The 65130-nt window shown below is 37.9% G+C and overlaps 1 protein-coding gene across 1 annotated transcript; it reads left to right on the top strand.

The window, feature by feature from the left end:
* Positions 1-8526: 8526 nt before the first annotated feature.
* FHL5 (four and a half LIM domains 5) lies at positions 8527-64319 on the top strand. The gene is made up of 6 exons (XM_089332876.1): positions 8527-8880; positions 49187-49357; positions 50181-50355; positions 51670-51839; positions 55077-55263; positions 60508-64319. The coding sequence occupies exons 2-6, from the start codon at positions 49199-49201 to the stop codon at positions 60669-60671; spliced, it is 855 nt and encodes a 284-aa protein (XP_089189002.1). The 5' UTR covers positions 8527-8880; positions 49187-49198; the 3' UTR covers positions 60672-64319.
* Positions 64320-65130: the final 811 nt, after the last annotated feature.

Here is a 65130-nt window from a genome sequence, read left to right as displayed (position 1 = left end):
GAGAGAGAGAAAGAGAAAAGTTTTCTATCTTGTTTCACTTCCCAAACAGCTGCAACAGCTGGAGCTGGGCCAATCTGAAGCCAGGAGCCAGGAGCTCCTTCTGGGTCTCCCACGCAATTGCAGGGACCCAAGCAATTGCGCCATCTTGCACTGCTTTCCCAGCCCATAAGCAGAAAGAACTGGATCAGAAGAGAAGCAACAGATGCCCCTTGGGATGCCAGCACCTCCAAAGGCAGAGGCTTAGCCTACTATACCACGTCACTGGCCCCTTGCATGTTTCTTTTTCTTTTTTTTAAGATTTATTTATTTGAAAGGCAGAGCTATAGAGAAGCAGAGGCAGAGAAAGAGAGAGAGAGGTCTTCCATCTGCTGGTTCACTCCCCAAATGGCCACAAGCTGAGCCAACCCGAAGCCAGGAGCCAGAAGCTTCTTCCAGGTCTCCCATGTGGGCACAGGGTCCCAAAGACTTGGGCCATCTTTTACTGCATTCCTGGTCCACAGCAGAGGGCTGGATTGGAAGAGGGGCATCAGGGTCTTAAACCAGCACCCATATGGGATGCTGGCACTGCAGACAGCAGCTTTACTTGCTATGCCACAGCGCCAGCACCACCCCCCCTTGCATCTTTCAAAACTAAAATCCCATATGCTCTGACCAACTCTCCTTTCTCTCTTCTCTTTCTGTTTCTAAGAGCCTAACTATATGGGGTCAGCGCTGTGATGCAACAAGTTAATGCCCTGGCCTGAAGCACTGGCATCCCATATGGGCACAGGTTCTAGTCCCGGCTGCTCCATTTCCAGTCCAGCTCTCTGCTTTGGCCCAAGTCCTTGGGCCCCTGCACCCACATGGGAGACCCGGATGAAGCTTCTGGCTCCTGGGTTTGGATCGGTGCAGCTCCAGCAGTTGTGGCCAATTGGGGAGTGAACCATCAGATGGAAGATTCTCTCTGTCTCTCTCTCTCTCTCTCTCTCTCTCTCTCTCTGCCTCTCCTCTGTGTAACTCTTTCAAATAAATAAATAAATCTTTTAAAAAAGCCTAAGTATAGAAATTTATATTATAATACATATATTATAAACATAACATTCCTATAAGTAGAATCAAGTAATACTTGCCTTTTTGTGACTCATTTATAACCACCTCAAAGGTTTATTCATGTTGTGGCATGAAAAAGAATTCCTACTTTTGTGAAGCTAAATAGTACTCCATTGTATGCATATACCATATTTTATTTATCCATTCATCTGTCAGTGGACATTTAGTCTACTTCCATCTCTTAGCTATTGTGAATAATGTTGCATGGATGTACCAATACCTCTAAGATGTTTTCAATTTTTCCTGGATACATACCCAGAAATGGGATTACTGCATTATACAGTGACTATATATTTTTTAACACTTTAATGAGTACAAGTTTGATAGGTACAGCTTTAGGAATATAGCAGTTCTTTTCCCCATGCCCATCCTCCCACGCCCACTCCATCCCACCTCCTACTCCCTCTCCCATCCCATTCTTCATTAGGATTCATTTTTAATTGTCTTTATATACAGAAGATCAACTCTATGCTAAGTAAAGATTTCAGCACTTTGCACCCACACAGACACACAAAGTATAAAGTACTGTTTGAAGACAAGTTTTACCATTAATTCTCATAATACGACTCATTAAGGACAGAGGTCCTACATGGGGAGCAAGTACACAATGACTCCTGTTGTTGATTTAATTGACACTCTTATTTATGACATCAGTGATCACCCAAGGCTCTTGTCATGAGCTGCCAAGGCTATGGAAACCTTTTGAGTTCACAAACTGTCAGTATTTAGACAGGGCCATAAGCAAAGTGGAAGTTCTCTCCTCCCTTCAGAGGAAAGTACATCCTACTTTGATGGCCCCTCATTCCACAGAGATCTCACTCATAGATATCCTTCATCTAGATTATTGTTTGCCACAATGTCTTAGCTTTCCATGCCTGAAATGCTCTCCTGGGCTTTTTAGCCAGATTTGAATGCCTTAAGGGCTGATTGTGAGGTCAGAGTGCTGTTTAGGGCATTTGTCATTCTGTGAGTCTGTTGTGTGGCCTGCTTCCCATGTTGGATCATTCTCTCCTTTTTAATTCTATCTGTTGTTACTACCAAACAGTCTTATTTATGTGATCCCATTGACACTTAATCCTATCTATGTGATCAGTTACACACTTAATATGATCACTTTAACATGTAAGATGGCATTAGCGCCGGCACCGTGGCTCACTAGGCTAATCCTCCGCCTTGCGGCGCCAGCACACCGGGTTCTAGTCCTGGTCGGGGCGCCGGATTCTGTCCCGGTTGCCCCTCTTCCAGGCTAGCTCTCTGCTGTGGCCACGAAGTGCAGTGGAGGATGGCCCAAGTGCTTGGGCCCTGCACCCCATGGGAGACCAGGATAAGTACCTGGCTCCTGCCATCAGATCAGCGCGGTGCACTGGCCGCAGCGCGCCAGCCATGGCAGCCATTGGAGGGTGAACCAACGGCAAAGGAAGACCTTTCCCTTTCCCTCTCTCTCTCACACTGTCCACTCTGCCACTCAAAAAAAAAAAAAAAAAAAAAAAAAAAGATGGCATTAGTACCACCCAGCTTAGTGGGATTTGGAGTCCCATGGCAAGTTTTTAGCTTGATCCTTAGGGGTAAATCTGTGGGATGTGTGCCGGACAGTACATCTCCTCCCTCTCTTATTCCCACTCTTAGTTTTTACTGGGATCTATTTTCAATTGGATTTAAACACCTACAAATAATTCTGTGTTAAGTAAAGAGTTCAACCAATGGTATTAAGTAGAAAAAGAAATTAGTAAAAAAAATAAAAACTCTTCCTCGACAATCAAGACAAAGACTATTAAAGTCATTGCTTCTCATAGTGTCAACTTCACTTCTACAGGTTTCCTTTTAGGTGCTCTGTTATTTGCAGTGACTATATTTTTAATTTTTTGAGGACTTGCATACCTTCCATAGCGACTGTACCATTTTCATTCCCACTGATGACACACATGGGCTCCAGTTTCTCCTGTCAGTTGGCAGCAAAATAGATGGAACTCGAAGATAGGATATCAGGTGAAGTGAAGCAGCCAGACACAGGAAAACAAATACCTCATGTTCTCCCTCATATGTGGAACTAAAAACAACTCAATCTGCATACAGAGTAATAACTACTACAGGCTGGGAGGGTAGGAAGGCAAGTTTAGAGAGTTTGGGTAATGTATACCAAATCAGAATTACATCAAAGGAATAAGTTCCTAGTGTTACATAACCTAATCAGTCTACTATATTCACAGTAACCTGTTTTCTATTTAATGAATAGAAGAAAGCTTCAAGTCTCCCATCCAAAGATATCAAAGAATGGGAAATATTAATTACCGTGATTTGAGCAGTACACATTATATACAGGTATTGAAATATTACTCTTAGCCCATAAATACACACAATTGTTAATAAACACTTTTTTAAAAAGAAACAAGAAATCTTATACTTCTGATTTTAAAACATATTCTAAAGCTATAGTAATCACAGCAGTATGGTACTGGCATACAAACAGACATGCAGGTAAATGGAACAGAATTAACAACCCAGAAATAAACCCTTTTGGATATGGTCAAATGATCTTTGACAAAGGTACCAACATTACGTGGTGGGGAAAAGATAGTCTATTTTCAACAAATGGTGACAAGAAAACTAGGGGCACTATTAAAGTGGCTGTTGAGAATGATAGAGATTCATACAAGTTGTAGGGGACCTTGAGTTTTTATTCTATTTCCATTACAAGAGAAAAAGGAATAACTTACTTTAAATATATATTATGTTTCCAGTGTTGTATCATTTCTTTTTATCACACTTGCCCCCAATTGCATCTCTCTCTCTCTCTCTCTCTCTCCTCGCTCCTCGCTCCTCTCTCCTCTCTCCTCTCTCCTCTCTCTCTCTCTCTCCTCTCTCCTCTCTCTTCTCTCTTCTCTCTTCTCTCTTCTCTCTTCTCTCTTCTCTCTTCTCTCTTCTCTCTCTTTCTCCTCTCAAGTGATTAGTAGTAAGAGAACCTGAGTTTGTTTTAAGGAGCAAGAAAGACAATTATAACCATGATATAATGGAATAAAAAGAAGACTTGGTGAATTTAACTTTGGCCCAACAATTTTCTGGATCTTGCCTGAAAGCTGAATCCTAGGAGTAGTCATATGCATCTGAATTTTTAAAATATGTCTTACTCTCAAACAGATGGTGAGAATCAAGAATTACACTGTTTTCTATAGAAGAAAGTAGAGGGTGCTATGGGAGCAGAAATGAAGTTCATTCTGTATTGCACAGTAGGGAAGCTAGACATGACTCCCTGAACTAAGTCCTGCAAGAGAAACTAGGATTAACCTGGTGAAAATGAGAAAGGGGAAGGAGGGCTTTGCTGGGCATAGAAAAAGAGGCTCAAAAGAACTTAGCATTAATTAACATGAATAATGAAATATTTGGGGAGCCCTCAAATAGAAATATGAAGAGTAAACTGGAGAAGTGTAATATGAAATGAAGTGGTGAGGTTTCGGGGTGGGGCTCATGGAATGAAATAAGCTGAAGAGCTTAATCATTACCCTAAAAATATGAAGATCCTTAAAACATTAGCCTGGGAAATAAAGGAATTAGAATTTTTAGAAAGATTTCTTCTGCTCTGGAAGGCAATTTGATAATTTACTAAATTTCTTAAAATATATATATTAAGTATCTTCCTTTTATGAGAAATAACATGTGTCCTATGAGGCAGGCATTAACCAGCTGTGATTTAATGTCACAATGCCTGAGCTGGAGTCCCACCTCCTTCTCCAATACAGCTTCTTACTAATCCACCTGGGAGGTAGCAAATGATGGTCCAAGTATTCAGTTTCATGCCACCCATGTGAGAGACCCTAATGGAGTTTGTGGCTCCTGGCTTCAACTTGTTGCAAGCATCTAGGGCATGAACCAGTAGATGGAAGATCTCTGTTTCCCTCTCTTTGTTACTATGCCTTTCAAACAAAATAAAATAAATAAATAAAAACTTTTTAAAAATATATAAAATGTAGACAAATCTTTTTCAAAGCATCTATTAGATGAGGAACATTTTCACAAGTCTTGCACACAAAGGAGGCAATCTTGACTGAAAAATTTTTGCCTATTCAGATGATAGCCCACCAGAGAGAGGACAGAGGAGAGAGAGAAAGAGAGAAAGAAAGAGAGAGCGAACCTTATCTGACTAAAGGTAAAACAAAAAAATCCCAAAAGTTGTATTTTGTTTCTTGTTCCATGTAAAAAGTGAAAGCACTTTGTCAAATTAATTTCTTACTGAACCTGTCTACCCATCTAAAATATGCCCTTTAATTCTAATAATGTCACCCTCATTCCCCCACTATCTGTAGGGGTTACATTCCAAGATCCCTGCAGATGTCTGAAACCACAGATAGCACTGAAAACTACATATACCATATTTTTTCCTATACATACAGAAATCTAATGTCTTTTTTATCTTAACTAATTACTTATTATGTAATCACTGTGAACATAACTTTTGCAATTTGAGATGCAACAGTAAAACTAGCAGTTTCCTTTTTCACAAATTCACAGAAGAAATGGCATATAATTTCTTTCTTTATTCAGAACTTTCAGTTTTTTACTTAGAGGAAACACTTTAACTCTTCTCTAAGGCATATTGGAATTGCCAGCTTCACTACGCTTGCCCTTTGTGGCCATTTTTATGTAACAAGGGCGACTTGAAGAAGCACTGCTATACTGCAACACATAGTTGGTCTCATAACAGAGGAGGCTACTAAGTGACTAATGAGCTGTTAGCTTATGCAGCATAGATATGCTGAATCAAGGGATAAGTCACGTCCAGAGTGAGACAGAGTGACATGCTGTAAGTCTTATCACGCCACTCACAACTATATGCAATTTAAAACTTCTGAATCATTTATTTTTGAAGATTTTCATTTACTATTTTTGGACTGCAGTTGACCATGGATAACTGAAACTGCAGAACATGAATCATAGATAAGGGGAGCCTATGAGACATAGACTTCCAGGTTGAGTAAGTGTTTGAACCCATAACAAATGATTAGCACAGAAAAGAGATAGTTGTCTAATACCTAAAAAATGCAAATAATCTTAAAATGTGTGTTCTGCATTTTTCTTCTTTCCTCTTTCCAATCTAAGCCCTTGCAATTCATATTTGAAAAACGTCCAGTGTAACTTTTGGTGCCAAAGAAAAGAATAAGCACTATTCCATTATATATTTCATTACATTATTACCATCATTCATAGCTAATTTGAAGATATCTTTTTACTTATTTGGAAAATTACAGTATATTAATTTAAAGAAAAAGGATTCATATTGATGATAGGATTCAGGATACACTATCCCAAAATAAGGTACCTTGGCATTTGAGAAAAATGAATCAAGAAATTCTCTCCCACCTTGCCTTAGCCCTTCTTCCCTGAAGCAGGTCCTACATAAGACCCCCAATAGACAGATACAATCCTTGCAACTGGAGGACAGGAACATCCTTATGTCTGAAGACACAGGGACATAGAGAAGAGTCTACGCAAAGAGACCTTGCTAAATTCCCTCCACTTTGTTACTACTAGATCATTACCTAGATTTGTCCAATCATACTTCTCACAGCTGTCCATGTTTCATAAAAATATGTATCTACCTGGTACTTTGGATGTTCATTTCTAAAGGCTTCATGTCACATAGATCTTACATTAAATACCTCTGTGTGCTTTTATTAATCTGTCCTTTATTACGAGGTCTCAGTCATGAACCTGTTGATGGGGCAAAAAAAGATATTTCCAATCCCCTATAATTATGTACAATGTGTTCTTGGCTTTCTATTTAATTGGATAATTATGTAATTGTGTATATACATATATATGTATATATATGCATATATATACAAATATGTTTATATATAAATGTTTATGCAAACACATAAGCATTTCTCAGTGTTGTTAATATTCACATTGCATTCATAAAATTCTAAAGAGGTAGGCAAAGAACTGGGCTATGACTGTCTCTTGGATTACAAGTCATTTTATATATTTCTCAATTTCAGTTCCAGTTTTTCTGCAAGAGACTTTTTTAAATTTAATGAACTAGTATTTTAAAATAAATGCTCTTTAATGATGTTGAGAAAGAGACCAGACTGAAAGCAGATACAAATTACTGAATGACTGATACATAATCAAAGTGAGAATGCTGAGATGATGACAAATTTGAGACACATAATCTATTTTTTTTTAAGTTTTTATTTGAAAGGCAGAGTGGTGGGAGTGGGGGCAGGGCAGAGAGACAGAGACAGAGAAAAGAAAGAAAGAAAGAGGGGGGGACAGTGGAGGGGAAAGAGAAACCTTCCATCTACTGACTCACTCCCCAAATGGCTGCAACAGCCAGGGCTGGACCACCCTGAAGCCAGGAGCCTGGAATTCCAGCCGAGTCTCCCAGATGAGTGGCAGTGGCCCAGATACTTGAGCCATCTTCCTCAGTTTTCCCAGGCACATTGACAGGGAGCTGGATCAAAAGTGGAACAGCTGGGGCTTGAAGCAGCCCTTGGTGTGGGATGCCAGTGTGGCAGGCAGCAGCTTTACTTGTGGCACCACAGTGTTGGTCCCAAATTATCACAGATAAATATTAATGTGTTATTCCTTTAGTACTTGGAGCAAGGGTAGTTGAAGCTTGGTCTGAAAACAATGAAGTTTGGGCAGAGCACTTCCGTCATCTCACCTTCCAAATTGAAGAAACAGCTTCAAATGGAGATTCTAGGAGCAAGAACCACCAGCTCTATGTACAACCCACTGAGAATTCCAGTTGTGGATTAGTTCAGTATCCAAACATTTCTTCATATCTAACTCTTGACAGCCCTGACCACTTTTCATGTTTTGAATTGATGATGTATGAAGAGGTGAGTCTGGAGTTAGATGAAGTCATACAGCCATGAAGATGACATAATAATTGTTGCCAGCTCAGAGGGCAATAGGCAGAAACAGGGAATGCTAAGTCCTCACTGAAGGTGCAGAAAGCAGGTCGCTACCTTGAGTTACTCTATTCAAATCCAACGCTCAAAGTCCCCAAATTCCCCAAGAAGGCAGTGATAAAGATCCAACCCAGAGCTCATCTATCAAGCTGCCAAGAACTTTGCAGGTGAGAATAAAAATACTCAATTCTTTTCTCCGCTGGAAAGATCTGCAGTTCAGCCATTTCTAAACAAAAAGGAGGGCTCCTATAGCCACCAGAAAACAAAACCAAAAACAGATGAACTGAGAAACAGAAAATACATCATCCTTTAAGGGAACATTTTTTTTTTTTTAATAAATATGCCCCTAATTTAGGCCGGTCAGTGGAAATTTCTCAAGTATGTATGTATCTTTATGAATACTGTGAATTTGGAGCTTACCCAGATATTTTAAATACTAATCCTAGCAGAATTTCCCTTTAAGGATGTCCTGCAGAGAGTTTGTTAGTCATAATTTTAAGTAAAAATTGACAAGGAGTGCTTTTTCGGTCCAGTAGGAGTCAGCTATGTGTACGTCACAGGACGAGGAGGAAACAAGAGACCCTCCTATTTTTCCCTACAAAGTTGAATAAGCTGCAGTTGGGAGAGTCCTCAGACAGCGTGGGTGGCTCAATCTATTATTCCTTTTGGATTTGATATGATTGTGTTGGAGGAAAAAGATCATCAGAGATTCTCTTTCATACTGTTTACCTCACAGGGAGGAGCAGCTTTTATTTTTTTTAAGTAAGATTTTAAAAAAAGTTTTCCTGTGCTTTATACTTTGACTTCTTTCATATTTTGTAAGGACAAGAGATTTTCATGAACTTCCCAGTGACTGCTTAAGAAAACTTTTGCTTGGCAAGTAAGTAGATGCTTTGAAGTTTCTTAGCCATTTATACCAGTGGTTTTTAAATTTCAGATGCTGAGGCTTTCAGAGTTCTCATTTTCATGTTGTGTATGGAGGGAGGCAACATAGAAGCCAGATAACTCTTTGGAATTGCCTCAGATTTTTTGTGATGGTCTTGATACATGGGAAATAGCTTCATGTTACAGAATGGAGGGGGAGGAGAGGAAGGACTTGGGCATTTTATTTTACTTAATTTACTCGAATGAATGATGTAATCATTGAAAATATTTTATAACTGGATTTATATTTTGAGGACAAATTTTGAAGTCATTTTTAGTTTTTCAGTAAAAGGAGTTAATGATATTCCTGCTATTTTAAGAAAACTCTGCCTGCTTTCCAGAAACAGGCATTTGATAACTTATATCATTTCTATGATTGAATTAAATGTCTGTGTGTCCAACCCACACAGATACATAATACACCTCTTCAATGCTTATTGAAAATGAGATAGCATTAAATAAGTAAAACGTGTGTCCCATAAGTGTTAATGCCACCTTATCCCTATTTCTGTCACACCCAGTTTAGTGTCTGTCATCTACTTGAAAATCAAACACAGCTCCTCAGTTGTCATTTTGCATTTCATAAATGTGGGAACTAAAATGAATCATTAATAAAATTTGTAACCTTAGCACATAAAATGTAAGAAAATCCTCGATTCATTTTGGCCGTATTTCCTATTCACAATACTGTCATGTGTCAATTTTAGCATTTTTAGAAGGAAAGTCTATGAGCTAAAATTGAACACAAACATTGCAAACATAAGCATCATATGAGATATTCTTAACATATGTGTTTTGATATGTCTAAAAATATGGTCCAAATTGCTTGATGAAGAAGGTAAACTCTGTTTTCTACACTTGCTCTGTTTATTCTCACATTACCACATGTTGCCAATTCTGGAACTGTTCTACCTAAATAAGAATAGCAGATTTATGTGTTAATGTAACATTTGAGTTTATCTCTTATTTTTATTATACGTCTCAATGATGTTTTAAGTAAAACTAAGTTAATAATTGGTGTATCTTAGGCAGCCTAGAAAATTTCTACTAAAATATTGAAAATAAGTGCTTATCTAAAACATTTTAGAGAAGCTAGACTGCAGTCTGGCTCATGCTGAGAACTCTGAGAATTTGGGAGACTTGGTTTTTCCCCTACCTTAAAGATGCAATAAAAATCATTTTAGAGGATTTTTCTCGGAGTAATAATAACACTAGACATTTTTGTTTTTATTTCTTCTCAAATTTCTTCTGTTATAATTCTGAGGCTACTGGACATCAAGTCCATCTCATTTGATTGTTACTAATGTTTTAGATATTCCTTAGCTTAATAATTTTTCCAAAGCCATACTTACTAAATGTATCCTGAGTTTTATTTTGCAGTAGATCATTTTGATGTATCAGATTCTCCATTCACATTATTTAAGAATACACTTCTTGCTATTACTCCTAATTTCATTGCAATTACAGCACTAAAGATGGTGACATGGAAGAGAGGTAGAGAAATGGGTTGTGATGTTTTTGTTTTCCTACTTTTCAATGATATCTTACAACTGTTGATAAGACAACTTAAGTGACGTGTTATAGTCATACCTCTTCTAACATTTTTTAAAGAGTATTAACAGTTCTGCTACTTAAGGTATCAAGTTATCTTTTTTTGTGACAGAGACAAAAATCACACTTAAACATAACTCACTCATCCAAATATTAATTCGTGTGTTCAGCAATCAGATGAAGACAGACTAGATCGACAGAAAAAGTTGCTCACTATGCTCATTGTTATTTCTGTCATGAAACCTATATTGTGCTAATGACCCCGAAAGAGGCTTTTTTGGACAGCAAGTAGTCTATTATGCATTTTGACAAAATCCCTCTCAGCACAGAACTAACATTGCTTACAATTTTGTGTAAAACTACTTCTTCACATAAAGGTCTACACTTATTTGGCAGCTTCACAAGTATAATTTGTATTTGGAAAAAAAAATCAGATACCAAGCTGTCATGCAGTCTAAATTAAAATTTCATTTTTAAAAGTGATTTCCAGTCTTGTAATTACTCAATCTATTCATTTGTTCTCTACACATCTTTATAATTATATGATCAGAAAAGATTCTAATTTTTGGCTGATAATTTTTTAAAAAACTGAAAAAATTTACTCTAATTTTTGATTAACATTTATTTTCCTTATTTTTTCTTATTAAAGTGATAGATTAGAATGTACAATTGGGAAAATACTGAAAAGAAAATTTTTAAATACTGTATAACTTCAATCAGTAGACTTAACAGGTGAATATATTCTCTTCTAAACTCTTTCCTTTAAAAAATTTACATAGCAATGGGTGTCCTGGTGCATTGGGTTAAGCCACTGCCTGTGATGAAAGCCACTGCCTGTGATGAAAGCACCCTATTTGTGTCCCAGTTTCTCCACTTCCAATCCAGCTCCCTTTTAATGGCCTGGGAAAAGCAGCAGAAGATGGCCCAAGTGCTTGTGCCCCTACCATCCATATGGGAGACCTGGATGAAACTCCTGCTTGTGGCTTCTGCCTGCCCCAGTCCTGGCTGTTGTGGCTATCTGAGGAGTGAACCAGTTAGTGGAAGATATCTGTCTGTCTGTCTGTCTCTCTCTCTCTCTCTCTCTCCCTCTCCCTCTCCTTCTTTCTTTGTAACTCTTTCAAATAAATAAATCTTTAAAAATTATTTGAATAGTTGAAATCATGCTGATTATCCTATTTTATACTTTCTTTCACTTAAACTAGTATCAAGAGCATGTCACCTTTCTGCTAAACACTTTTTAAAACATCATGTTGATGACTTCTGGTATTCTTTCAAAAGTCATTTAGTAGATATTTTTTATAATCTTTTAAGTAATATCCTTGCTTCTTGAAAAACAGAATTCTTCTCAAATCCTAACTAAACTTAAGTATACTTTAACAAGTGCCCAGCAAAATGCAATTAAAAGCACAAAATACATTTTGAAACTTCTAGACAGGGGTCAGCATGTGTTTTCTGTAAACAGCCAGATAGCTAATATTTCAGGCTGCCAAACTACTTAACTTTACTATTGCAGCCAAAAACAGTTATGGGCAGTTTGCCCGGGAAAAAGTGTGACTATATTTTAATAAACTTTATTTATGAACTGGTAAATTTGAATTTCATGTATCAAGATACATATTTTGGTATTTTTCTGTCACTTAAAAAATGTAAAAGCTGGGCCCGCACTGTGGCATAGTTAAGCTAATCCTCCGCCTGCATTGCCAGCATCCATTATGGGTGCTGTTTTGAGACCCTGCTGCTCCTCTTCTGATCCAGCTCTCTGCTATGGGTTGGGAAAGCAGTAGAAGATGGCCCAAGGGCTTGGGCCCCTGCACCTGCACGGGAGACCCAGAAAAAGCTCCTGGCTCTTGGCTTTGGATCGGCCCAACTCCAGCTGTTGCAGCCATATGGGGAGTGAACCAGTGGATGGAAGACCTCTTCTCTCTGTCTCTCCCTCTCTCTGTAACTCTACCTGTCAAATAAATAAATAAAATCTTTAAAAAATTTTTAAAAATATGAAAGCTACACTGAGGTCTCAGACCATACAAAAATAGGAAGTAACTAGATTTGGCCTTTAAGCTACATACAGTTACAGACCTCTGCAGGATAGCCTGGTTCCAAGGACTCTGCCATCTAGGGTTTGAGAAACTTCTGTGAACTTCTGTGAAATATGCATATGATGTATTTCTAGCAAGATGTAAATAGCTCTTACTATTTATGCTAAAGGAATTCTTTTTATTTTAAAGATTTTTTTATTTATTTGATAGGTAGAGTTACAGACAGTGAGAGGGAGAGACAGAGAGAGAGGTCTTCCATCCGCTGGTTCACTCCCAAAATGGCCGCAAAGGCTGGAGCTAGGCTGATCTGAAGCCAGGAGCCAGGAGCTGTTTCTGGGTCTCCCATGTTGATGTCAGGGGCCCAAGCAATTGAGCCATCTTCTGCTGTGTTCCCAGACCATAGCAGAGGTGGACAGGAAGAGGAGCAGCCGAGAACAGAACCAGAGCCCATATGGGATGCTGGCACTACAGATGGAGGATTAACCTACTGCATCACAGTGTCCTAAAGGAATTCTTAAACTAAAAAGATTGAAATCACTGTTCTAGATAATACACATGAAAGTAGTTTGTAAGCCATAATTCCTTATTAAAATATATGTTACTTTGCTTTTAATATTATTCATTTTGATACTAAATTTTCTGAAAAAAATGAATGATAGAATAGTGAATCATCAGAATGCCACTTGGGAAGCTGATACTCCAAATCCCAAAACCCAGTAAAATATAAACGAAAGGGAAAATAGGTAACAAGTTAAATTTCCAAAACCACTTAAAATCAGAATTAACAGTTATTCAAATCAAGGTTACTCGTTTATTTATTGCTCTGTTTTGTTTTTACTGATCCAGGAGTTATAAATAATGCAATTCATTCACTCAATTTTGCTATTACTTTTGAATTGACAATAAATAACATAATCATGCTTCCTATTTTAATGTTATACTTAACAAATTTTATACATGCACATAATTATCTGTTTCTCATCCTCCTCCCGCACTTTCTATACATATACACACACAATACAACAAATGGGTATGAATATAACCACCTTTCTTGTAACAAATATGCATAGATTTTAAAAATCCACTTAATCATGTGCCTCTACTTTAGGTCTCTAAAGTAATTGAGAAATAGAAACCTGTATCATATATGGACATTACTAGTAGTAATGTTATTATTATCAATTTTATTATTGCTAAATCTGTAATTAAATTTGCATAGAGCAAATTTGCATAGAGGCCAAGCACCACCCCTTCTGGTAGACTCCACTCAGTACTGGGACTGAGCAGCTGCCAGGAACTCACTTCACTGAGAGGGGCACAGTTAGGCCTGTGCATCCCTAAAGAAGGAGAGGAGGGACTGGGGGCTCCACTTGAGAGTTTCCTTTGCCCAGTTACCTATGATAGAGCAGAATGACTGAGCCAAGGGATGACAATTCATCCTCGATACTTTCAAAAGAAAGAAATAAAATAAAAAAATTCCTTTTTTTTTTTTTTGACAGGCAGAGTCAGACAGTGAGAGAGAGAGACAGAGAGAAAGGTCTTCCTTTTTCCCTTGGTTCACCCCACAAATGGCCGCTATGGCCGGCGCTGTGCCGATCTGAAGCCAGGAGCCAGATGCTTCTTCCTGGTCTTCCATGCGGGTGCAGGGGCCCAAGCACTTGGGCCATCCTCCACTGCCTTCCTGGGCCACAGCAGAGAGCTGGCCTGGAAGAGGAGCAACTGGGACAGAACCGGTGCCCCAACCAGGACTAGAACCTGAGGTGCCGACGCCACAGGCGGAGGATTAGCCTAGTGAGCTGCAGCGCCAGCCAAGAAATTCCTTCTTAAAAGACAAGCCCAGAATCCTGGGGGAATAAGTTTCTCTCATATGATTTTTAATTAAAAAAAGTACTCTTGAATCTGTTTTAAATTCCGATCATCAATGCAAATTGTTGAAATTGCAAGTGAGAGAGATTTTAGTTAGTAGAATATGTGAGGGATCTGCCCACAAGGCAAGGTCCTGAGTAAGCCAAGAAGAAAGCCATGTACTGAACATAGTCACAGCAATGTGCAGGTAAATTTTTAAATCTCTAACATGTAGAAATGGTTTTTATATGTGATCTGCAACGTAAGCAATGCCTGGAATGCTGCCCCCCTAGGTGTGCCCCTCAAGTAGTTCCAGCAGCACTTGCTTGTTCACTGGCCATCCATGTCCCTTGCCATGGTACTTGCCATGGGTGGAGGATTCACTGCTTAGGAGTCTCCGCTCCCATCCCCAACACTGTTTTTTTCTTATAGCCTACCTCTTATTCAACCTTTAAGGTATAGGTCTAGAAGAAGCTTTACTTGAAGTTTCCAGGGATTTTCTGAAATTTCCTGAGCACTCTGTGTGTACTGTAAGCATTTCCATCTGACTTCTCCTTTCTTCTCTCTCTCCCTTCCATCCACAAATACTTAAGGAGTGCTCAACGTATGATGGTAATAGTCTAGCTATCTGGAGTCTGATCACCAGTGTAGTGTTTGCCCTGCGTTTTCTGTTGAGTAGAAAAGATTATTGGGGCTGGCACTGTGGCTTAGCGAATGAAGCCACCACCTACAGTGCCAGCATCCCATATGGGTACCAATTTGAGTCCCAGCTGCTCCACTTCCAGTCCAGCTCTCTGTTGTGGCCTGGGAGGGCAGTGGAAGATGGCTCAAGTGCTTGGGCCCCTGCACCTGCATGGGAGACCAGGAAGAAGCACCTGGCTCCTGGCTTTGGATCGGCGCAGCATGCCGGCCGTAGCGGCCATTTAGGGGGTGAACCAATAGAAGGAAGACCTTTCTCTCTGTCTCTCTCTCTCCCACTGTCTATCTCTATCTAGCAAATAAAATATATACATAAAGACTCTAGGTTGGCTTCTTATAAAATATGAAGGGGGTGTCTGGTTAACTCTGAAACATTAAATTGTGCAGCTAAACATCTTACTTTTTTATTCCTGTACTTATCCAACACATACTTGTGCCAGGCTTTGATTTAGATGCTGCAGACACTCCTGAACAAGACAGGAAAGATCTGATTTGTGCGACATGTTGACATGCCTTGAGATTTACACAATGAGTAATGTTTAGGATGAAAACTAAAATTGTACTAAATCCTTACAAGTATGTATCAACTAACACTATAGACATTTGGTTTCAGAGTGAAAGGAAGCTGACTCCCTTCCTTTCTTTATGCATAAAATTAGCAATAAAAACCCAAGATCAACATGCTGTGTTTCCAAAGCTTTAGACATACAACTTCTAAGTGAAGACTGCTAGTACTTGGGCAGCAATCATTTTCCTTTGATGGGTACTGAGAACCAACTTTGCCTAAATCTCTGAGACTAGGAAGAGATAAAAACTGAAGTAAATAAAACTGCTGTCTTTAAATATCAAATGGTCACCCCCTCACTACCATCACTCACACATTTTAAATTGCCCAAAGAGCAGCTTGTGATTATTGATTGGTGTTATCATCAAAGCACAGGACACAGCTCTGCCTTCTATCTTTGGAAATCACAGTCTGGTAGAAGGAAGATTATTTTGCTTCACACGTAAATGCTGGAAAAATTATTTAACATCACCCTTACCCCCAACCCCAGCCCAAGCATCCATCCCCATACCACACCACACAGCATACATACCCACAAGTAACCACAAACATGCTGCACATGTACGTACATCACAGCTGCAATTTTTAAGGTTAAGGATGCAGAAAAAAAAAAAAAAGCCAAAGGTGGTTTGGGGCTTTTCTTCCTAAACTCCATAGTAATCCACTAAGAACTAGAATAAACAAAAGTAAATGGATATGGAACTCCTTGACTGTTGGAGGAGACTCGCACTTCATTTGGCAGGTAATTGTTTAATTTTGTGTAGCTAGAGGCAGCATGGTTAAGGCACCAAATGAACCTCTGGTTTTGTATGAGGCTGCTACCAGGTCAGCAATTAAAGGTGGGCTGGACAGATATAAGTCAAGAGAGAGATTCACCTTTTTCTATTTTTGAAAAATCATAGTAGTAACCAAATCTGTCATTTCAAACAAGTCATTTGCCCATTTCTATATGGAAAAATACAAAGACAATCAAACCAAATGACTCCTATTAGGAGCCAAGAAACCTGAATCCTGGCTGAAGTTTTTTCATTAACTACTTTGTCAGCTTTAGAAAAAGGGGGGAAAAGGTCAGTCTGTGCCTCTGAACTTAGTTTTTCTCATTTATTAGATAAGAGGATTGAACTAGAGAATAAAGAAAAATCCTTCTTGGCTCCTAGATTTCATGGTTTAGTGAAAATGGGCTTGAGTCAGGAGAGTCCTTTATAAGGAAGGAAAAATAACGAAATGAACATGGCGTTAGGAAGCTTTCTCTCCAGCTACCTTGTCGTATATCCATGGGGATTCTTTTTCCCTGTCTTTCCCTCAATTCTCCTCTTCCCCCATCTGCCTACTTCCTCTGTCTCCTTATTTCTCATCCTCCTTGTTCTAATGGTTTAGAATTTTTAGTGCAGTTACAGAAAAGACTAGCTGGTATTAGGTATTGCAGAGGGGAAATTAACTCTTTCTTCTTGAGAAAATGAGATCATATATAGCAAAGTTGAAAAATTGTACAAAATAACAAAATAGTGATAAATGTAAGATTTTCTTTAAATGGGTCACTAAATTAGTATCTAATTTGGGCTGATGTTAAGGAAAATCTCTTTCTTATTTTTTTTTCTGTAAAAACAGACTAGCTGTATAAATACCTTCTTTGTAACCAGTTTCCATATCATTGTAAGATGAGGATTTAACTGATCTCCTGTTTCTTGCATTCTGTGATCAAGAACAAGAGTTGAAGTGAAATCATTTTCAGTCCTTTTGTATGTATATGATTTCACTTGAGTTTTGAAATAGGCAACTCCTGCATTTGGTAAAATTCCAAAGGTATAAAAGGCTGTACAGTGAAAAATAAATCTTACTACATTTCTTGTCTCTTCATAATATGATTTCTTGTGATTCTTTAAGAGTAACTATAAGTATTTGTGACCAAAACTTTGGTTGATAGGAAGCTGAGTTTGGTTTTGATGAGTACCAAATGTTACAGATAACAAATTATATATTATATTCTTAATTTTCTGTTATTTTCTACCTGTTCACTTTCTTCACCAGCAGTGTTTATATATATATAAAACTCACTTCAAATTTTTGTCATTTTTCCACTTGCCTACTTTCTTTCCCAGCTATGTTTGTATATATACAACTCATACTGGTTTTTAAGGTATTTTGGTTTGTAGTATCTCATTTGCTGTAAAGCACTGTCTATAAATGTGATTTTCAATTTTCTACCTGGCAAGGCAGATTATAAATGTAATATTTGCCATATGTTTATATAGCTGTGACAGAATGCCTAAAAATGCTGATAATTGGAGTGACTTTATGAAATGTAACTATGACGTATCCCCTCAAATTCTTGATAATCATCAACTTGGAGTTAAGAATTTGAAAGCTTTGAAAGATTTGAAACGTCATGCATATGACAAGGGTCACATATGCCTCACAACCAACCCTTGGTGGTAGGTTGCTGAGCTTCACAGCAGTGCCTGGGGTTGGGGCTTTGCCAGCTCAGTGAAGGGCCAAGGAGAGCTCCTGTTATCAAAGGTCTAACCCTCCTCTTCCAGCCCTCTGCAGACTCAGTGAAGATCTAAAAGCTGCAATGACCACTATTTTTGAAAACAGAATAGAGAAATTTAAAGAGACAGCGTATCCCTATTCCACACCTGCACCCATCAGTAAAACTATTGGCGGACTTGCAAAGAGATAAAATACCTGTACCTTTTGACTTGGCCAACCAGTTTAGAGGAAAAGATGCAATGTATCTAGAGATGTTTCCCCAGAAACCAAGGAAAGGATGCTCATCATGTTCTTAATGTAGAGTGTTTCTGGTCATGAAAGAATCATAATGCTACCTCCCAACAGAACCTTCTAGGACGAGAGGTGCTACAGCCTGTTTCACTTTCAAGGAAGTAGGAATCCTAAAACTATCATTGGGGCAGGCACAGCTTAAGTCACCACTTGCGATGCCCACATCCTGTAACAGTGCTTGGTTTGAGTCCTGAATACTCTGCTTCTGATCCAGCTTTCTGCTAATGCTCCTCCTGAGAGGCGGCACAGGATGACTCAAGTATTTGAGTCCTTGCCACACACATGGGACACCAGGATAGAGTTCCAGCTCTGGCTTTGGCTTGGCCTAGGCATTTGGGGAAAAAAGAAACAAAGTGAAAGATTTCTCTTTCTCTCTACCTTTCCCATTCAAATAAATGAAAATAAATGGAATTGAAAAATTTTTAAACTACCATAAGTTTTGTTCAAAAGATTTTTTTATTTTTCAATTTATTTATTTCAAATGTCAGTCGTTGGGGAGAGAGTGAGTGAGATATCTGCCACTCACTTGTTCATTCTCTGAATGCCTGCAACATGTGCTTGTGCCAGGCTGAAGCCATGACCCTAGAACTCAACCCAGGTACGTGGGTTCCACCTGCCTTCCAGAGTGTGCCTTGGAAGGAAACAGGACTCAAAGTGGAACTGGGACTCAAACCCAGACACTATGATAAAGTGATGAGAGTATCACATGCCAAATCTTAACCATGATACAAATGCCTACCCCATCCAAGACATTTTTTTTTTTTTGACAGGCAGAGTGAACAGTGAGAGAAAGAGACAGAGAGAAAGGTCTTCCTTTGCCGTTGGTTCACCCTCCAATGACCACCGCGGCCGGCGCACTGTGGCCGGCTCACCACGCTGATCCGATGGCAGGAGCCAGGTACTTCTCCTGGTCTCCCATGCGGGTGCAGGGCCCAAGGACTTGGGCCATCCTCCACTGCACTCCCTGGCCACAGCAGAGAGCTGGCCTGGAAGAGGGGCAACTGGGACAGAATCCGGTGCCCCGACTGGGACTAGAACCTGGTGTGCCGGCGCCACAAGGCAGAGGATTAGCCTAGTGAGCCACAGCGCCGGCCCAAGACATTTTTAAAGATCATCCACTAAGTGTTGGATACTGCTTGGCTCCAACTGGAGTAGATAAATGACTAAGACATAATAGTTACTCTCAGTGACCTTACAATTGTGTTAATAATAAGCCCCCAAACATTAATAATATTAGATAATTATGAAAAATTATCTAAGAGAGACAATAAGTGTTTTTATTAAACATAATACAATTTACAAACGTTCCGTGTTAAACCTTAAAATTAAAAAAGATTTAAACCAAAGGTGAAAGAGAAGATGTCGAGAAGTTTTACTTTAGAAGGCTCGGAAATGAGTTATTTTTTCAACATTGTGTTTTATGAATTTTTTTTCCTGATCAAGGCTCATTTATTCAACAAATCCAGTAGTATTTAAACATGACCAGTTGTTTACAAGAAGGAGCACAAAAGATTTACATATCAAAAAGGCTTTTAAGGTTACAAAGAGTTCCCAATAAGGTTCTTAATTATTGATTACAAGGGTACAATAAAACACTTAGGTGATAAATGCAGGTTTCAGGTGTGACTGATTATCTATATCATCTCTTGTGAAAGAAGATCATAAACTAACAGAATCTCTATAATACTGCTTTAATGCCAGGACACATGAAAGCCATTATAGTGAATGGTTAGACTTGGCATAATCTTAGAAAAGAATTATGTGATTAATTGTAAAATATTACTTACTGCTTTCAGCTGAATGGCTAAAAGTTTTTCCTAATTGGTTTATTTAACAGAAGTTATCATTTAGGTTAATTATAGATTTTTTTAAAATGCTTTGTAGGTTCTATTAGCTAAGTTATTCTAAGCTGCTCTATGATCAAAGAAGTATATGCTTCATTTTATATGACAGTTTTCAATACTATCCATTATTACAAGAATGGAAACTGCTTATTTCTTACATTTGAAGACATATTTGTTTTAAAGAAAATCATACAAAATAACTTTGTGTAATTCCATATTATTAGAATTACACACTTTTAATTTTTCTAGGTTATGTGAGATAGCTTCAAAAAGTTTATGGAAAAATGCCTCCTATGGAAAGACACAGGTTTCATTTTTGCACCAAAAAATATTAATCATTTAATTTCATTTTCCACAAACTTTTTGAAGTTCCTCCCTATAGGAGTGATTAATGGGTTAATATGAATCTACTAGAGTATGTTGATTAGAGCATATTGCCAGTCTCCTCCAAATTCCTGGATCAGAGGTTGCTAATCTAACCCATTCTCAAGTCACTGTGTAAATAGAATCTATTTATTATTCACCTAAGGTGACTTAATTGAGGAAAGATTGATTTTTCTCAGCATTTATTATGGACAGAAATTAAAGTTAAAAATATCAATTAAAATACAGTAGCCATCTGGTCTTTCTAGTGATCAATACACAATCCTTTATAACTCATGATTTGAACTCAAGAATTGGAAAAAACAAAGATACAGAAGACATTATCTTTCTTCACTGTTAAAGCACATTTTCCCAGACCATGGGAAACTTTCATATGATCTTATGAACCTGAATACTAGCACTGTGGAGATTTTTCAGCTGATTACTGAATGCTTTTGTTTTTGTTTTTGTTTTTGTTTTTGTTTAACAGATGTGGCCTGGTTTCAGATTCAGTCCTTCCTAAGTGGACTTAGTTTCTGCCACACTTTTGCTAGAAAAGCTTGCATTTGTCATGGGATAAAATTGGAAACAGAAACAGTATTAAGTATATGAATCAGCTAATAGTGTTCACATCCCAGCAGTAGTTAATGAACATATTGAAAGAAAGTGATCTCCATATAGAAAGACCAGAAACAAAACACAAATAAGTTGATACAATTAATATCCTTAAAAGAATCTTATATCGTATGTGTTGAATATCTCAAGAAAGAGGAGGGCAACATTTGCTGATTTAGATGACATCTAAGTGTCCTGCTAGACTCAATTTCCTGGAAACAGTTGATTTGGGCCTTCGCATATATGAAACACCCTGCCTCTGCAGCTTACTAAGCCTACGTCAAACACTTTCAGATAAATTCTCATAGTTCATTCCTTGTATGTACCAGACCCTGGCACTAAATCTGATCCTCATATAAGCTTTTTTTAAAAGATTTTATTTATTTATAGACAGTAAGAAGGAGAGAGAGAGAGAGAAAGGTCTTCCCTCTGTTGGTTTACTCCCCAAATGGCCGCAGTGGCCGGAGCTGCACCAATCTGAAGCCAGAAGACAGGTGCTTCCTCCAGGTCTCCCATGTGGGTGCAGGGGCCCAAGCACTTGGGCCATCTTCTACTGCTTTCCCATCCCACAGCAGAGAGCTGGATTGGAAGAGGAACAGCTGGGACTAGAAACAGCGCCCATATGGAATGCTGGCATTGCAGGCGGAGGATTAACCTACTGTGCCATGGTACCAGCCCCTCATATAAACTTTTGAGGAGACCCTGAGACAACTAGAAGCAGAAATTGCTTTTCCAGGACACCTTTTATAGGAATGACAGGACAAGTTTTCAGGGACTAAAGGGCTGTTTCAATTTATACATTGAAATGACCGAGGTTCCTTTGGGACTAAAATTGTAGAGATATGCCTTATGCTGGGTTGAAAAGAAAAAAGTTGGCATCTGGATAGATAGAGATCTAGATACCAGTTTCATCTTTAAAGATGATATTCTGTTTTAATTTTTTCTTATGCCACAATGAGAAACAAAACCAAGGGTGCTATTAAACCTATGATGTTTTTAAACAGCCCTACTTTGTTTTTTAAATAGCAAAATATATGATTAAATAGTTATGCCTATACAATATCATGAACTATATTCATCTAATTACATGGTTCTGAATGTAATCTGTCCAAGAAAATGACACAAAACAGTGTTTTTTCTTTGTTAGTATCTACAGAGCAAACTAACCAGATGGAAATCTGTAGTCAGCTGTTTTTTTCATGGGAGAGTAGTTTGTCAGCCCTCAGGGGAATTTGTGTTCGACCTCTCCACACAAGACATTGAGCTTCCAACAAACTGGGCTTGTGAATATATCCCTAGAGACTAATAACAAGCATTCCACCACAATTCTGCCGATGTCTGTTTTAGGTTATTTTTGATTGATGGCCTGAAGTTATGGCTTTAGTTATTTTAAGATTGTTTGTCGAGTTTTTAAAAAGCAGTATTTAAAGGGGAAGAAAATAGCCTCCTTCTTCAAAATGTGGACTATTATAACTGCACATTTTCCATCAAGCAAGGGATGCCTTCAGCCAATGCCCATGACTTTTCTGTTCTTCCATCTCAGTGGATCCTTGAACAAGACCATAAGCAGCTAATATAATTCTCATTATTTTATTGCTAAAAAAGTAAATTTCAGGAAATTTAAATGCTTCCATAGCCGTAGAAGAACTATACATCAGTGATAAAGTAACCAGTGAAGAGTCTTCAGCTTCTAAGCTCTTCCCGAATACTTTTCTCAGGATGTTTGCCTTTGACCATAGGCAAAACACACACACAAACACAAACAGAAAAGTCTACTCAACCTCACCTTCAGAACCAGGGGAAAAAGGAAAGAGGAAACCTAAAACTAGAATCTGTTTACTAGTTATCCTATCTCCTTCCTAGTTTTAAAATATGTGAATTTTATACTTTTCTACTGTAGAAAATATATTTCTCCCATGCCCTAAAACAGCACTCTGGCCTCAGAATCAGCCCTTAAGGCATTCAGATCTGGCTAAAAAGCCCAGGAGAGCATTTCAGGCATGGAAAGCCAAGACACTATGGCAAAAAAAATGGCCTACATGAAAGATCTCTGTGAGTGAGATCTTGGTGAAAAGAAGGGGCCATCAAAGAAGGAGGGTACCTTTACTCTGAAGAGAGGAGAGAACTTCCACTTTGATTGTGGCCTTGTCTAAATAAGGTCAGTTTGTGGACTCAAGAGCTTTCATAGTCTTGGCAGCTCATGACAAGAGCCTCGGGTGATCACTGACTTCATAAATAAGAGTGTCAATTTTTAATAACAGGAGTCATTGTACACTTGCTCCCCATGTAGGACCTCTGTCCTTAATGAGTTGTATTATGAGAATTAATGGTAAAACTTGTCTTCAAACAGTACTTTATACTGTGTGTATCTATGTGGGTGCAAACTGTTGAAATCTACTTAGTATAGAGATGATCTTCTACATATAAAGATAACTAAAAATGAATCCTAATGAAGAATGGGATGGGAGAGGGAGTAGGAGATGGGACAGTTTGGGGGTGGGAGGGCGGGTATGGGGGGGAAGAACTGTTACGATCCAAAAGTTGTACCTATGAAACTTATATTTATTAAATAAAAGCTTTCTATAAAAAAAAAGCAAAACAGTTTACACTCCTTTAAAAAATATACTTGTCCTATCTGGCCTAGCTTACACAAATTAATAATAAATTTTGAGTATTTATTATTCTCATATATGTCATTAAAACCCCCTAAATTTTGTCACATTTGGGTAACTCATTTTACCAACACCATTTATGTGAATGTCATTTATCCAACAGACAATGACCTTGCAATCATTTTAAAGATACAGTAATTTTCAAAATCATGTGCTCAAATCCAAAAAGGCCAGTGCAACCTCCAACAGAGTATGGAAGTATCTGAATAAAATAGTTCAAAACTATTTAGTGGAAGTTCATTGGTGCTCCAAGTTTTGAGAAAGACCTTTTAATAATGTCAACAGATTAACCACCTACTTGGCTATTTCTTTGATATCTTCCTCTGATGCTATTCAAAGGGCACTTGAACATTTTTCGTCAGCCACCCTTGCAGGGAAAGTGAAAGAATTCTCATTGCCGGGGCAGGTACTTAAGGCTTTACCTTCTGTTCTCTAACCTTTACTCTGTCCTTTGACATACTCAACACACAGATAATAGATAGAAATTTATCCACTATTGAAGTGAATGTGTAGCATGCATGTGAATGTAGCACGTTCTTTTTTATATTTTTTATTTACTTACTTTCATTGTATGTGTGTGTATGTGTGTGAGAGAGAGGGAGAGAGAGAACATCTTTCATTTGCTGTTTTGCTACACAAGTGCCTGCAACAGTCTGATCCACAGAAGTCAGGGCTGGGCCAGGCCAAAGCCAGGAACCCAGAACATAGTCCATGTCTTCCATGTGAGTGACAGCAAACAAGGGCTTGAGTTACGATCAACTACCTCTGAAAATCAGAAGTGGAGTTGCCAGATTTCCAATCAGGAACTCCTATATGGATTGAGAGCATCCCAAATAATGATTTTGCAACTACCCCAAATGCCCACTTCAGCATGAACTGCTTTCTACTTGAGCCTTTATCTTTTATTCTATTGATGAAGTCTTTTTTTGCACATGTGTTTTTATTAGCACTTACCTTGAGTTCCTCGTTCTTAGAAATAAGGATTTCCATTTATTCAGTCATGTGGGCTTGTCCTGCGAGGCCCACACTGTGAGGACGGTGGGGCGATGGCGTTCTTCAACAAGAAGTACCAGGGACAAATTTCGGTGAACATGACCGTTTATTAACAATCAAGCACACCTTTCAAAGGGCAGGCAAAGGGGGCGTAGCTAATTTAGCGCAGCACTAATTCTATAGGATAAAGCTGATATTGGTGCCGCTATGCTTCACCAATCAGCTTGAAGATCACACAGCCTAGTAGCTTTCCAGGTGGTCCTGATGGGCCTGGGTCGCACCCAGGAGCTGTTTACCTGATTGGTAATTCTGAGGCCCTTCAACTGGGAGGAGGGATGGGGGAAATGTGCCTGGGGCTCCTGCTGCCTGCCAGGAGGCAGGCCAACCCAGGAGGCCTGGTGTGCCACACCCTCCTAACCTCCTGCATGGGCTAGGCAGGCAGTCTCCCAGCCAGGCACAGGATCACCCACACAGTCATAAATAATTTATAGAGATCTTATTAAGCATTTTAATATACACAGGAAAAGAAAGCAATTTACTTAACTTTAGTGATCTCACAATTAAGAGACACACATAGTAAAAAATTATTAACAATGTGATACAGGAAACACAAACATAGCCATGAACTAATGAAAGCAACAAATCTATCCTAGGATGATTTATTTATTTGAGAGGCAGAAACAGAGACTGTCCATCTGTTGGGTCGCTCTCTAAATGGCCACAATGACCAAAATTGAGTCAGCCAAAGCTGGGATATAGGAACTCAATCTCAGTTTCCCATATGGGCAGCAGGAGCCCAATTACTTGGACTATCAGTGCTGTATCCCAAATGGTTATCTTTTTTTTTAGGACAGGCAGCGTGGACAGTGAGAGAGAGAGACAGAGAGAAAGGTCTTCCTTTTACTGTTGGTTCACCCTCCAATGGTCTCTGCGGCCGGCGCACTGCGCTGATCTGAAGCCAGGAGCCAGGTGCTTCTCCTGGTCTCCCATGCAGGTGCAGGGCCCAAGCACTTGGGCCATCCTCCAATGCACTCCCGGGCCACAGCAGAGAGCTGGCCTGGAAGAAGGGCAACCGGGACAGAATCCGGCGCCCGGACCTGGACTAGAACCTGGTGTGCCCATGCTGCAGGCAGAGGATTAGCCTACTGAGCCGCAGCGCCAGCCCCCAAATGGGTATCTTAACCACTAGGCTAAGGGCCCATCTCAGAAAGAAAGATTTTAAACTGGACCTTGACTGATGAGGAGAATCATCAGGTTGGACACGTAAATGGGTAACAAGAAGTGCATTAGTGCTGGAAGGAACGTCACATATGATGGCTTACAGACAGAAAAGGGCATACAAGAGTTCCAAAGTTCAGGGAAAATGGAATTAAAAGATACGCTTTTGTTCATGTAAAATGTTGTAATGCATATATGGATTCTCCATCATAGACATTTCCCATGAACTTTGTGAAGAGCTCTCATATGCGTATATTTCAAATTTTTTCACCAACATAAACTTATTTTTTAATGCCATTTGAAATACCTTTTCAGTGTATTTGAAGAAGAGGGAGTCACTAGAAGTTGCTACAGTGTAGATGGGGGCAGGTGTCCCGGGTTGGAAAAGGGCCAGAGATAGTGAGAAAAGTAAGACAAGATGGGGAAAGATGTCTATGTAAAGTAATAGAGCTTAGACTATTTTATAGTCAACTTTTGAAGTTCTTCTCCAGGGAAAGAAGATGATCAGATGAGTCAAAGAAAGATTTTTGTGGAGCGTTGTGGAAGATGTTCTGGAACTCCTCAGGGAAATTGAACTTATTATTAGAGAACAAAGCCATGTAATAGAATTGTGCTTGGTTCCACTCAATAGAGTAAGAAATCTTTAATAATAGTTCCAGTTAAATGTAAGCTGTTATGGTCCATCAGAGATATGAGCATGGCCTAAACTAAGATTTAAAGGATGTGTCTGAGTGGAATCAATAGGACATGGCATACAATAAACATGTGTGAGGGTACAGAGAGGAGAGGAGAATGATTGAAATATCTGCCTTAGGAGAGAGGTGTACTGTATAGCAATGCCCAATTAGATGGTCCTTATAACCCTTGTGATAGTGCAGTATGCAACTCAGTGAGGCTTCAAAACTGCTCTTGACTGCCCATCAGCCCCCTGTCTGCCCTTAGAGCAATTGTTCAAATTCAAATCCTAAATGAAAAAATAACCACAGGTAAATCCAGTTACATATTGTTCAAATTAAGACCATTCAGTCTCTGTCTCCCTCCAAGTCTATCAGTCAGACAAATTTCAAAGACTTCAACATTTTGCACCAACATTTCCTAAGAGCATTTTAATATTCCTTACAGCATTTATATTTAAATTCCTCTGAGTTCTTCTCTAAAGAAGAGCAGAAACAAATCTACTTTGCAGAATCAATGAAGGACCTGAATGGGCAATTGGAATAGTCCTGCAGCACTCCCAGGTGAGCATAGATGTATTTATGCACTTGAAGTTATTTTTGAATAGCCAGATGAAAACTAAGCCAGAAATGTCAGCAGACTTCAAAGAACAGCATACTTTTATGCATGTGTGAAAGTAATGGCTAGAGTTATTTGCATCTATTTAGTAAAATTTACAGATCATGTATTAAAGATGAAAGTAACCCTTTTTTGTTTTCAAAGATTCGTTTCATTTATCTGAAAGACAGAGTTAACAGAGAGAGAAAGACAGACATTTTTCAATTTGGTTCACTTCCCAAATGGCCAAAACCAGGAGCCAGGATCTTCTTCCTGGTCTCCCACAAGGGTGTAGCAGCCCAAGCCCTTGGGCCATTTTCCACTGCTTTCCCAGGTGCATTAGCAGCCAGGACTCCCGTATGGGGCACCAGCAATTCAGGCAGTGATTTAACCCACTACACCACAATGCTGGCCCCCAAATTTAGATATTTTAAATTGCATCCTGATTTGTCTGTTTATTGTTACTATGCCTTTCAAAATAGGTTTAACAGTGTGCATTTATAATTTCTAATAGTCAATATTGGCTGTTTTTGAACTTCTCATAAATGCCATCCTAGTATATTTGCTTTTTTTGCAGCTCACTTGTTTCAGTCAATATTGTGAAGTTCTGTATTGAGAAAGGTACATATAAGTTGCCTGTTTGGTTGACATACAGCAATATGTTATACAACCATATAACTACTTATTTATCTGCTTTCCGTTTGATGGTCATTCAAACTATTTCTTGCTACGAAAAGTATAAACTATGTTACTCTGGGCTTTCTTGTATAATAAAGGCCTGCAAAATTTTCTTGAAGTCACACACTTAGAGGTTAAAGTATGGAACCAAATGAATGATGTTCAACTTTACAATATACTGAAAAGTTATCTTTCAGAGTGATTTTATCCAGCCATCTTACATTTTTATGCTCATACTGAGAGTTCTAGATAGGAGCTTTTGTTGGTTAATGAGTTGTAATAACTTCTCTATGTGGCCCATTTTCATTCTTAGGTGTGCCTTTTCATACACACACACACACACACACACACACCACTGGTCCTTAAGCTTGTAAGTCTAATTTATTAAATTTCTCCTATATGGCTGGGGCTCTTCTGCTTCATTTAAGAAATCTTTCATACTGTAAATTCATGAAGACACTCTCTGAGATTGTCAAAGAGTTATTCTTTTGTCCTAGCCATAAGGCCTATAGTAATCTGGAAATTATTTGTGTATATAGTTTGATGTACTGATTTTTCATATGGAAATACAATCAACCCAATGCCCTTTACTGAAAAGACATTGCTATCCTTCATACTCATTATTGCTCCTAAGGTCCCCTGTTCCTGTGTTTGTTTCTGAGTTCTGTTTTGTTGCAGTAATAAAAGTGTCTAATCCTATTTTTAAACCATATAATCCATTGCAGAAGTTTTATATTGTTTTGATATCTGATATAGCAAGCCTCCCCATCTTGTTCTTGTTTAAATGTGATTTGCCTATTCTTGGCCCTTTGCACATCTTTATGTTACAAAATCCACTTTTGGAATACACACCTTGAAGAACCTGATAAAAGGTTGGTTAGCATCTATATAAAAATTGGGGGAAGAAATTGCACTGTCACAATAGTGAGCATTCAAGTCCATGAACATCATATAACCTTCCACTTATTTTGATTTTCTTTATATTCTTTCAAAGCTATGTAGATTTTTAATGTAGAAATCTCATACATTTTTATTAGATTTATTACAAGGTATTTGGGAGTTTTAATGATATCATAATTTTTTAGAATTTAATTTTCTGTTTATTGCTGCTATATAGGAAAACAATAGATTTTTGTATAAAGGCATTTTTGTCAACAACTAGGATAACTCACTTATGCATTCTAATAATGTATGTAAAACCTCCTAAATTTTCTCCACAATCAGATCATCAGCAAATAATGAATTTATTTCTTTGTGATTGTTATACTTTCCTATTTTTCTCTTTAATGAATGGTCTATGAGTTTCAATATAAAGCTTAACAGAAGTGGTGATTGTGAGCATTCTTTTCCTAATTCTAAACTCAGAGTAAAAGCTATCAATATTCATCATTAAAAACAATGTTCATTAGAGTTTTTATTTTAATCACATTGAGGACACTCCTTTTATTCTTAGTTTACTAAGAGGGTTTAATCATGAATTGAATTCAGATGTCATCAAATGCTTCTTATGCACTGCTGAGTTAATTATACAGCCTTTTATTTGTTGAAAGTGGAGAAATGCAGTGATTCTCTGGAATTTTAAACTGAAATTGCATTTCTGAAATAAAATGAACCTTATCATGGTATAGTAATCACTTTATATATCACTAGTTTCTGTTGGTAGTTATATTGAGTAAGATTTTTCATTTATACCTGTAAATATTTTTAGCCTACAGCTTTCATTTTTCAATGTCCTCATATTTTGGCATCAAACTTTCAATGGATTCAGAATCAACTGAGGCATGTTCCCTACTTGTAATTTATTATATTTTATGTAAGATAGGTGTTATACCTTCTTTAAAGCTTCGAAAAATTCATTGCTGAAGCCCTTTGCCTTGTAGTTTATCTTGTACATAGACTTCTAATTACAAATTCAATTTCTCTAATACTTACCAGCAAGTTGTAACTATACTTTTTATTATCAGTTTTAACAGTTTTATTTACCTTAGAACTGTCCCATTTTATCTCAATTTTCAAATTCGACATTGAGTTTTTTTAAATGTAGTTAATATTTGGTTAGATTCATCTATATAAATTGTTCATTTTTGCTCTTTAATGGATCTACGAGCTTGAATATGACATCAACATCCTTTTGCCTGAAGAGCAATCTTTGGTATTTACTGTAATGTGAATTCAGTTTTTGATTGTCTTAAAACTTCTCTATATATATTGTCAAAAAGTATTTCACCTAGCTGTAGACTTCTAGGTTGGCTCAACATTTATTTCAGCAATTTGAGTATTTCCCTTCATTCTCTTGTTTCCTTTTTCTTCTTCTTTTTTTTTTTTTTTTTTTGATGACAAGTAGTTAACTTCTCAATTTGCTGTAAATCTGAAAGTAATATTTTAACTTTATAATATGTATTTTTAAAAAGATTTTATTTATTTGAAAGTCAGAATTTCACAGAGAGAGGAGAGGCAAAGAGAGAGAGAGAGAGAGGTCTTCTATCCACTGGTTCACTCCCCATTTGGCAGCAACGGCTGGAGCTGCACCAATCCGAAGCCAGGAGCTTCTTCAGGGTCTTCCATGTGAGTGCAGGGGCCCAAGGACTTGGGCCATCCTCTACTGCTATCCCAGGCCATAGCAGAGAGTTGGATCGGAAGTGGAGCAGCCAGGTCTCAAACTGGCACCCATAAGGGATGCCAGCGCTTCAGGCTAGGTTGTTAACCTGCTGCGCCACAGCGCCGGCCCTGATAATATATAGTATATTTAATATTTAGTAATTTTGCCTTGGTGTACCCAAACACCAGGTTTGTGTGGTATTTTTTTAAACTATTTATTTATTATTTGAAAGAGAGAGAGAGAGGAGAGAGAGACGCAGGAAGAAAGAGATTTTCCAGCCTCTGGTTCACTCCCCAAATGGCCAAAACAGCTGGTGGTTGGACAGGCTGAATCCAGTAGCCAGAAACTTCTTCTGCGTCTCCCACATGGATGCAGGGGCCCAAGCACCTGGGCCATCTACCACTGCTTTCCCCAGGAACATTAGCAGAGAGCTGAACTGCAAGAGGAGCAGCCAGGATTTGAACCAGTGCCCACATGGAATACATCTTCACAGGCTGCAGCTTAACCCCAGTGTTTCGTTTGTTGTTTTTTTTTTTTTTTTTTTTTGCTTTCAAACTTTTATTTAATGAATATAAATTTCCAAAGTACAGCTTATGCATTACAATGGCTTCCCCCCCATAACGTCCCTCCCACCCGCAACCCTCCCCTTTCCCACTCCCTCTCCCCTTCCATTCACATCAAGATTCATTTTCAATTCTCTTTATATACAGAAGATCAGTTTAGCATACATTAAGTAAAGATTCCAACAGTTTGCTCCCACACAGAAACATAAAGTGAAAAATACTGTTTGAGTACTAGTTATAGCATTAAATCTCAATGTACAGCACACTAAGGACAAAGATCCTACATGAGGAGTAAGTGCACAGTGACTCCTATTGTTGACTTAACAAATTGACACTCTTGTTTATGGCATCAGTAATCACCCTAGGCTCTTGTCATGAGCTGCCAAGGCTATGGAAGCCCCCTGAGTTCACTGACTCTGATCATATTTAGACAAGGCCCTGGTCAAAGTGGAAGTTCTCTCCTCCCTTCAGAGAAAGGTACCTCCTTCTGTGATGACCCATTCTTTCCACTGGGATTTCACTCGCAGAGATCTTTCATTTATTTTTTTTTTTCCCCAGAGTGTCTTGGCTTTCCATGCCTGAAATAGTCTCATGGGCTTTTCAGCTGGATCCACATGCCTTAAGGGCTGATTCTGAGGCCAGAGTGCTGTTTAGGACATCTGCCATTCTATGGGTCTGCTGTGTATCTCACTTCCCATGTTGGATCATTCTCTCCCTTTTTTATTCTATCAGCTAGTATTTGCAGACATTATTTTTGTTTATGTGATCTCTTTGGTTCTTAGTCCTATCATTATGATCCATTGTGAACAGAAATTGATCACTGGGACTAGTGAGATGGCATTGGTACATGCCAACTTGATGGGATTGAATTGGAATCCCCTGGTATGTTTCTAACTCTACCGTTTGAGGTAAGTCAGCTTGAGCATGTCCCGAATTGCACATCTCTTCCCTCTCTTATTCCCACTCTTACATTTAACAGCGATCACTTTTCAGTTAAGTTTCAGCACTTAAGAAGAATTGTGTATTGATTACAGTATTCAACCAAAAGTATTAAGTAGAACAAACAAAAAAAATACTGGCCAGCACCGCGGCTCACTAGGCTAATCCTCCACCTTGCGGCGCCAGCACACCGGGTTCTAGTCCCGGTCAGGGCTCCGAATTCTGTCCCGGTTGCCCGTCTTCCAGGCCAGCCCTCTGCTGTGGCCAGGGAGTGCAGTGGAGGATGGCCCAAGTGCTTGGGCCCTGCACCCGCATGGGAGACCAGGAGAAGCACCTGGCTCCTGCCATCAGATCAGCGCGGTGCGCCGGCCGCAGTGCGCTGGCCGCGGCAGCCATTGGAGGGTGAACCAACGACAAAGGAAGACCTTTCTCTCTGTCTCTCTCTCTCACTGTCCACTCTGCCTGTCAAAAAAAAAAAATACTAAGAGGGATAACATATCAAGTTGCTCATCAACAGTCAGGGTGAGGGCTGATCAAGTCACCGTTTCTCATAGTGTTCATTTCACTTTAACAGGTTTCCTTTTTGGTGCTCAGTTAGTTGTCCCCTATCAAGGAGAACAAGTGGTATTTGTCCCTTTGGGATTGGCTTATTACACTCAGCATAATGTTTTCCAAATTCCTAACAGGGATCACTTTTCAGTTAAAATTTAAACACCTAAGAATAATTGTGTGTTAATTACAGAGTTCAACCAATGGTACTAGAACAAAAAAAAAATACTAAAATGGATAAAGTATTACATTGTACATCAAGCGTCAGGACAAGAGCTGATCAAGTCACTGTTTCACATAGTGTCCATTTCATTTCAACAAGTTTCCCCCTTAGTGCTCAGTTAGTAGTCACCGATCAGGGAGAACATATGATATTTGTCCCTTTGGGACTGCCTCAATTCACTCAGCATGATGCTTTCCAAATTCCTCCATCTTGTTGCAAATGACCGGGTTTTGTTGTTTTTGACTGCTGTATAGTATTCTATAGAGTACATGTCCCATAATTTCTTTATCCAGTCTACTGTTGATGGGCATTTGGGTTGGTTCCAGGTCTTAGCTATTGTGAATTGAGCTGCAATAAACATTAATATGCAGACAGCTTGTTTGTTTGCCAATTTAATTTCCTTTGGGTAAATTCCAAGGAGTGGGATGGCTGGGTTGAATGGTAGGGTTATCTTCAGGTTTCTGAGGAATCTCCAGACTGACTTCCAAAGTGGCTAAACCAATTTGCATTCCCACCAACAGTGGGTTAGTGTCCCTTTTTCCCCACATCCTCTCCAGCATCTGTTGTTGGTAGATTTCTGAATGTGAGCCATTCTAACCAGGGTGAGTTGAAACCTCATTGTGGTTTTGATTTCCATTTCCCTGATTGCTAGTGATCTTGAACATTTTTTCATGTGTCTGTTGGCCATTTGGATTTCCTCTGTTGAAAAATGTCTATTGAGGTCCTTGGCCCATCTCTTAAGTGGGTTATTTTGTGATACTGTAGTTTTCTATTTTTCTTTTTCCTATATTCTTTTCAAAGTTAATTTACTTTTATATCATCTCCATTTGTATCTGTAGGACTTTCCACAGAAAATGAAACTTGTTCAATAGGCTCTATATTAAAACTTTTAACAAATACCTTATATTACATGCTTATCTACTTCCCATTAATTCAAGGAACAATAATCATCTCTTTCTGCACTTAAATGCTATTTTGCCCAGTAATTTAGTACTATCTTATGTTTTCTAGACTCCATGAATTGTTATTGTTGTTTCATAAGGTCAAAGTTGATTTATATGTTAGCCAGTATCTTTACTCCTTACTCTTTCCTTTGTTTTCATTTCCTTCAACCTTTTTTTAAGGAGATTCTTTCTTCTTTTTTTAAGCCACACCCTTTAGAATTGTTGTTATTGACTCTTGGATGGTAAGCACAATTTTTATCAACATAAAGTGTTTTAATTTCATCCTGTTCTTTAAGTTCAGCTTCACAGGTCTGGGATTTACTTATTCAGATTTTTCTCTTTGATTGTTCTATTTGTAGCTTCCATTGTTGCTGTTGAGAAGTTACCCACAAATCTAGTTGTGGATATTCTGAACATAATTATTTTTTCTCTTTGGATACACTTAAGAACTTTGTCTATGGAGTATGATATCTTTACTAATGCCTGTTTCTTTGTTTTTATGATACAAGAAATTTGTTTTTCTTCATAAACTTGTACACTGTATTATTCATTAATTCTTAGAAATTCAACTATATCTCCAATCTGGGCCTATTTTCCCTATTAGCTTCCTTTGGAATTCTGTAATTATTTAAATCAGACCTTTCACATCCTTTAACTCTTTATATTTTTTAGCTCTTTTTTTCTTGGTGCTATATTTTGTGATATTTCTTTATTTCCATCCTCAAGTTTTATTAATTTTCTCTCAACTCTAATCTGAATTTTAATCTTCTTAGGTTTCACCTTTAGTACTAACTTTATAATCTGCATTTCTCTCAGTTGTTTTGTATTACAAATCTGCCTATCCATTTTTATTCTCTTGAATTTTTCTGTTATGTCTTTATACATGTTAAACATAATTATTTTACATTTTGGAGTTATTTTTCATGTGGAATTGTTGTATTAGTGGGGCTTTTTCTTCCCTTTGGGAGATTTTATGCATGTTTCTTGTGTTCATTGCTTATCTTCATTAATAAAATTATGAACTCGTACTCAATGCAAATGCATGAGTAAAATGTTTGAGAGGGAAGTTAAACTGAAGGGGCATTCTTTCAGAGATTATTTTCTTGTGTTTATGCCAGGTAACTTGATTCTACCAACCCAGTTGCATTTTAAAATGAAACCCGAGGATTTAAGTCCTTCCAGTCAGTGTAAGCTCAGGCTGTAAATACTTGAATATCAAGATCATCAACGCTCAGAAGGCACCCTCAGGGCAGATGGCTACTTTGGAGATTGGTTAACCTTTCTGATTTCTTGCTTTCCTTTATTTTTAGCCTCTAAGAATTTCCCTTACTCTCTTGCCAGTTTAGCAATGTATTTCATTTTGTTTATTTTTAATTCTTTAGGAGTATTGTTTTATACACTTTAGTTTCTAAAACTGTCAGCAGTGAGTTCACTCACTATTTTTAACCCTTTGAAATATGACATTAGTCAAACTGGTGCTACCAAACTGTTCTTTTGAAGACAGCACTTACTTCATTGTTAATGCTTTCCTCAATGGGTATTAATAGTCATTCAATTCTTGAAAGTTTCACTTCTTCTGTCTTTCAAACCCTGGGAACTTGTACTACTCATATATCTGCTTCAAACTTCCTTCTCATCATATAACATGTGCTTACCTACTAGTCCATATTTTACCTTTCTCCACTTCTCTACACTACAGCTTTCTTTGATGGTTACATTCAATCTCAGAACTTCAGTTACCACTGGGGAGACATAGTAGATGATGGAGGGGGTTTGAATTATAGGTACAATATCCGAGTTAGAAAGAATAAGTTCCTGGTGTTATATGGCATAGTTAGGTGACTATAGTTCACAATAACTTATTAGGTATTTTATAAACAAGTAAAAGAGGGGAGCTCCCGGATACAATCATAAAGTCAAGACAAGGAAGGGAAAATGAGGAGTATCCTGACTTGATCAGTACATCTGTGTGTATATGTATAGAAATATAATTCTGTGGCCCTTATATATATACACACAATTATTATTAATTAAATTTTAAAATAAAAATTAAAAAGTAGCTCATTTAAATGAAAAAGTCTAAACATCTTAGTCTAATATGATAATTCAGCACAGTATTTTGGACATAAGGCTTGAATGCCGGGCTAGTTCATCAAATGTACCTAAATTCAAACTAACTTGCCTCCAACTAGTTTCTCTTCCTGTGTTCCCAACCTCCATTAGTAGGACACCAGGAACCCATTTGTGAAATTCCAGGATGATTCTTGCTGCTTCCCAAATACTTTAAGTCTTACAACATCTTGATTTGCACACATAATCTTGATGCATCCCACAAATTTTCCTTTTTAAAAAAACAAATCAGACCATTGCCTCCAAATTGAACACTCAAAATGCCTCCAACATTTCCTGATTCCTAATTTTATTCTTATCCCTCCCTCAAACTAGAAGCAACCTTTTACTTCTCAGAATTCCAAGAGTACAAATATGGTTGTGTTCTTCCATTGTTCTCATAGATGCTAAAATTCTCTCCATATAAAATTATATAATTTCATAATGTATAAATGTATTTTGGATAATAAGATTACTTATTGATGTTTATTGTCTGACACATTTTATTCTGATAATTTGCCTTTTAATGGATTTTTTCCTTGGGGAAAGCATCTCATTGATTTTCCTTTATATTCTTCCAAACTCATAAAACAATACTGATTGTTGATTAGATACATTATTTAAAATTGAGTTTCTAACTGATTTTTATATGTAGTATTTCTATCTTCTAATCTCTTTTATAACTAATTTTAAAATAATTTTCATAAATCTCAGTTAGAAACATGCTACATATTGCCAATGATTGTATTTTTTTCTAGAGGAAAAAACTGAACTTTAGCTCACACTGTTGTGATGGAGAACCTTGCCTCAGTCTGCTGTTCTGAAGCTGTCTTGCAATATTTCCCTTCTCATGCCCTGAAAGCCACTTAGAATAAATTATGTTTATGCCTCACATACACAAATATAAACATCCTTCTCAGTTCTGTTGCTCCATCTTAAGTGTACTTCCCTGCATCTCCAAGAAAAGAGAAGTTTGCCTGCTTAAGATCCTAGGCTTTAGTTCTGACAGATACAGGTTTGAAACCCAGACCCAGTGTTTTCATCTGACAAATGATCTTGGCCCCTTTTAGTTCTGGTTTCTTCTGATGTCAAATTAGGATAGTAATAGTGGCCCTCTTCGTGGAATTGCTGTGATTATTTCAGAATCCATGTACATTTGTCTAGCAGAACCTGATCTAAGACATCAGAAAGCTGCTGTTGCTGTTACCAATGCCACCACTTTTCACTCACAGTCAAAAAAATTAGTCATTAGAACCTGAGAAACTGACTACAGGCATTCTGATCGAATAGAAAACATTCACATCTATGTCCCATCTTGCCAGCATCAAGAGAATCAGGAACACTTCACATCAGCTATCCAGTTGTCACTCGTTTCTAGTAAGCAGAGCTGAACACTGACTGTAAGAGAGTCCAGGCCTCTTTGACCAGAAGGAAGATAGAATCAAGATTGTAAACTCCAACCCACAACATCTACCACCCGCTCACTTCCAATGCTACTCCAAGTGGTTAATTTTCCTCACTGAAAGTAATTGTTCCTCTTCACTTCTTAAGGTTGCTGATTTTCAACCCTCACTGAACATCAGAACCACGTAAGAATTGGGGGAAAAAATGACTTATTTTCAGTCCCATCCCCAGAAATTCCAATTTAATCAATTTGGAGTGGAGATTCACTTGGCAATTTTTGAAATTTGAATGTGTACCCAATGTTTAGAGCTTTGCTCTAAATGCTTATAACCTTTCATTTCATTTCTCCTTTTAATTTTCATAAGATTTAATTTCGTTTCTCCTTTTCATTTTCTAACTTTTATTTAGCTATTTATAAAATGTCATTACTCATCCTACTAAATTATAAGCTCTCTGCATATGGGATGTGAGTCTAATCTATTTTCACATGTTTTATAATTTCTAGCAGATATTTTTGCAACTCACATTTTACACATCTACTGAATGCATGAGTAAAGAAATGGTGCCTTATGAACAAGAGCATGCACAAGAAACATGGCATTCAGTCCTGGCCTCTTTCTAGCTTGATATGATCTTAAACGTATTTGCGAGTGTATTCCTTCTGTCCATCATAGTAAAAATGCAAGTGAGTACACTCACAACATTAGCCTTCTCATCAGTAACTCACCACTTGACACGAAATTATATCTGCTTTTAAAGTAACACCAAAGAAACAACATTCTCAGCTATGGAAACTATTATGAATAAATGTACATGCTTCTTGGTAGAAAAATCTAAAGGAAAGAACTAGAAAATAAGTCAAGTACATTCATGTCATTGGATTTCTGTGCTGTTCATTTCTGTCCATATTCTTTTTTTTAAGATCTTATTTATTTATTTGAGAGATAAAGTTACAGACAGTGAGAGGGAGACAGAGAGAAAGGTCTTTCTTCCGTTAGTTCACTCCCCAGGTGGCAGCAAGGCCGGAGCTGTGCCGATCCGAAGCCAGGAGCCAGGAGCTTCTTCTAGGTCTCCCAGGTGGGTGCAGGAGCCCAGGGACTTGGCCCATCTTCTACTGCTTTCCCAGGCCACAGCAGAGAGCCGGATTCAAAGAGGAGCAGCTGGGACACGAACCAGCACCCATATGGGATGCCGGCGCTGCAGGTGGAGGATTAACCTACTGTGCCACGGGCATAAGCCCCTCTGTCCATTTTTTTTGGTACATGAATACACCTCTAAATGAATCATTTAAAGTCTTAATATGCAATGATAAAAATTTTGGGTTCAAATGTTGTATCAATTTCAGAATGACTTTGAGAGAAGTTTGAAAAGAATATCTAAATGATATATCCCAAGTGAATGATTAGCCTTTCTAGATTCACTTCTAAAAACACTGAATGCTGCCCAATGAGGTACATCATTAATATTAATAGTTCTTGTGAGTCATAATTATGAATCAATTTTGCTTAAGGACATTGTATACTTAAAAGCAAAAACTTTGCCAGTATCATTGACAAATGAACACCCAGAGAGGGATTCCTGAGGTAAGAATCACATGCTCCTCATCCTCTTTACTATGGCTTTAATTATTAATGAGTGATTAAAAACAAGCCATTTGGCCTGCCCTCTTGGGCACATTCCATGAATTTTTAAAGTATTAATGTTAGCGAGTAAGAAGTGGAGAAAGTCTAGTGTGATGCTTTGGAAAACAATAGAGTAATAAAAAGTAATCTCACTGAAAAAGTTTATAGTTACCTCTTCTGTCTGCCCATTTAGAACTACGATGTTAGAGGTTTATATAGCTTCAAAAAGCTTTGAAGGTTCAAGGTTTCCTTTTTCCTTAATGTGTCCTCGTGAGACTTGTCCCTCAAGACTTACCATTTTGCAACTTCAGATACAAACCTGTGCCATTCTCTTACCTGTCTTTTCCTCTTCCTTAATAAGTCAAAATTAATCCTTTCGTCTTTCTATCCTTCCTTCCTTCCTTCATTCCTTCTTCCTTCCCTCTCCCTCCCTCCCTCCCTTCCTTCCTTCCTTTCAAGAGATTTTCAAGTTGAATTTCTTTAATATTCCTAGAAATGTCTCATCTCATTCTTCCTTCCATTAGTTCTCTAAGAAATCTACATAGTTCTAATAAAATTTATATCATTTATATGACTATAACACTTGTTTTTTAAGAAACTATTTGAATGTATTCACATTGCCACAGTTAAGTGATAGACTTTATATTTAATATTGCTAAGAAACTAAGCTGGGGCCAGTGCTGTGGCATAGCAGGTAAAGCTGCTGCCTGCAGTGCCAGCATCCCATATGGGCACCAGTTCAAGTTCTGGCTGCTCCACTTCCTATCCAGCTCTCTGCTATGGCCTGGGAAAGAAGTAGAAGTTGGCCCAAGTCCCCCGGCCCCTGCACCCACGTGGGAGACCCAGAAGAAGCTCCTGGCTCCTGGCTTCAGATCGGCACAGCTCTGGTCACTGTGGCCAATTAGGGAGTAAACCAGTGGATGGAAGACCTCTCTCTCCCTCTCTCTTTCTCTGCTCCTCCTCCTCTCTCTGTGTAACTGACTTTCAAAATAAGTAAATATTTTTTAAAAAAGAAAGAAACTAAGGTAATGGAATCCAGACTTTTTAAGGGCAGAGATTTCAAATATTCAAATATCACTGAGTAAGCACTCAATAAATGTTTATTTGGACTAAATAACTGCTCTCATTGTATAGTCCCATAAAGCAAATTCAAAACGTTTTTGATATAATAGGCTGATTCCATTCTCCCACTACCCAACTCCTTGGTGTTGCTTTTATAAAACAGAATTGAATAAGAAGTGGTCATTTCCTTTTGAAAAATGAAGAGTCCTGGTCTGTTCTTTTAAGAATTTTCTATGGAGCAAGGCTTATTATATCATTACAATAGAAATAGAGGAAAGATCATCCAGTCTTAACTTTTTTTGAATTTTATTTATTTATTTATTTATTTATTTGAGAAAGAGAGACAGAGACAGACAAGGAGAGATCTTCTATCCACTGATTCATTCCCCAAATGCCCACAACAGTCAAGACTGGGCCAGATCAAAACCAGGAGCTAAGAACTCAACCTCTGTTTCCCACATGGGTGGCAGGAACTTAGGTATTTGAGTGGTTATCAGCTGCTGCCTCTGAGGGCGCAAATCAGCAGGAAGCTGAGATCAGGGAAGGAGCTGGGCTCGAAGCCAGGTACTCTGGACTGTTGGGCCAAACAGTCCACCCCAGACAGTTTTAAGCAGAAATGTGATATGATCAGATTTCTTTATCAGCAGAATCTTACTCGTTGTATAGGAAAGGATGCAGGACTGGAGCTGAGACCATTTGGAAAGTTGTGGAAATCCTGGAGAGAGTTGATAGAGGTGAGGGCTCGGGAAGTTAGGAAGCTCTGTGTTCCAAGAACACGTGATAGATTTGACTGTACTTGTGCCTGGGTCTACATAATGGGGGGACTTAATCATAAATATTTACACTCATGTATTAGATTATTAATTTTTCTTCCTCTTTCTGAAAAAATTGAAGAATGCATATTTTTCACAAAAATTACATTTTAAGTATATTTTCTAAATTTTAAATATGAAACTTACATAAACTTCTCTTGTTTTAACCTCATCCATATCTCTGTTAAATCTTATTTTTATTCTAGGTGCTCCATATTAATATATTTTCATTTGTTTTTGGGTATATACACCAAAGATTTACCCATGCCAGCATTTCACAAATGAGTATTCCATGGAACACTAGCGCTGCTTCAGACTTTGCTTGTGACTTTCATTTATAGTTTCTTACATTTAAATGTGCTCAGTCTTTATTCTCTTATTATAAGCATAATGTTTTTATCTAATAGTAATATTGCTACTCTTTTTTTTAAGATTTATTTATTTACTTGAAAATCAGAGTTACACAGAGAGAGGAGAGGCAGAGAGAGAGAGGTCCTCCATCCGCTGTTCACTCCCCAGCTAGCCACAATGGCCAGAGCTCTGCCAATCCAAAGCCAAGAGCCAGGAGCTTCCTCCGGGTCTCCCACGTAGGCACAGGGGCCCAAGGACTTGGGCCAACTATCACCGTTCTCCCAGGCCATTGCAGAGAGCCAGATCGGAAGTGGGGCAGCTGGGTCTCGAACTGGCGCCCATCTAAGATGCCGGTGCCCCAGACCAGGGCGTTAACACACTACGCCACAGCGCTGGCCCCAACATATGACCTTTTATGACTGACTTCTTTCACTTAACATAGTGTTTTTAAGCTTCATCTACATTGTAGGATGAATATTCATGTATAAGTTTTTTTAATAGACATGTTTTCGCTTCTTTTAAGTATATGCATAAGAGTGAAATTTCTGGTTCATATCATAATTCTGTGTTTAATCTCTTGAAAAGCTGACAGGCTGTTTTCCAAAGTTGTTGTCCCATTTTACCATCCTCCCAGCAGTGGATGAGGGTTACAATTTCTCCACACTTCACCAAATCTTCTTACTAACTTTTTTTTTTTTAAAGTCTATCATGTACTTGACTGTGCCTCTCCAATTTCGTATGTGAAAGCCCTAATTGACAGTGTGACTGTATTTGGAGATGAGTTGGAATTTCTGTGTAAATAACTAAAGTTAAGTGAGGTCACAAGGGTAAGACCCTAACCCAATATGATTGAAATCCTTATGAGAAGGAAGAGATAGCCGGGGTGTATAAGCATAGAGGAAAAGGCCATTTGCAGACACAGTAAGACAAGATTAGGAAAACCAAGCCTGCCAAAACCTTGATCTTGGACATCCAGCCTCCTCAACTGTGAGAAAACAAATTTCTATTATTTAAGCCACCCAGTCTATGGCATTTTGTTACCGCAGCCCTAGCAGCTACTGCAGCATTGTAGTAGGTGTGGAATGATGGTGTGCTTTTCCAGTCTTAACTTCAGACTTTTAATCAGATCACCCCAAGAGACACAGGTGCTGTGTTTACAGTGTTGTTTAAAATAAACAATGGAAGTACTACCAGTTTTGTAATCTTTGTTGTTTTTAATTTTACTATGTACTAAAAGTATCATGAAAAAGAAGTAGCCTAAAAGTTTCCACCCCCAACATGCTTCATGGTGCCATTATTTACATCTAAGGCTATATACATTATTAACAATGAAAATGACATTTTTCATATTCAGCAATGAGTGTTAAAGATGCTTACCTTATTTCACTATTAAAAGATAAACACTTGATCACAGTAAATGTGTAAATGTGGAAGAGGCATTTAAAACCTTTCAAGGGAATCAGATCTACTTCCCTGCTTTTTCTGGCATCTAGCAACCCTTTGAATGTGTTTGTACTCACTGGAAAGGGACATTTCTGTGAAATTAATCAGATAGGGAATTCAATGTTCCTTGCTGGACGATTCTGGCCATGTTCCATCGGGAACTGTCTAGTCTGAATTTTCATCTATCCTGGGAAAAGACCCACATCTTCCACATCTCTGTCTTTTCTCTGCTTATAAGCAAAGAGCAGTACAGTGAAACTGCTATACACAGAATGAGTAACAATGTGTATTTTTCCCCAGAAACCTTTTATTTAAGGTATACAAACTTCGTGCATTTCAAAAATACAACTTTAGGAACACAGTGATAGTGATTCTTCCCATCATATCCACCCTCCCACTTTCACTCCCACCCTTCTTCCTCTTCTCTCTCCTATAACCGTTCTTATTTTTTGCTAAGATTTATTTTTGATCTAAGATCAATGAACTTTATACTAAGGAAAGATTTCAACAAATAGTATAAAAAAACTGTTCTTCAACAGTTTTTTAATTTTCCTTTTGATTTTTTTTTACGACCCACTATTCATTCAAGAGTATACTGTTCAGTCTCCATGTGTTTGCCTGTGTTCTAAAGACTCTCAAGTTGTTGATCTTCAGCTTTACTCCCCTGTGGTCTGAGAAGGTGCATGGTATGATTTCGATTCCTTTGAATTTGTTGAGACTTGCTTTATAGCCTGGCCTGTGGCCTATCTTAGAGAAAGTTCCATTCACTGGTGAGAAGAATGTATATTCTGCTACTGTAGGATGAAAAGTTCTGTAGATACCCATTAGGTCCATTTGGTCTATAGTGTCGATTAACTATATTAACTTGCTGATTTTCTTTTCTTTCTTTCTTTCTTTCTTTCTTTCTTTTTTTTTTTTTTGACAGGCAGAGTTAGAGAGAGAGAGAGAGACAGAGACAGAGAGAAAGGTCTTCCTTCCGTTGGTTCACCCCCAAAATGGTTGTGATGGCCAGTGCGCTGCGCTGATCTGAAGTCAGGAGCCAGGTGCTTCCTCCTGGTCTCCCATGCAGGTGCAGGGCCCAAGTACTTGGGCTGTCCTCCACTGCCTGCCCAGGCCACAGCAGAGAGCTGGACTGGAAGAGGAGCAACCGGGACAGAACCAGCATACCAAATGGGACTAGAACCTGGGGTGCCGGCGCCGCAGGTGGAGGATTAGCTTAGTGAGCCGCGGCTCCAGCCCTCCTTGCTGATTTTCTGTCTGGTTGATCTGTCCATTGCTGAATGTGGGGTATTGAAGTTCTCCATTATACTATATGGGAGTCTATGTCTCCCTTTAGATCCATCAATATTTCTTTTAAATAGCTAGGTGTTCTGTGATTATGTGCATATACATTTATCATAGTCACATCTTCCTGTTTAATTGATCCCTTAATCATTACACAGTGTTCTTCTTTGTCTCTTTTAACAGTTTGTGTGTTGAAGTTTATTTTATCTGGTATTAGGATGGCTACACCAGCAGTTTTTTGGTTTCTGTTATCATGGAATATGTTTTTCCATCCTTTCGCTTTCAGTTTGTGTGTATCTTTGTTGGTGAAATGTGTTTCTTATAGGCAGCAAATAGATGGGTGTTGTTTTGGTTTTTTGTTCTTTTTCCATTCAACCAATCTGTAACTTTTAACTGGAGAGTTGAGGCCATTTACATTCAAGGTGACTATTGATAAGTAATGACATGGCCCTGCCATTTTTCCATAAATATTCCTATTGTTTACTGTGGATTTCCTTTGTACCTTTACTGGGAAAATTTCTATCTTCACCTTCTTTCATAGTGTTTCTGCATTTCTGTGTGTAGCCCATTCTTAAGTATCTTTTATAAGGCTGGATGAGTGGTACCAAATTATTTCAATTTTTGTTTGTTATGGAAGGTCTTTATTTCACCTTCATTTATAAATAAGAGCTTTATAGGGTACAGTATTCTGGGTTGACAGTTTTTTTTCTCTCAAGACTTGGAATATTTTGATAGTAGATTTCCAACATTGTTTTTTAGTTTTCTAATTTTTTCTTCTATTTCTTTTTCTTCATCTGACTGTAAAATTTCCAGATATTTGTCTTCTAACTTGGATATTCTTATTTCTGCCTCACCAATTCCGTTGTTAAGGCTTTCCATCACATTTTTTATTTGTTTTATTGAATTCTTCATTTCCAATGCTTCCTTTTTTTAATTTTTTTTTTTTTTTGACAGGCAGAGAGGACAGTGAGAGAGAGAGACAGAGAGAAAGGTCTTCCTTTTTGCCGTTGGTTCACCCTTCAATGGCCGCCGCCACCGGCATGCTGTGGCCAACACACCGCGCTGATTCGGTGGCAGGAGCCAGGTACTTCTCCTGGTCTCCCATGGGGTGCAGGGCCCAAGGACTTGGGCCATCCTCCACTGCACTCCCTGGCCACAGCAGAGAGCTGGCCTGGAAGAGGGGCAACCGGGACTAGAACCCGGTGTGCTGGCGCCACAAGGCGGAGGATTAGCCAAGTGAGCCGCGGCGCCAGCCCAATACTTCCTTTTGATTTCTCTTTCAAATTTCAATTTCATGAGAAAATTTTTTCATATCATGTATGTATTTCTTTAGATCATGAATTTGATTCTGATTACTTCTAAGTAATCCTATGAATAATTTTTTGAATCCTGTTCCTGACATTTCTTCAATCTCTTCATTTTCACATTTTAGTATTGAAGTGTTGTTGTGTTCCTTTGGGGACATAATGTTGTCTTCCTTGTTCTTGTTTCTTGAATTGCTGCATTTATTTTTAGGCATTTATGGGGATACTTGCTTGTTTATTTTTTTCCTGTGACGGCTTTTATGTTTGGTCTTTGTCTCTGGATTCGTGAAGTGTCTGCTCTTTCAGTGAATACCTTGAGGCATATGCTGGGTGTGGCCAGGGAGCTCTGTTCAGTGCTCCAGGGTGAGGGGAGTGTCCAAGATGACTTCCAAATTTCTTCTTAGTCTTCTTCTTTTTTTTTTTTTTTTATCAGAGGGGATGCTTGCTCAGCTCTATTGGCATAGTCACCCTCACCTCCTTTCCTCCAAGAAGACCAATGCCTGGGTGCTAGCCTCAGTGAGTCCAATATTCATCTTCATTGCACACAAAGGATCTGTGCAGTCCTCAGTTTGAGCAAAGATCCCACAGCAATGACCCTCACCAGGGAATCAGGGAGCACTGAGTGTGTGGAGCCACCCACAGTGACTGCCCAAAGACCCAGATATATCCTGTACACTCACACAGTCAGGAGCACCCAGCCCCCTGTCAATTCTCCCAGCCAGACTCAGGCATCTCCTCCTGGCTGGTTGCTGAGGGCATGGACAGAAGCTGACACGGCTGTTACGTATGTCTAAAATGGTGCCTGCCCACTCAGCTAGCTACAGTATACTGGTGCTGGGTGGTTGGGGAGAGAAAAATTTGCCCCCTTTTTTTTCCTCTAGGTTGGCAGGTATACTGTCCCCCACAGGGTTCCCAGCCAAGCTCTTCCTGCAGCTTTATTGCCAGTGGCTTGGGCTGCTGCAGTCTGGTCTTACCTCACTCTCCAAAGCTGATGCTGAGGCTCTTGGCTGCTGGGGTCCTAAATTGTGCACATCCTTCTAATTAGCGTCGAGTTTCCTCTGCCATTTTCTCCCTAACTTTTCCCTGAGACTCCAGTCCTCCCAGGTTTTTTTAACCATCTTCCCTTAGACTAGAACAGTAAGCTCCCTCCTTATTCTGCCATCTTGATGCCTCTCCAACAATGTGTATTAAGCAAAACATCCTGCTGGATAATAGAGGAGGCAAAATACGTAAGAAAAACAGTTAAATGTAATAAAATCAAACTACCAAAAATACTGTAAAAGGCATCATAGAAATTAGCTGGTTTTCTGTTTTTGCTAAAACTAAAAGAATTTACAGTAGAGGATTAGAAAATATTTGCAGCTTCAAATAAATTATTGTAAATCTGCTTTGCAAGGAATATCCATGTGACTGCTTTTGGAAACAATGAAAGTTCATGCACAATATTTAATTAAGACATTATTTATTTATTTATTTATTTTGACAGGCAGAGTGGACAGTGAGAGAGAGAGAGACAGAGAGAAAGGTCTTCCTTTGCCGTTGGTTCACCCTCCAATGGCCGCCGCGGCCGGCGCGCTGCGGCCGGTGCACCGCGCTGATCCGATGGCAGGAGCCAGGAGCCAGGTGCTTTTCCTGGTCTCCCATGGGGTGCAGGGCCCAAGCACCTGGGCCATCCTCCACTGCACTCCCTGGCCATAGCAGAGAGCTGGCCTGGAAGAGGGGCAACCGGGACAGAATCCGGCACCCCGACCGGGACTAGAACCCGGTGTGCCGGCGCCGCAAGGCGGAGGATTAGCCTAGTGAGCCGCGGCGCCAGCTAATTAAGACATTTGAAGTCTATATATTTTGTTTCATAATGGCATCCATAAATTTATAAAATAATGAGAATTTTTATTCTGGTTTGGCTCTATGTTTCATATGGGTTTTTTATTCTGTAAGATGCTGATGCTATTTTTTATGCTATCTACCTGTTACTTTAGCCCTAAAGCCTGAAGAAACCTGTAGCTCTTGTCTACCCTTCATTGTTTTGTCTGTACTTCTACATCTAGAAAATTTCTCAATACTAGTCACAAAGACTAACATTTGAACTAAATCCTACCTACTGAAGAGTTTTATTTAGTTGGCCTGGTGTGAAACATTTAAGCAGAATTTTTCAGAAGACTCAAGCTAGCAAATATAAAAAATAAAAAAGCAGAGATGTTGGAGCCTCGCTATATTTAAGATGATTGAGACCACAGGCAAAAACATGATACCCAAATGAGGTATATGGAAAATAAAGACATATAGGATTGATGTGAAGAGCTCTAAGTAAAGATTATAGGAATAAAAGAATGCAGAAGAAAATTATAATGCACACAATAATTAATTTTATTTGCATTGAAGTGAATTTAATTTCTCTCAAGCTCCCCCTCCAGAACTCTCCAGCAAATTTGTGTTATGACAGTAAAAACCCTATTGGGGCCAGCGCTGTGGTGCAGCGGGTTAGCATCCTGGACTGAAGTGCCAGCATCCCATATGGGCTCTGGTTCAAGACCCAGCTGCTCCTCTTCCGATCCAGCTCTCTGCTTTGGCCTGGGAGAGCAGTGGAAGATGGCCCAAGTAATTGGGCCCCTCCACCTGCATTGGAGACCCCAAAAAGCTTGGGTTCAGATCAGTGCAACTCCGGCCATTGCGGCCAATTGGGGAGTGAACCATCAGATGGAAGACCTACCTCTTTCTCTCTCTCTCTCTCTCTCTCTCTATCTCTGTCTCTCTTTCTCTCTCTCTCTCTGCCTCTCCTCTCTCTATGTATCTCTGACTTTCAAATAAATAAATAAATCTTTTTTTAAAAAAGCCCTATCAATCACATAAACAAGACTAGTGTCTGCTAATACTAACTGATAGAATTTAAAAGGAGAGAACAATCCAACATGGGAAGCGGGATACACAGCAGACTCATAGAATGGCAGATGTCTTAAATAGCACTCTGGCCTGAGAATCAGCCCTTAAGGCATTTGGATCAAGCTAAAAAGCCCATGAGAGTATCTCAGGCATGGAAAGCCAAGACACTCTGGCAAAAAAAAATCTAAATGAAAGATCTCTGTGAGTGAGAACCCAGTGGAAAGAACAGGCCATCAAAGAAGGAGGTACCTTTCTCTGAAGGGAGGAGAGAATCAGAGTTGGTGAACTCAAAAGGCTTCCACAGCCTTGGCAGCCCATAACAAGAGCCTCGGGTGATTACGACGCCGTAAGCAAGAATGTCAATTGTTAAATCAACAACAGGAGTCACTGTGCACTTACTCCCCATGCAGGATCTCTGTCCTTAATATGTTGTACTATGTGAATTAATGCTATAACTAGTACTCAAACAGTACTTTACACTTTGTGTTTCTGTGTGGGTGCAAACTGTTGAAATCTTTACTTAATTTATACTAAATTGATCTTCTGTATATAAAGATAATTGAAAATGAATCTTGATGTGAATGGGATGGGAGAGGGAGCAGGAGATGGGAGGGTTGCAGGTGGGAGGGAAGTTATGGGGGGGGGAAGCCACTGTAATCCAAAATCTTTACTTTGGAAATTTATATTTATTAAATAAAAGTTTAAAAAAGCCCTATCAACAGTTCATATTCATATTCTTAAGGTGAAGCCATGCTATTTCACATTAGCTCATGATGAATACAAGATGTTTTTCATAATCTGGCTGTTGGCTTGATGTATTTTTTTAAGCAAAACACACAGGAACAGCCAAGATTTAGAGTAGGCTTTACTAAATCACTCCAAGTATCACCATGACTATAAACATATTTTCCTAAAGTAATAGAGTTTTGCTTAAGGAAAATATGAATTCATTCAAATGATTCATTCACATTGTATTATGGGTTTATAATTTAAAAACAAAAGTTTTTTTTTTTACATACGTGAGTTGTTTTCTTATTTACAGAATCTAACCAAAATGATGGCTACTCAATTTGACTGTCAATATTGTACAACCTCACTCCTGGGAAAGAAGTATGTCCTAAAGGATGATAATCCATACTGTGTCTCCTGTTATGATCGTATCTTCTCCAACTATTGTGAGAAGTGCAAAGATCCAATTGAATCAGATTCCAAGGTATGTTTCACCTCAATTCACAGAATTACTACATGTGAGCAACAGATAATTGCTTTTGAATACCTCTTTGCCTTTAGTTACTTTTATACTACTTGATATAAGAATCTTAGAAGTTACCATTAATACTGTCCCAGCCATTATGCTTAGTGCTATGAAATACAACATATATCTGAATCCTAAAGTGATCTTATGAGGTAGTTTAGAATGCTAACAATTAAAGAGGTTAAGCTATTTCTGGAATGGTATGGATATAAGTAGATTTCTAAAAAATTAAAGGTATAAAGATTCGAAGTCTGTGTTTTCTGACTTAAAAATTAGCATCTACACTAAACCACATTGTACCCTGTCTGATACCTCCCACCTATACCACCCATTCCTCTATGTGCCTGCCTTCCTTCCTTCCTTCCTTCCTTCCATGCCTCCTTCCTTCCTACATATCCCTTTTTTGTCATTGCTTTAGTTAGGTAGTGTTATTTTTGCTTGTTAAGCTGAAAGAATAATAGAATATTGCAACCTAAAAATAAAAAGCCCTTGCATGAAAAAACTTTTTTGAAGTTTATAAAAAGAAATTGGGAAAATCTGAAGAAATAAGAGTCAGCTTATTTTCCAAGTGCCTTTAGTGACCAACCAAGAAAACCTTAGGCTCTAGCTCTTAATAATCCAGAATCTTCTTTTAATGGGTAACAGTATCAGTAACAGTTTTCCCTCAAGCCATTAACATAATCTACTGGTGCTAGAGTCCCAGGAGTGTTCAATCTCTTCTTATAAAATGACCAGTTTTGTCACAAACACATTTAATCAGCTTCTACTTACTGTTTCAAAGGATCTTTGTTACAAAGGCCGACACTGGCATGAAGGATGCTTCAAGTGCTCCAAATGCAATTACTCATTGGTGGAAAAGCCTTTTGCTGCCAAGGATGAGCGCCTGCTATGCACAGAGTGCTATTCTAACGAGTGCTCCTCTAAGTGCTTCCATTGCAAGAGGACCATCATGCCTGGTAAGGTCTCAAGGGGCCTCTGGTCTCTAACTGTAGCTGCAGGGCTGCTCATTAAGTGCCAGCCACAATACCGTGGGTTTGAGAAAGATACCTTTTTGCTCTTCCTTGATTGTATTTAGTAGATTTTAGAAATGAAAGATTGTTCATTCATCATTCTTGAAAAGGTAAATTGCAGTGTTTGGATATCTTCAGGATAAACCTAATTCAAAGAAAAATTCTAAACCAGAACCTGAGCCACAGAGTAAAGATAGAATACATACCAGTAACATTATACCAAATGCCCTGACCTAGACATAACCAATGGTATCAGGGAGAATGGTTCACTGGAGGCTGGCATTGTGGTGCAATGGATTGGACCTCTGCCTGCAATGCTAGCATCCCATATCAGAGCACTGGTTGGAGTCCTGGATGTTCTGCTTCAATCCAACTATCTGCTAATGCACGAGGAAAACAGTGGAGGATGGCCCACTCTCACCCATGTGGTAGACCTGGATGGAGTTCAAAGCTTCTTGCTTCAGTCTAGAACAGCCATGCCTGTAGTGGCCATTTGGAGAATGAAATAGAGATGATAGATTTCTATCTACATCTGTCTTTTCCTCTTTCTCTGTCACTCTGCCTTTCAAATAAATAAATAAGAAAGAAAGAAAGAAAGAAAGAAAGAAAGAAGAGAGAGAAAGAGAGAGACTAAAAGAAAAAGATCATAAGAGGTTGGATCAAACATCATTTTGTAACTTAACACAAAGGGGTTTAAGGGCCATTCATTGTTCCTCTCAGGGTAGACGAGGGTCCATGCAAATCATTCCACTTTGAGTAAACATTAATTCTCTCTGTGTTGATCCTCTTCTCAACCCTATGAAGAGTAGCATAAGAACATGATAAGAGCAAGAGCCATACCCCCTCCTGTTTTGTTTGTTTGCTTGATATATTTTTCTTTGTGCTTTTCAGTAAGATTCAAAGGATCTATAGGAGGCCATAACTGCACAATATACATCTCATGATTTGTGCCCTCGGGATTCTTAGTATCCCTGGAATAATTATGATGGCCCAATTTTTCTACACCTCCAGCAGCCATTCAGCCTCTCTACTTGAAGCCCTTTCATATTTCCAAACCACAGCTTATATGGGATTTTGAGTAGTTTCAATTAGAGGATTCACCATCATCATTGCTGAACTCCCCCAAATGCAAGCTTTTAGAAATATAAGGACAATTAATCCCCCTAACATTAAAGCTACACATTTCGAGAGAATTGATTTCTTAAAGAAAATTAATTATGCTTGACTTATACTAATAGGTTACTAACTTTTGGAATACAGGTTCCCGCAAAATGGAATTTAAGGGAAACTACTGGCATGAAACCTGCTTTGTGTGTGAGCATTGCAGACAACCAATAGGAACAAAGCCTTTGATCTCCAAAGAGAGTGGAAATTACTGTGTGCCCTGTTTTGAGAAGGAGTTTGCTCAGTATTGCAACTTTTGTAAGAAGGTAATTATCTACAGAAGATACAACTTGTAGAACCTTCCAAACCATTGCTCTTTAGCTATACCATATATTTGGAATAGATCCATACTATCAGGTCTACCTTTACACATTTGTGCCAGTTTTGAATTCTAGTATGTCAGAAGCCACTAGCTGTCACAAAAAGGATAGCAATTTATTTTTCTCAACCATAGCATTTCACCCAGAATATTATTTAATATTCCAAACAGCTTAATTGATTTGATATTCTAGCTCCATTCATTGCTTTTATAGAAGATATCATCTGTTCTAGAGGAAGGCACACATTTCTCTTTGAATGCAGAATATTTCTTGGAATACAATTTTTGATCCAGTCAGTGTTAACCACTTCAGAGAAATGTGACTTTGCTTTACAGAATGACAAAGGAAGCCAATTTAAATAGGATGTTTAACTCCTCACATTATGTTCCAGCTAAGCACATATCTTCCTGGCTTGAAGCTATTGTATTTCCAAAGAGTAGATCTGTAGGCTCAAGAGATAACAGTATTATGAGGGAAGTTATATGGACATAAAGCAGAAAGAGAACTAAAAGCTGCAAGTCAATTCACTTCCACCCCACCGGATAATGTAGCGCCTTCAAACTTGGTTTTCCATTCAAAACACATTTTCCCACTGGAAAAAAGTTATTCTTTTGAAGTAAACTTTGTCCAATTCTTTTTTATCCACTAAGCTTTTATGTGAAACAGTAGCTCACGCCTGTCATCTTGACGAAGCCTGTCTGTATTTCATAAAATATATATTGATGTTCTTGAAGAAATCTGTGACCTGTGAGCCATCATAAGTTTAAAGCAACACTATAAATTGTGATAACAAAGCTGAATCATGAAAACACATGGGGATTAGTACAATGGTTTATAAACATTTTTGGTCTATGGATACTTTGGCAGATATCTTAAGACCAATTGTATATTTTCATTTGGGCAAGTGGAAATTTCCTCACCACTTCCTAGAGGTACATGTACAAATACACATGCATGTACAAACACATGTTAAATAATTGTTTACATGTTTGAGCAATACCAGTACTGCATTTAAAGGAACACTAAAACACTTTCCTAAAGTATAATTATTAAATAACATGTGATGATGGCTGATGATTATAATTGATAATGTGATATGATATGAAATCATCTTATACCCAAAGACCTTGATTGCTCTACAAGATACATTTACTTTAAAAATAACTTTACAAATGACATTCAGACTTTATGACCCTGTAATTCACAAAACTCCATTGAATTGAATACCAGAGTCAATGGTAAACATTTAAAACAGATGCTTGAAATAACTTGAGGATATTTATCTCACTGTACTGAGAGACAGCCAAATTTACTGATTTGGGGCATCACTTTTAAAGACTCAGACTAAAATATTAAAGAGAATTATGGAAATTATCCTAAAGTAATTTACTGGACATGGTACGACGTTTCTTTCAATGATGTAAGGACTCAAGAGGAGAACTCTCTAGTATATCAGTGCTGAGCAGTCTAGGCCAAAGTGCTGGCATTTTCCAGGTTATGGGAGCTTCTAACTACATTTAAAATATCATTTTAAATCATCAAAAAACTTATGAATTTTTTGTGTGTGGTAGAAAGATAATGATATGCCACATTACTTTCTATTTAATTTTTACAACCACAAGTCCTTTAAGGAATGCTAGATAAAATGTTTTTGTTCAAGATGTTCTATGATAAAGATTTTTTCAATCCAAATCAAATATCAAATATTAAAAGAAAAAGATTAGTAAAAACTATTTGATAACATGCCTTTAGAACACTTTCCCATAGATTTTATTTTGTTACCCTAAAAGTTACTTTCTACTAAAAAGCATGTGACCTCAAACCACAAGTGCCTTGAACTCAGACTCCTCAGGGTTCAATTAGAGCTAAATGTATTCTTCAATACTTCGTTTGTGATCTACTTAGCACAAAAACATTATTGCCTCTACTTTGCACGAAAAGAAACTTGTTCTAAACCCTAGAATTAATCAGTGGGAAAAAAACAAGCTTAGATATTAGACTTCGTCTTAGCCATCTACCACTTCAGAAGGAATATAATCACACGCAAACTATTTTTAATGTTCCAGAGTTTCTTCTTCCTCATTAAACAGTCTTTGGTGTATATACCAAGTTTTATTTTTCTGTGAATATATTTTTCAAGCTTTTAATCTTTTAAACATTGCCTGCTAATCATTTGACCAAACAAATCAAAGGAATCATGAATTCTGCTGTGCCTGCTGTAAGTCATTTGAAGTCAGTAGGGGGTATTTTAAATTGCTTTACTTCATACACACACCATTATGCTTTTCATTTACTTACTCAGGAGAGTATACTATTTTTCCTCTAAGAAAAATAACCTTTAAATTAACTATGTCTAACTTTCATTTGTTGTAAGGTTAAATATCTTTTTGAATAATTTTGTTAAAAGCTTATATTATTGACAGTGACACATTTTAGTTTGTCAACAATAAGTTGACTTAAACTAGATTCTGCATTGTCTGTATCTTGCTAATTTGAATATGAAGATTATTGGAACCAACTCAGAGATAATATTATTTCAGTCATTGTAAGACATTTACATCAGCATGTTACCGTTTCCACAGACACTTCAAGAGCTCAATAGCCATGGATTTGAGAGATGGCGTAAGTTAAAAAATAGTTGCAAGAGAAGAATTGCCCCATATTTATCCATCTGGTTCTAAATAAAAATTTCTCAGCCTTTTAAACTGATTTAGAAAAGACTCCTATTTTGGGGAGAGCCAAAAATCAAATCTGGTAAAACTCCATCATGTCAGTTTAAGGCTTAACATACAACCAGTGCTCATTATGTTGAGTTCTGAAGCCAGGTACACACAACTTCTCACAGCACTCCATTTGTGCTAGATAGGATATTTGAATTGTGTGCCAAAGATGTTTTCCCCCTAGATACTTATTCATTCAATAATGACTTATTAATTGATAATTCATGCAAGGTAACCTTGACACCCAGCATTGTATTAATGTTAAACACACAGGTTGTGGAGTTAGATTGCACAGGTTTGAATGCTGGCTCTTTGAGGCTACAGCAAGTAACAATGACTTTAATCCTAAGTAGTTATTCATCTCTAAAGGGGCAGCCCTAAGTGTCAATTGTAAACATAGAATAGAGTGCTTTGAATTGTGGCGGCTCCCATGGTCATTTCCTATTTTATGGTTCTTTGGCAGGTGATAACTTCGGGTGGGATAACTTTTCGTGACCAACTGTGGCATAGAGAGTGTTTTCTGTGTAGTGGCTGCCGGAAAGAGCTCTGTGAAGAAGAGTTTATGTCTAGAGATGATTATCCGTTCTGCTTGGACTGCTACACTCATCTTTATGCCAAAAGATGTGCTGCCTGCACCAAACCCATTACTGGTAAGTTCTTCAGTCCAGTATGGTCCTAACACAAGACGGCTATGATTTTGTAAAATACTCTCCGGTTGATTTAAGAAATCCAAGTGGAAAAAAGAGGAATCTTTGGTTTACATTTCCTTTTGAGGTAAATACAAATGACTACCCATCTATAAATGTAAATATTTCATAAACTTCTCAGGGAAAGGGTAGCTATATTCTGTGAAGAATTAAATATAAAACCTAATGGTACAGAATCTATAAAGTTGATAGTTTAAGAAAAGAGCACAAAATGAGTTCAGATCAGAGAAAACCTTAACAAGAAAGCCTAATCTAAGCCTTATTTAAAGATTTGGGTGGAAGCTGGTGTTTAGCACACTAGCCACTTGGGATACTTGCATCTCAACCTGGAATGCCTGTCTTTCCTTCTGATTCCGGCTTCCTGTTAATGCATACCCTTGGAGGCAGCAAGTGGTGGCTCAACTACTTTGGTCCTTGCCCGCTACAGAGGAGACCTGGACTGAATTCTTAGCTCCTGGCTCAGTCTGGCCCAGTCCCAGGTGTTGTGGGCATTTGGGAGAATAGAACAGAAGATGGGAGATCTTCCTCTGTTTTTGTCTGTCAGCCTTTCAATTGAAATGAAAAAAATAAAAAGGATTTGAGTAGATGGACAGGGAACTAAAAAACCAGATTCCTGTTGAATTCCAAACAAGGGCCAAGTCAACATAAAATATAAAAGATTTTAATTAACTGCAAGTATTCTATAAAATATCTGAAGCTGAAATAATTAGGGTAGCATAGGTCAAGAATTAATTGAACTTCATTTAAAGATCTTTCTAACAAAAGAATCATTCTCATTTTTCTCTATTAACTTGTAAAAAGTTTTACTTATGAGTGGATGAAAGGAAACAAGATAACATTCTATTGAGAGACAAAATACTTAGGACATGATTTGAAAATAACACAAGTGGTATATTGATCCATATTAAATAGGTTTTCCAGGTGTAACACAATGCATTACATTTCCCTCTGGGAAACTCTGAAGTACTATCTCTATGGTAAAAGAACTGAAGCCAGCCAGACACCTGAGAAATGCAGCAGCTACACTTTCAATTTGCAGACTTCGTTAATAACATGAAAGAACTCTATTTCTTTCAACATTCCTGATACCCTTTGTTCATATTGCATTTTTAGTTCAACTTATGTAACACAGAATTATACATTATTTTAGCCCTTTCCTCCTCCTTCATCTTCAAATAAATAACAAAATGAAAGCTGAATCTTATTGCACCTTCCAATGAAAGAGACATCCCACTTAGGCAGATTTTCACTGACTTACGTAAGGAGGGAGGGTGGGAGGCATTCACCCATAAAAGCAAGTCCCCACTTGTCATAGAAGAGCACCACGTTTGTTAGAATATCACAATTGCCCACCAGTTGTCCCTGGCCAGCCAGCAGGTTATGTTTGGCTCACACATTTTTTAACCAATGTTGAAACCCATTGCTGATGCTGTGGCCCGGGAAGGCAGTGGAGGATGGCCCCAGTCCTTGGGCCCTGCACCTGCTTTGGAGAATAGGAGGAGGCACCTGGCTCCTGGCTTCGGATTGGTGCAGCACCAGCCGTAGCGGCCATTTGGGGGGTGAACCAGCAGATGGAAGACCTCTCTCTCTCTCTCTCTCTCTCTCTCTCTCTCTCTGTCTAACTCTGTCAAAAATAAAAATAAAAAAATTAAAACTTATTGCTGAAGCAAAAAGTAATGAAGAGTTTGCCATGGGTGAGCCAGTTGCATCCATGTTCCCCAAAAAGAGAAATCATCATGTGGAACTCAGAGGCTGCCCTGTCGTGTGAGGCATACTCTCTCTTTTCTCCATACCCTGTCCCTGTCACCCAGCTATGTCACCTCCCAGCACTGTAAGACTTGCATTAGCAGTCTCACCCTTGGGCTCCGGGACATGTGCTCCTGAAGAGCTGTCTGCCTTCCACACAGCCAGCAACTTCTACAGCCAAGGGAACAGGCTACCAGCTCTACTGATTTTAGGTAGACAGCGGGACTTCCTTAGATACAACAGTTACTGGAGCTCCAAAATGTCCTTAGTAGAAGCTGTAATCACAGTCAATTTGTTCTTCACTGTTCTAAAACTGGATTATTTAGAGGAACAGGGGTGGTACTTCAATGAGGGAATGAGAAAATTAAACTACTTAACATGGATGTCAAAGTTCTCTGGGGACCCAATTGGCTAATACTGATCTCAGGTACTCACACAAGCCCTGATTTTGATGAGTTTTTGTTCTGACCCAATACCAATTCATGTTTCTAAGTGATTTTCCTGATGGATTGTTCCAGATCAATCAGTGATTGACAGGTTCAGACAGAAAAACAATGTTGTTCTACCCAAAACACACAGATGATAAAGAACAAAACATTTACTCAAAAGTAATCCAAATGCAGTATTCTGTATTTAAGTTAGAACAGTCAGACTAAAGGGAATTTTTAATAATTATCTTAATCTTCTTTTTGGCTCTGTGATTGTGACACTAGAGACTGAAATGCCTGCAGAAATTTCTAACTCACTTTAATATTTCTTGATGTGATTGTTAAGTATATAGGTTATGCAGTAGTGCTGACATGAAACTTGAGCTATTTGAATTAATGTACCATGGAAGATTCTGATGTTGCTGCATATTTATCTTCAGAAAGTTAGGCATTCATACAAACATTATGTCACCTTAAGAAGCTATATGTTCCCAGTCAAAAGATACAAAATTATGGTTAGAAAGGAGGAAAGAGTTCACAAGATCCATTGTATAACATATTGACCATAGTTAATAACAATGTGTTATTATAGAATACTTACAAATTACTAATATTAAATGTTCTCACTACAAAAAAAACACAAATAAGGTAGTACTTATATTAAATAGTGTGATATAGCCATGCCACAAATAACATATCTCAAAACATCATTGCACACCATAAATATGAGCAAATTTTGTCTATTAAAATTAATTTTAAAAAGAAGTTAATTGTTAGGATGTTTACAAAATTAAATCTACCTACCAGCCACTAGTCATAATTTTTAAATCCTATCACAATGAGCTTACTTCATTTGAACAAACCCCAGTTGTAACTATAATTTATTTTCCTCCTCCTTGAACATGAATTAACCTCTCAAACTACCTGGGATAAAGTAAGCTGCTTGGTGTAATGGAAATTGCTCTGGACCGGGCATGAAAACCTTACTCTTCTCTTGGCCTCTGACTCCTGTGTGATCCCAGGGCGATAACTCATCTTTAAAAGTCTTTGTTTGTTTTATTTGCAAAATGAGGAGTTGACCAGGGTCATATTTTAGCTTTCTTCAATCTATGCTTACTTTGAGAAACAGGAGATTCAAATGTTAAAGTTTCTACAGGGGGAAATGCTAATGTCCCTAGCCATGTCCTTTATATATGATGCAGTCAAACTTCATTTTGTGAATTTAACAGCATGGACTTTGAAGCCAGACAGCCTGGAGCTTGAACATCCTATCTTCCATTTACCAACTGAGTGACTTTGGGCAATGGTTGAATTTTCTGTTCAGTTTTTATCAGCAAATATGAGATGCTGCAAATGTCTGCCCTGTGAAGCAAGTTGAGGGTTATATGAGGTAGTACGTATAAACCGCTTAGAATAGTGACTGGCATACTTCAAGTGCTCGACAAATGCCAGTTCTTAGTCTGCTGACTTGTTAGAAACAAAATAAAACAGGTACCAGGCACTTTTTTTGCTAGATGATTCTCAAGACTTAAAGGAGTAAACAAGTCCAAATTTAGAATGATTTACAAATATTTCACATACCGGGTCAAGTTTTTCTTAAAGCCCTGCTGTCAGATGCTTCTATTTTATTCTTTCTAAAACTCTAGAATTACTTTTACATTTTCCACTGTACAAAGCCTGCTAATAAAATCAAGGAAAACCCATGAGCATCAAAATGCTAGACATGTAATAATTAGCTTGATGAACAGAGATAATTTTGGGATATATAGAACATCACTCTTGCAGTCAGCTTACTAATGTTTTGAATAATATTAAGGGAATTAACTGATACACTATTGATTTACTCTTATTAGAAAGTGATGTTGATGGCATCATAGACAATCAAGCTATAAATTTAATCAACAAAAGTAGGGATTTGATGCAAATTTTCTGATGAACTACTAAATTATATGTAAAGACATCAGATAAGAATTTTGGAATAGAAACAAATGTTCATTATCATATTCATGGAGAGTTTATCTGAAATAGAAAGTTTGTGCTCAGCATTCTAAACAGGGGATTTGGAATTTATTTGTGAGTCACCATGTGCACTATTTCAGCCTCACGCCATGAATGATAGACATTCCACATTAAGTCCTATCTCTGTGATCACTGGAAAAAACTTCCCAAATGAATGAAGACCCAAGTCCAGGGAATCCAAACCTTTCCCTGACCCTTAAGATCTTTTCTCTTTTTAAACAACTTCTTTAAATTAGTTTCTTGAACTGCACCCCAGAATTATATAGGGGAGCGAGAAGCCAGTTTTACTGAAGACACAAATTCTGTGATTCTTTTTAGAAATATGATGACTTCAGTGAGGCCCAAGTGAAAGTGGTGAGGGCTGATGAGGCTCTTCTTAGAAACTAGACACCCTCCAGGGGGCAGTGACCAGATTCAGAGATCTTTGTTGCAACCCCAACCTGAAGTTGTCTCTTGGATGCAAATGTCAGTATGACCATAAAACTTACTCTAAATAAATGTAGCATGGAGAAATTAGGCAAAAACAAATAAAACTGAAAGTCATTAGACTATCAGACACTAGGTTACAAAGTGTACATTTATTTCTTTTTATCTTTATTTTGCAGCTAAGAAAATTTTGGATCAAAGAGAAAAGGGACCCATATTTATATTTAGATAGCTCTGATTTCAAAATCTATAACCTCTTCCAATTTCACTATGCTGCACTTCTTTGTCTTAGACAATCCTTATCAGTTTCCAAAAATATGTGGTTTGTATATCTAGATTATATTTACTACAGTAGATTATGACATCATTGGGCTGGGTGTTTGGTTGAGTCATACAGGAGAAACTTTCCTACGGCTAACATGAGCAGTTGGATACAGGAACATGGAATCAGCATTCAACATTGTTTTATTCACTGCTATAACCCCCAGTTCCTAAAAGAGTATGTTATCCAACACTCAACCTATTTTTGGAAAGAACAGATAACTGTTTTTCTCCAATTCCTTCACAGGTCTCAGAGGTGCCAAGTTCATCTGCTTTCAAGACCGCCAGTGGCATAGTGAATGTTTCAACTGTGGAAAGTGTTCCACTTCCTTGGTGGGTGAAGGCTTCCTGACCCAGAACATGGAAATCTTCTGCCGCAAATGTGGCTCTGGGGTGCACACTGACATCTAGATGGAGTCAGCCCTCCTTACCTGAAATCCACTTTGCATTGTTCTCACTAAATCAAGAACTCAGTCAAAGTAGTGTTGTTGACTTATGTTTTAGAAAATATTAATGTAGGGTTTATAGCAGCAGAGTTTTTGTACACATCCTAATTGAAGCATATAATAAGGATGCAAAAAAAGCACAGTCTAGCCGAAATTAATATAAATCAAATCACAAAGTCACCTCTGCTTGCAAAATACTGCACTCTGCTGTTAGTAACATAGGGACATAGTATATCCTGTACCTAGGAACTATAGATGTTATTACTGAAGAATGGTGTTTTCCAAAACTGTAGAGTAAAAAAACACTAAGAGATCAGTTGAGAGGTATATGTGAAACTAATATTTTCATTTATAGCTAGCTAGTTATATATATAATGTGACAGATTGGCTATGAATGACACAACAACAAAATTGATCAGGAAAAATCGATTCACAATCATCACAGTTAAGAATAGTATCATTTTTAGTCATTCTTTTATTGTGCATACATACTGAATTTAGAATTGAGAAATGAAGCTGCAATGTGCCCTCATACACATTACTTACTTCCACAGCTGGTTTGTTCCCATGTTTAATCAATGAAATTTGAGAACTATGGATGCTATGGCTCTTAAACTCTGCCTAGATATTATGGGGATCATTTCTACTTAGGGACAGCCAAAATATCATTTTCAACAAATTCTTTGTTAAATGTGTTTCCAAAGCCCACACTGATTTTTCTAATTTCTTGCAGATTCCATGAAGTAAAAGTCTATTCTTTCAAGTGGAGCTAACTAGGATAATCATTGTGGCCAAAGGCAAAACTTTAAAGTAAATAGATCATTAAATCATCACTTGTGGAAATGAGTTTTAGGATAGGGATTGAGTGTTGGAACATGACTTTCATCCAGATATCTAAAGGCATAACAGAATGCATAATTAGCTCTGAGCCTCATGCATTGTGCCTACTAAACTTACATAAATGATTAATGGATAGGTATAAAAATGGGCTTCAAAGAGATATACCAATAATAAGAACTAAAAAAGAACAATTCGCTGTTGATAATTCTGGACTTCAGAGCAGCACAATCCATTCATGTGGGCTGCAGGCAAGCCCTGCCCTTTGTTCCTCCACACTTGTGCCATGCATCATAACCCAAGCCAGCCATGCCCTAGACCTTCCATCTGCTGCAGGACCAGAAAGTGAACTCTTAACCCTAAAAAGACACTCCACAAGTAAGTTAGTGTTTATTGTTCACAAAATAAATAACAGCCTTAGTGAAGATGCTATCACTCTATGTTTATCTTTATATCAGACACCAATTGATAACTCTACATACCTGCTTCTGGACAATATTTTCATATTATATGGGACAAATGAAAAACAATCTGTACTCTTCATGATCCGTTATCACACTTGGTTTTAGTGCCTCTTGGGTGGAATAGAGGGAGATCAGGAGAAGAAACCCAGATACAGATAACATATTTATAATTGTCTACTTACAGTTTACTAAAAAAAATTAAAGGTTCTGATTAAAATCTAATTGTAGGCTGTGGCTGATTATAATGATTAAAATAGCACCACAGGAAATCCAATTATAATTGTTAGAGAAATAATTTTGGAAATAGTTTAAAAGGCAAGGTCATCCAGGCTATATAGATGATTTGAAAATGACAATTGTGTTTTTGGATTAGCAACGCTAAGGTATTTTCTCATATTCACATTATAAACACAGATAAAACTATTAATATTTTCCTGCATTTTATGAAACTGCACATGTAGAAATAAATCAGCCAGTTGCTCCATGATCTGGAAAATAGTGGTACATTACATACATAGAAAACAAAGCCATTTAAAGGCTGGGTAGATCTCCACACTATGTAACATTTTCTCCATTAACCAATTATAGATAACTGTATAACACATAGTATTTTCTGAAACAATTGGTAATGTTTAGGCATTTTGCTGTATGTGTGGATGAGTATGCAAAAGATCAGGCTTGCCTTCCGTCTTTACAATTAAAATCAACAGAATCATTTATTATCCTTTGATAAGTGTATATACTTGCATGTATAAGTCATTCTATAATTAGAATTTTGCCTAGCCATCAAACATGTATTGCACATGTGCTATGCCCAAAGCTGGAGCTAACATTGTTGTGGATCTAAGGTGGAGAGAGGTGGATCACAGCACGGAAACGTGGAAGTGCCAGATGCAGAGGTCCTATCTTCAGTTTAGACAAAGCAGCACTGTAGATAAAACACACATATTCAAAACAATGAAGAAATAAGACCTCCTTGGACTGGCATATGAGGAGACAATAAATATTCATGGAAAGTGGAATTAAATGAAGAGTTTTAAATCCTCACAGTTTTTTCATAAAATGCATTTCCATGAACTTTTTGAAGACCCTTTGTACTCATGGATTTCAAGGTGCTCTTTTTGCATTAAAACAAATAAATCCTACTTTTCACAAACTTTCTGAAGTACACTCATACACATAAAGACAAATGTCAAAATCGTATAGTTAATTTATATGATTTATATGGGAAAGAAAAAAAAACTTTCAACAGACCTATTCAAAGACAGAGTGGGCTACCTCCGGAAGCATTGGATTCCCAGTGCTTCAAGGGTGTCATCTGCAGAGGCAAGGCAGTAGCTAGAAGTAAACCCCATATGCTGATAATAACCAGATGGCTTAGAAGTTGCAGACAGACTGTGCCACAGAGCAGGACGAAATGGGAATGCTGAGAGAAAGGGTCAGAGGATGGGAGAATGTTAACTTGTAAGATAAAAGATGCAAGTTTAACAGGCATAGGCAGTTACCAACCAATCTTAAATAGAAGAGTACAAGGATTATCATATTTGAGGAAAATTATGGCAATGATTTCATGTGAAATAAGGCAAGAATCCAAGATTTAGGCTTGTTACTGCAGTATGGTCAGTGGCTACAGAGGTAAGAACAGAGAACTAACAAGTACTATAGCTCCGGAGCTATATTTTTTATACAGGTGAGTATATAAGCCAACAAGCCAAGATATTTTATGATGTCATGTTAGCAAATCAAGATGAAGAAAAAGCAAGAATTGGTTTCTGTTTCAAGGATAATAGGTAGGATGCCTAGGGTTTGATTTTCAATTAGGAAAATCATAAAAATGTTATATTGGGGCAAATTAGCTCCATGGGTTAATGGAAATGTGATTATGCTACAACCATATGGTCATATTTTACAATTACCATAACTTTGAAAAGCATTGTGCTGTACACTAAAGTAAAACATTGTGAAAAATGTATTAACACTAATCATAAATGGCCTTGGTTTAAAAAAATCGCTGCAACATTTAATCCTATAAATGAAAAATCAGCACCAAAACGTGGCCAATGTTAGTAACACCATTTTTGAATGTAAGGAAAGCATAATTTTTAATCTGTCAAATTGGTAATACTTCATATTTTAGCTAAGAAAATAGTTATTATAGCATGTCCTGGATATATTCAATTGGGCACACAAATTATTCTTTGAAACATATATAAGTGCATGTCTATTATTGCTCTAATACAACTTTCTTGGATGATTTTACAAATTGTGGTTTCAGAACTTTCCTATGCTGAATAAATTTGTTTCACCTAGTATATATATGGCTTGAATTGTTTTTAAGAGACTTGTTTTTTACACTAACTGTGCAGTAGATAGAACAGATACAGAATAACTTCATAGTGTTCTTACTATTACATAGGGAACCTAAAGACTTTATTTTCTTGTTCTATCCATTTTTACAACACCCATGTTAACTATTTTACCAGATATCATCTCAGGACACTAATAAAATAATATAATTGAACTTAGTTGTACCCAAACAGAATGATTCTCCTGTTACGCTGGGAGAACCGTTCTCTATGCTCTTTCTTACAGTGATCAAGTTTAAAAAATTTTTAAGTTAGAAGCAACTATTTTATTTCCAATTATTATCTCTGTGATTCTAAAGATATATTCTACCAGAAATATTCCACTTTAATCAGGCTTCCCTGCTTTGACTCAGGTAGTCTTTGCTAATTGCATATTTCTTTTTTCAAAGAAGTGTTGAAATTATCAGTGGCCTCAAACTCTCATTCAGTCTATCTAAAGCAAAATTTGTGACTATAGCACAAGTCTTCATGAAACTTCAGGCAATTGACACTGTAGGTAGGCAACACTAATTTCCCTCCAGAATTACTTTAGACATTGAACCTGTGTTCCACAAAAAATTTGGCAGACATTTCTAGCTCATTTTTTAAAAAGACATAACTTTAAAAGGTAATGAAATTAATATGGTCATTAAAAGAACATACTTTATGTCTTGGAGTGGATTTTCTTCAATGAAGGAGTCAGAATACCAAATTATAATTGTCAGAATGTTACCTTTATCCTGAACCCCTTCCCCTGGAGCATGAAGTCATTTCAAGA

This window comes from Oryctolagus cuniculus, chromosome 5 (genome assembly GCF_051225735.1).
Source record: "Oryctolagus cuniculus isolate XC-2025 breed Fujian yellow rabbit chromosome 5, ASM5122573v1, whole genome shotgun sequence".
NCBI classification, from domain to species: Eukaryota; Metazoa; Chordata; class Mammalia; order Lagomorpha; family Leporidae; genus Oryctolagus; species Oryctolagus cuniculus.
The sequence above is the reverse complement of the archived record's forward strand: the minus strand, read 5'-3'. Positions and strand labels throughout refer to the sequence as shown.

Excerpts from the sequence above, each read along its gene's own strand:
- FHL5 (XM_089332876.1), top strand. The coding sequence starts at position 49,199 with ATGATGGCTACTCAATTTGACTGTCAATATTGTACAACCTCACTCCTG. Across the intron at positions 49,358-50,180 it reads CAATTGAATCAGATTCCAAG|GATCTTTGTTACAAAGGCCG; the intron begins GTATGTTTCACC and ends ACTGTTTCAAAG. Across the intron at positions 50,356-51,669 it reads CAAGAGGACCATCATGCCTG|GTTCCCGCAAAATGGAATTT; the intron begins GTAAGGTCTCAA and ends TTTGGAATACAG.